Source organism: Bubalus bubalis, chromosome 20, assembly GCF_019923935.1.
Source record: "Bubalus bubalis isolate 160015118507 breed Murrah chromosome 20, NDDB_SH_1, whole genome shotgun sequence".
Classification (NCBI taxonomy): Eukaryota; Metazoa; Chordata; class Mammalia; order Artiodactyla; family Bovidae; genus Bubalus; species Bubalus bubalis.
Window position 1 is genome coordinate 50,491,547 of NC_059176.1, and position 56,221 is coordinate 50,547,767.

At 45.8% G+C, this 56,221-nt stretch overlaps 2 protein-coding genes, 2 non-coding genes and 1 pseudogene across 4 annotated transcripts; 2 read left to right on the forward strand and 3 right to left on the reverse strand.

Annotated features, from left to right (window-relative positions):
- Window positions 1-1,059: 1,059 nt before the first annotated feature.
- Window positions 1,060-9,683, forward strand: LOC112580785. Its single transcript, XR_006546877.2, has 2 exons — window positions 1,060-1,508; window positions 9,394-9,683. It is a non-coding gene; the product is annotated as an uncharacterized LOC112580785 (transcript).
- Window positions 9,684-14,378: 4,695 nt separating this feature from the next.
- On the reverse strand, window positions 14,379-14,451 carry TRNAC-GCA. The gene has a single exon. It is a non-coding gene; the product is annotated as a tRNA-Cys (tRNA).
- An 8,352-nt stretch (window positions 14,452-22,803) lies between these two features.
- Window positions 22,804-27,629, forward strand: LOC102403370 (myeloid-associated differentiation marker). Its single transcript, XM_025271027.3, has 2 exons — window positions 22,804-23,817; window positions 24,134-27,629. The coding sequence occupies exons 1-2, from the start codon at window positions 23,691-23,693 to the stop codon at window positions 24,655-24,657; spliced, it is 651 nt and encodes a 216-aa protein (XP_025126812.2). The 5' UTR covers window positions 22,804-23,690; the 3' UTR covers window positions 24,658-27,629.
- Window positions 27,630-46,307: 18,678 nt separating this feature from the next.
- On the reverse strand, window positions 46,308-47,218 carry LOC102404673 (annotated as a pseudogene).
- Window positions 47,219-49,194: 1,976 nt separating this feature from the next.
- Window positions 49,195-50,844, reverse strand: LOC102403696 (myeloid-associated differentiation marker-like). Its single transcript, XM_025271244.2, has one exon. It carries the CDS (start codon window positions 50,710-50,712, stop codon window positions 49,834-49,836), a length of 879 nt encoding a protein of 292 aa, XP_025127029.2. The 5' UTR covers window positions 50,713-50,844; the 3' UTR covers window positions 49,195-49,833.
- Window positions 50,845-56,221: the final 5,377 nt, after the last annotated feature.

Genomic DNA, 56,221 nt, shown 5'->3' on the forward strand with positions numbered 1-56,221 from the left:
CACTGCCGACGGGTGTCTTCAAGACCTTGGGGTTCTCTACTGGCTCCTTTTTTTGATTCCCCTGAGAGTATTGGGATGGAAGGCATTCATCTCCAGCTTCCTCTAAGATGCCCTCTAGGCAGCCAGTGTTTAATGAGCCTGCCAAAATCCTGGAGCCAATCTCAGGTGGGGCTGAGCACCAGGTGGGGCCCAGGGACCCAGGGTCTCTGCTTCAAGACTCTCGCCCACTGGGAATTATTGACCTCCAGAGATTTGAAATGGCAACCCACTCCAGTTTTCTTGCCTGGAGAATCCCAGGGACAGCAGAGCCTGGTGGGCTGCCATCTCTGGGGTCGCACAGAGTCGGACACGACTGAAGCGACTTCGCAGCAGCAGCAGCAGCAGAGATTTTGTTTTAACTTAAAGGGGAGACACACAGTACATCCCTCTCCTCTGAGACAGGCTCCAATCCCTCCACCCCCAAAGCCAGACACAGACACCAACTAAGGCACCCCCAAGGGGACAGACACACTTTGGCAATGAGGCCCCTCTGGAGGCCCAGGGTGTGAACAGCTGCACAGAGGGCTGTGTGCTGTGGAGTCAGCACCTTAGGAGGTGGGAGGGGCGGTGGGCAGAGAAGGAAGGAGTCTCAGGTCCTGATGGATCAGAAGAAGGAAAATGGGGAGAGGTGGTCAGGACACGGGAGACGAGAAAACCAAGGATGACCCGATAAAGGACAAAAAACAGAAAATGCAGAAAAGATGGGAGCACCAAGAGAAAAAGGCAAAACAGGGTGTGGGGAAACACAAAACCCAGAAGGAGACAGAGCAGAAGGAGGGAAGGGAACAGAAAGGAGAGTGAGGAAGGGTGAAAGGAGGGCGAGAGGGAGCTGTACTGGGACTTCCTAATGATGTACTTACCCAGCCTTGAGAAATTCCACAGAAATAGAAGCTGGAAAAACAGCATATGTTAAGAAACTATGTTAATGATTATCTTTCATGTTTTTCTTGGAATAATAGCCTTGTTACAAGCCCCAAGGCCAGACGCAGAAGGGAGTATGACTGGGATCATGAAAGCCCGGACCTTGGAACACCGGGTCAGCGCCAGGCATGAACACTGCCTACGCACTTGCTCATTGTTCCCGAGACTGGCCTGGAAGGGAAAGGCCTGGGGTGAAAACAAGGAGATCTGGACTATGTCAGTGTAGTCCATGACATTTAGGAGTATGTGCTTAAAACAGCATGTGTCTTGAGAAAGATAAGATCAAAGAAAGTCTTGTAGTCTGCAATTAGGAATAAAAGCTGGACTCAGAGTGGACTCTGCACCTCAGTCCAGTAGAGGCTGCAGGTCCCCTGACCCACTGCATCAGGTTTTGTGTTCTGTCTTCATTCTCGTGGCTTGCTCCTGGACGGTTGAGGCAACAATTGGCACCCAACGTGGGGCCAGAGCAAAAGACCTCTACGAGTGCAAGTGAATCTACAGGGACGCAGAACCTGGGACGATTGAGCGGCCTCTGAAAATCTCCACTGGTAAGTCTTTCAGGCGTTTAATTGGGGTTAAAATGGGAAATGTTGAGAGTGCAGAACACTATTGCCCGTATATTTGTTTATTAAGACAGCTCTTGAAAGCGGGAGGAGTTTCTATTAGTGAAGGGCAATTATTAGAATTGTTACAAGCAGTGGATAAATACTGCTGCTGGTTCCCATCAATAGGGACCTTAGTTTTAAAAGCCTGGGAAAAGGTTGGAGCTGAGTTAAAGAAAGAATATGCGAAAGGAACTCCACTCCCTGTTTCTATTTGGAGTACGTGGGCATTAATTAAGTCAGTACTGGAACTTTTACAGACTTCTGATTCTTCTGATGAAAGTGATGATGACTCTTTTGAAAAGCCTCAAAGTCCAGAGTATGTGAAGCCAGAGGGAAAGGGCAAGCCATCTGCAAAACCCGCTCCCTCGGCTCCCAAGGAGGGTGATGAGGGATTTTTTTCTCCACCTCCTTCCCACTGTTCTCCATCCCTACCACCTGCTTTTGCAGGAAACATTTTCAGTGGAGAGCCTATGCCCACTCCTCACCTTTCATCCATACAGAAAGGAATTTTACAAGCACAACGGGAAGGAGATTTAGAGGCTTTTTGTACTACCTTTCCTATGACTATTCATGAGAGGGTAGCTCTTGGTGTCGATCCTAACAACCCTAATGGAGTCTATGAGGCTGTTCGTGAGCCTTTTCCTTTTAAAATCCTAAAGGAATTAAAACAAGCAATACAAAATTATGGTGTAAATTCCCCGTTCACAGTAGAAATAGTTCAGAGTGTGGCAGAGAGCAATCGCCTCATTCCAGCAGATTGGTTGGCATTAGCAAAAACAGTCTTGACCCCAGGGGAGTTTCGTCAGTTCAGAACTTGGTGGCAGGATCATGCTGAGACTCTGGCTGCACACAATCAAACTCATAATATCTCTATTTCCTTGGAACAACTTATGGGGATAGGTCCATGGGGGAGAGTGCAAGATCAAATACGTATGAATGATCAAGCCATAAAACAATTGCGAAGGTGTTGCTTGAGGGCCTGGGAGAAAATAGAGTCAAAAAGCCAGACTTCTGTTTCCTTTCAAAAAGTTGTCCAGGGGCCTAAGGAGCCCTATACTGAATTTATTGCCCGATTACAAGAGGCAATCTCCCAGCAAGTCACAGATGCCAAGGCAGCAGACGTCTTATTACGATTGTTGGCTTACGATAATGCTAACATTGATTGCAAAAAAGTAATGAACCCTTTCAAAGGAAAAGCTAGTTTAAATGATTATGTTAAGCTATGCCAGGGAGTGGGAACTGAATCCTTTAAAGCGGATTTATTAGCTCAAGCTATGGCTAGATTACAACTTCCTAAATTCCCCAGCACTTGTTTTAATTGTGGGAAACCTGGACATACTAGGGTTGAATGTAAGTTCAAAAAAGGGAACTTTCAAAAAGGTAATTCACAAAAGGGGAATGTCCCCAGCCTCTGCCCAAAATGTAAAAAAGGAAATCATTGGGCAAATCAGTGTCGTTCTAAATTTCATAAGGATGGCACCCCCCTTTTGGGAAACGGCTCCCAGGGCAAACTCCCAGCCCCATCAAACAAGGGAGCCTGTCCTGTTCAGACTCCACAGATGTCTTCCCCAACTACTCCTGCCAGCAACAATAACAGTCAGAATTGTGGTGACCCAAAGATGAAAGAGCAGATGAAACCAAGGAGGGTCTTGCAATGCAGGAATGGAAAAACCAGACCCTTGTCGTCCTTCCCTCCCCCATCCTGTAACTATTAATGGATTTCAAGTCCTCCTGAGCAGCATAACCTGTCTCCTCTCCTACCCCATAGGAGGAAGGTATTTGCCTTACTCTTCCCTCCACCCAATATACATGCCTCATCCAATCAGCAAATGACCCACAAGACCCCTATCCCACTCCTGTACCCTGGTTAAAAAGTGGACTAAAGAGCCCTGTCCAATGTTGGTTTTCCCTTGAGCTGGCCCACTGTTCTAACAGTGTCTCCCATTCTAATAAACTTTATTTCCCTCTCATTCTGTCTTATGTCTGGAAATTCTTTTCCCACAAGCACCTAGACCACGACATTTTTGGTGGTCTATATGGGGACTTGGGGTCTCTTCCTCACCTCCTCACTTCTCCTTTTTCATAGGGACCCTCTGCAAACAGGCAAGTGCTGTGGAAGCAACTGAGGAACTCTGGCCAGGGTTACCCTCTGGTGTGTTCCAAGGGCCCCACAGCTCACTGAGCCCCAGTAGCTGCCACCCGAGTGGGTGAGGGTCTCTTCTTTGTCTTCTTTCCAACTGAGGACTAGGCCAACCAATGTTGTGTGGGCACGGCTCAGGCTCTTAAAAGCCATTAGGGTGCCTGCCACATGCAGACTCCTGTGAGCCGGTCCACTAAGAGGGTCGCGGAGCGGATCAGGCCACAAGGGCATCCGCCCCCAGCAAGACAACTTCCGTACACCGTGTCAGGCACGTAGTGGTCGAAGCAAAGCAGGGACAGACCATTGTCCCCTGGCCACCGCCTCCCCCATAGCATTGTAAAGCGGATTCCTCAGCCTTCTCCCCTGTCACTTTCACTTCTTCCCCTTTCGGTCCGGATTGATTTACAGGAGCCTCGGTGTTGCCTCTGAGCCATCCCAAGAGTGCCTTCCATGTTTCAGGGAATCGCCCAATGGTGAGTCACCCAGCTGCTCCCAGGGATCTCTGTCTTTCTCTGCCCAGGTCACGTGGTGCCTTAGCTGCACAGTTCTCAGAGGTCACCTCTCACTGTTGTACGCGACTGTTGGGACGGTCGGCTATTTTTGTGCCAATAATCGCATGGGGACGTCACTGAGACAAAAAGTGACGGCTTTTTGCCGTCGGTGACTCTCAGAACCCCCTTTCTATGGCGAATAGGCCAAGGATGGGTTCTGGTATGTCTCGGGAGCCTCTCTCAGACTCACCCCTTGGCTACATTCTCAGAAACTGGAAAATTTTGACCCTGCAAAAGGCCTGCCTCAATACAAACTGGGGGACCCCCCCCCAAAGATGGCCTCTGAATGGCACACTAGCTTTTGCCAAAAGCAGAGAAAGGACTCAGAATTTCCTTACGTTCAGTCCTTCATGGCCCTCAGTTAGAATATGGATTTGAGGGACTCATGCTGCATGTGTCTTTCTGTTGCCTCCCTATCTCCTGTCCCCTGCTGTGTCTCTCTCCATTAGATTTCCTAGGCAACCCCTACTCGACCTTTCATATCCACATGATCTCTAGGAAAGAATTCTGAGGTTCCCTTTGGTCCAGGTCTTTCTCCTATATTCAAAAGCCTGAAGGATCAAAACTGTCCTCTATGCTTATCTCTCAGGTGGGGAGAGAACCAAGTTTCCCCCACTCCTAAACATCCTAAAGAGTTCCCTGCTAACTACTGTTTCTCAGGGTGGGGAAGGATCAAGCTCCCCCCACTCCTGCAAATTTCCTTAACCCTTCAGATTCTTCTGATGGGACAAAGACCTCACTTCCCACCAGAGGGACAATCCAAGAATTTTATCAACTGATCTGTCCCTGATATCAGAGTCAATTTGAGCATATTTGGTCTATAATTTAGGTGTAAAACTATGACTACAGAAAGGAAAGATGACTTTTTGACACAGGATGGCCATGATATTCTTTAGACTCCAGAGAAAACTGGTTAAAACAAAAATTTTTTTTCTTGGAAACTGCAAAACCGGTTCTTTTTGCATGTGCAATTAGAAACAACTAGCTTGTTAGGGAATCCTCTTACACTGTTGGTGGAAATGCAAACTAGTACAACCACTATGGAGAACAGTGTGGAGATTCCTTAAAAAGCTGGAAATAGAACTGCCATACGACCCAGCAATCCCACTGCTGGGTATACACACCGAGGAAACCAGAATTGAAAGAGACACGTGTACCCCAATGTTCATTGCAGCACTGTTTATAATAGCCAGGACATGGAAGCAACCTAGATGTCCATCAGCAGATGAATGGATAAGAAGGCTGTGGTACATATACACAATGAAGTATTACTCAGCCATTAAAAAGAATACATTTGAATCAGTTCTAATGAGGTGGATGAAACTGGAGCCTATTATAGGGAGTGAAGTAAGCCAGAAAGAAAAACACCAATACAGTATACTAACGCATATATATAGACTTTAGAAAGATGGTGACAATGACCCTGTATGCAAGACAGCAAAAGAGACACAGATGTATAGAACAGTCTTTTGGACTCTGTGGGAGAGGGCAAGGGTGGGATGATTTGGGAGAACGGCATTGAAACATGTATAATGTCATATGTGAAATGAATCGCCAGTCCAGGTTTGATGCACGATACAGGATGCTCGGGGCTGGTGCACTGGGATGACCCAGAGGGATGGTACGGGGAGGGAGGAGGGAGGGGGGTCCAGGATGGGGAACACGTGTACACCCATAGCGGATTCATGTTGATGTATGGCAAAACCAATACAATACTGTAAAGTAATTAGCCTCCAATTAAAATAAATTTATATTAAAAAAATAAATAAAAAATAAAAAGTTATTCATCCCTAAAAAAAATAAATAAATAAAAGCCCTGCCTAGGGAAAAGCTTGAAGTTAACTCTTTCTATGTCCCTGAAATACACAGCCCACTTTGCCTAAGACCTCAGCCTTGGGCAAATTAGAACTTCAGCAAAAAAAGCGGTGGCAGGGGGAAGGTGGTTCAAAGAGACATTTTAAATCTCAGGCAGAAAACTATGAGATCTCTGTCTGTCTATCTGGATTTATGTGTGTCTCAGTGTGTGTCTTTTTTTTTTTTTATAATATTGCTGAAGTTGTTAGTTCTAATTTAATTGGCCTAAAGAAAAGTAAGCGCTTACAAATTAGACAATTCTAAATGCAAGAGAAATTAACCTAACTGAATTTCAGATTCACGTGAACTGGGAAATATTCAATATTAAATATCTAGTATTAACATTTGTTTGCTAATCTAATATAGATATGTCTAAGAGTCATTAAGATTAAGCATATTTTCATTGTACCTAGGTTTATTATAAGTTAAATATTGTTATATTGTTATATCTGTCACAGGTTTGTCGGCAAGGAAGGTACCTCAAGTGAAAAAACTTCAAAAAAAAATGTAAACGAGATATGAGCTTTTAGATAAACTCTATTAAGATTAAAAATGTCTGTCTAAAACAGTTTCTCTAGATTTTGGTAACCTGGATTTCTAGGGTTGTGCTAAACTAAGTAACAGAAGTTTATTGAATAGCTAGGTCATTTCCAAATAAAATAAGATTCTGAAACATTCATTACTGAATACTAACTTACAGAGAAACTAAAGATTTTGGACTATTAATAAATAATGTTTGATGCCATCCTGAGATGTTCGCTAGAATTTTTTTGAGAAATTATCACTGGTATTTATGTTCACCAATCTATAGAATGCTAATATAAAGGTCAATTCTTGCTTGCTTAAACAAAGTAGGATGTGTGTGTTCAGTAGAGAAGGTATGAGGAATGAAGTTACACTTTATGAAGGGGAAGGAAGTAGGTCTGACTTACCGTTGGCTGTTCCAGGATGGGAGAACAAATGGGTACAGAGAGTGATAAGAAGGCTTTATGGAAAGTGGACCCCAAGGGAAGAGTTTTGTGTATAAATAAAAGTTTTCTTGAGATGTTGAACTGCCTTTGATAATGGATTTTAAGTTTCTTTGCCTCTAAAGTGATCTGTTCTATGTTTACCTTTGAAATCTTCTTTGTTACTTTGGCTAAGTGAATATATTATTTCACAGTGATCTATATGATTCTATCTGACTGAGTGTTATAAACCCTACTGATATTTATTGACAAAACTGCCTAAATAGCTTGACTTCTAGCTGACTTTGGGATGCTTCAGAGGGCCCCTGAGACATCCCAAAGAGCTATTAAACTACCTGAGTTCATTTGACATGTTAAATTGCCTGGGAAATTTTGTTGGAGGAGTGATGAATCTTCTCAGGTTAAATTGTATGGTTGATGTTACTTATATAGATATCCTAGAAATTATGTGAAATTCATGAAAATCTGATATGTCCTGGTAAAATGTTGTCAGTTATAATTCTAGTTTTCATGTTAAAGTGTTACAAGTCACAGCAATGACCAGGCTACTTTGTCAATTACAATTTAATTAGATTTTAAACATGCCTTGTATGGGTTCACTCTCATGCCTTTAGAAAAACACTGCTAGTTCTTCAAGATGTATGGAAAAGACTTTTCTAAGATTAACTGATAAATTTTGTTTGTTTGCTATCTGATAAATTGATAACAGACTGGAATTTAGTCTACTCTGTATGTTAAGAGAACAAAGTTTTCTTCGAATGAATCTTTCAATAACAGATTATGAATTTCTTTGCCTTTAAGTGATTTATATTTGTTTTAAAAATCTTTTGTTACTTTAGTAAAGTAAATAAGTGTTATTTAAGATTATGGTACATGTAAAAGCTCATTCTGCTTCTACAAAAAATAACGCCTCGCGGTTAGACTTGTGCTATCCTAATGTCCTTAAAAAATGGCAACAGTCTACTCCTAAATTGGGGAATTAAAAATGGGTGAACAATAGTTGAAAATCAAAGAGTCAGGGCTATGGGAAATCCAAGACGGCCGCTTGGCTTTTCCCAGCTCCCTGACAAACCTCATTTTTATTTGGGGTTAAAGCCTTCCCTGGCTACAGGGTTAATGCCTCCATAATGAAAAAATCACTGAATATTGAGTTTTGTACATTGTTAAACTAAGTTTCTAGTTTTGTTAATTAAGGTCTAGTGTTTACTAAGACTCACTTCTGAGATAGTTCCTTGTTATGTTATATTGCTAAAAGATTTAATTAAGTTATTAAAAAGGACACTCTAAGTTTGTTTCTAAGGCTTATCTCAGTAACCAATCTTCAGATAAAGGTCAGATGTTCCATAATGTACAACCAGGAGATTAACACCAGCCTATAGTCATTTAACAAATGAAGTCAGATGACCTGGGGTATACCAGGTTCTACCTAATGAAAGTTTTTGACTTATAATTCTTGCTTGCTGCTGCTGCTGCTAAGTCGCTTCAGTCATGTCCGACTCTGTGCGACCCCATAGACGGCAGCCCACCAGGCTCCCCCGTCCCTGGGATTCTCCAGGCAAGAACACTGGAGTGGGCTGCCATTTCCTTCTGCTTATGATTTTACTAATAACCGCTAGCTATAGCTATATTATTTTCTATGTCACTTGTTTCGGAAGATTATTTCTTACGTTAACAAATGTGTGACTGAGCCTGTGATACAATGCTGATATGCAGTTCCATATGAGATCAATGATTGTAATATTGTAACTCTAGATATGGGAAGAAGCAACAAGAGGGAATATTTTCCTGGACCAAGAGGCTAGTAAGACAGTGGTCCAGAGACTTTTGCTACTTGCAAGGCCTGGTCCAATAACAGCACACTGAGTGGCCTATCAATGGAATCTTCCCTAGACCTGGGAATGAGCCTTCCCAGCACCGTGGGACACATGGCCATGAAATGGCCCCCAAACATGGTCAAATATGTGGCTGTGAAGGGGCCCTGCTGACCGGAAGTTGGTACTTGCCAGCTGCGTCTACAGAGATTACATCATGACCACTGCAAGCTGCTGACCTTCGACACCGCCTGAAAGGAGGTCAGGGTGGAGATCAGAAATAAGGCACTCTGTGCTCTGGGAAAAACCCAGAAGAACCGGCCTTCAGATAGTCAGATGTTTTCAGGTAAAGATTTTATGAGCCCAAATTCTTGCATCTTCTCGTACCTAGAGAAACACTAACGTCACAAATCAATGTCTGGTCCTGGTTTCCCTGGTAGCCCCTGAGCAGCTTTTCTACTTCTATTAACCTTTGGGCCATATACCTTTAACTTTCTTGTCAAGTTTGTTTCTTCCAGAATACAACAAATCTCCAAGTGGTAGGATGACAAGAATATTCCCTGACCAACACCCAGACAATGCTGAAACAAGCCACCTTATCATTCCATGGACTCTCATCTCCCTCCGTAAATGCACCTGACAGAGAGCAGACAAAGGGAACCCAGAGCCCCACGACGCCCCTGTACAGCCTGAAGAAGCCAGAGTGGTCATCGCCCCTTTTCCCCTGAGACTGGGTTCCCAAATGCCCGAGAAGGGAAATAGGTAGACAGACACGAGCAGGGTATCAAAAGAGGCCAAAGAATTAGCCCTAGAAATAAAGAGAGGGAGAAATATGGTGACCCAAGGACAAAAGAGCAGATGAAACCAAGGAGGGTCTTGCAATGCAGGAATGGAAAAACCAGACCCTTGTCGTCTTTCCCTCCCTCTTCTTGTAACTATTAATGGATTTCAAGTCCTCCTGAGCAGCATAACCTGTCTCCCCTCTTACCCTATAGGGAGAAGATATTTGCCTTACTCTTCCCTCCACCCAGTATATGTGCCTCATCCAATCAGCAAATGACCCACAAGACCCCTATCCCACTCCTTGTACCCTGGGTATAAAAGTGGACTAAAGACCCCTGTTCAATGTTGGTTCTCCCTTGAGCTGGCCCGCTGTTCTAACAGTGTCTCCCATTCTAATAAACTTTATTTCCCTCTCATTCTGTCTTATGTCTGGAAATTCTTTTCCCACCCACACCTAGACCATGACAAGAATTACCATGCTGTGTCATGGAATTATCCCCAGCAACCCAATGAAACACAGCCCTTGATATAAGTAGTAGTCAGGATACTATTGTTACTCCTGGAGAAACACCAATTGTTATTTCAACAGGAATATTGGGGCCACTTCCACAGGGGACAGTTGAATTATTGTCAGGAAGATCAGGGCTGACTTCCCGGGGAGTTCAAATTCATACCGGAGTTATAGCCAGTGATTATGAAGGAGAACTGGAGGTTATGGCCTCCACTGCTCTTCCCTGGAAGGTTTCTAAAGGGGATAGAATTGCTCAGCTTTTAATTCTACCTTATATGGGTATAGGACATTCAGACAAAAAGCAGAGCTCTGGGGGATTTGGAAGCACAGGAAAGGCTGGTATTTTTCTCACTGAAAAAATTTTAGAATCCAGACGCACCTGACAAGTCAATATAAGTGGAAAAAACTTTCAAGGTTTAATAGATACCGGAGCTGATATTTCTATCATCAGCTCTCAACATTGGCCTAAAGTGTGGCTGACTAGGCCTGCTCCAATATCTATTGTAGGTCTGGGACAGGCACAAGGGCTAAAGCAGAGTGCTATGGTATTGTCTTGTTCAGGGCCTGATAAACAACCAGACACTATCTAACTTTATATTGCTGATATACCTTTCAATCTATGGGGTCATGATCTCTTGGAACAATGACATGCTGAGATACACATTCCTTCAAATCAATATAGCGAGGCCAGTCACTGAATTATGTTCAGTCAAGGTTATATACCAGGATTGGGACTGGGCACAAATCAACAAGGAAGATTTATCCTTTGACTACTCAAGATTTCAAACCGCCCCCTTTTCATTAGTGGCCACTGATCATATAAATCTTCCTTTACCCACACGCATACCTCTTAACTGGAAAACTGATCAACCTGTGTGGATAGAGCAGTGGCCTCCAAAATAAGAAAAACTGGAGGCTTTACATGAATTAGTTAATGAACAACTTAACAAGGGACATATTATTGAGTCCTTTAGCCCTTGGAATTCTCTGGTGTTTGTTATACAAAAGAAATCTGGTGAATGGAGAATGCTTACTGATCTGAGAGCTGTTAAGGCTATTATTGTTCCGATGGGTGCTTTGCAGCCTCGCCTACCTAATCCTAGTATGATTCCAAGAAATTGGCATTTGTTTGTTATTGACCTCAAAGATTGTTTTTTCACTAGTCCTTGACACCCTGATGATCACCGTAAATCTGCCTTTTCAGTTCCTTCCATTAATTTAAAGGAGCCACATAAAAGATTTTAATAGACTGTATCATCTCAGGGCATGCTTAACAGCTCCCTATTTGTCAACATTTTGTAACGAAGGCTTTACACCCAGTATGACAACAGTTCCCTCATGCATATATCAGGATATATTATGTGCCTTACCTGAAGTTGATAGCCTAAAGGAATTGTTTTTAAAGCTAAAGGAATGCTTGGGGTGTGCTGGCTTGTATATAGCTTCTGATAAATTACAATACACTGAACCCTTTCAGTACTTAGGAAATATAGTCACGCATACTACAATCAAACCACAAAAGGTACAAATACACAGAGACTCAATTAAAACTCTAAATGACTTACAAAAATTGCAAGAAGATATTAACTAGATTCGACCTAAGTTAGGGATTCCAACTTATTCTTTATCCCATTTATTCTATTAAGAGGGAATCCAGAGCTTAATAGCTCCCGAGAGCTAACTCCTGAGGCTGAGAAAGAACTATCAATTATAGAACAAGCTGTACAAAAATCCCAAATAGACAGAACAGACCCTTTGGTGCCTCTCCAGTTGTTTGTCTTCCCTACCCCTCATTCCCCTACTAGGTTGATTGTGTTAACTCCTTTAATAGTTGAATGGATATTCTTAGCTAATTCACAAACAAAATCTATTACCCCTATTTAGATATGATAGCCACTATAATTCTCAAAGGAAGAGGGCATGTTCAATAGCTTACTGGACATGATTCCTGCGTTATTTGCACTGCACTAACTTCCGAAGAATTAAAATATTCTCTTCACAACTCATTATCTTGGCAACTTGCTTTAGCTAACTATGTTGGGCAAATCGACAGACACTGTCCTGATTTACCTATCTTATAGTTTTTAAAATAAACAAGATGGATTTTGTCTAGAATTACTAGGGTCAACCCCATTCCCTCAGCTCCTCCTATTTTTACAGATGGCACTAGCTGAGGTAAAACAGGATATACAGGCACGTTTATGCTAGTTATTTAAACACCTGGATATTCTACACAGCAAGCAGAAATTCTGGCTATTAAACACACATAACAAAATATTCCCCAAACAAGTAACATCTTATCTGATTCTCAATATTCTGTACATGTTACTAAACATATAGAAATAGCAACTATTAAGGATACTAATCCATCCACATTGTATACACTTTTTACAAATTTACAAAAGGTGATTAGATACCAACAGTTTCCACTCTACATTACTCATACTCCAGCTCATACTGATTTACCAGGGCCTTTAACAGAGTTCAGTTCAGTCGCTCAGTTGTCTGTGACTCTTTGCAACCCCATGGACTCCAGTATGCCAGGCCTCCCTATCCAAGGCCTCCCTATCCATCACCAACTTCCGGAGTTTACTCAAACTCATGTCCATTGAGTCTGAGATGCCATCCAACCACCTCAGAAATGATCGAGCCAATTCCCTTTTATTCCCAGCATTTACAGAGGCATCAGCCCTTCATGATCTGACACATTGTAACTCAAATATTTAAAAACCAAGTTTCATATCCCTTGGGCTCAAGCTAAACAGATTGTATGGACTTATCCTACATGCCAGATGGTTGTGATAACCACATCTCCAACAGAAGCCTTGGGAGCTAATCCCCGTGGCCTGAAGCCAAATCAGATCTGGCAGATGGACGTAACTCACATTCCACCCTTTGGAAAGCTTGCTTATGTACACGTCATGGTTGATACTAACTCTAAGTTTATCTGGGCAACTGCTTGCTCTGGGGAATCTACAAAACATGTTATTTCACATTTGCGTAGTTGCTTTACTACTATGGGCCTCCCACAAAATATAAAAACAGACAATGGTCCGGCTTACACTAGTTCTACTTTTAGGGATTTTTAAAAAGGCTTGGTCTATAAAACATCATACATGAACTCTCTATAATTCCCAAGGATAAGATATTGTAAAATGAGCTAACAGATCTCTTAAAGAAATGCTACAAAAACAAAAAGGTGGGAAATGGAATGTCACTTCCTCCACAGCAAAAATTATATAAAGAATTATTTATTTAAAATTTTTGCATCAAGATAATGATTTCACTGCAGTAGAATGACATTTTAAAAAGGAACAAAAAGAAATTCACCCCAAACCACCTGTTTGGTGGTGTGATCCAGTAACACGTTCATAGCATAGGGGGACTCTGATAACCTGGGGAAGGGGTTTTGCTTGTGTTTCACCAGGTGATTCAGAAACACCCCTTCTCATCATCTGAAAGCGTCTTTTCTGTGGAACGTTGCGCCCCAAGAAATAAGTTTCAAAGGCCTGAGTCTGAAACAGACAAAGATAACGATTCCCCTCCCATTGACTTATCGCAACAAGATCCCCACTTAGGGATAAAAAATTAAAAGATTAACACAGAAATCAGAAGAGATCTTAGAAAATAAAGGGAATGCTGTCACTCCTAACAGTCTGCCTGTTGCCATGTTGGCTCTTATCACCACCACAGTGAGTATACCCTTAGCAACAGCTGAATCTAAAAATTAAACTTATTGGGCATATATACCTAGCCTCCCATTACTAAAACCCATTACTAAAACTAAAACTGGGGGGATTCTATGATCCCCGTTTATGTTTATTATTCTTCCTGGATACCAGGACCTAAAGATACATGCCTTCCTCTTTTTAAACAAGAGGAAGGGACTCCCTTCAATGTTACTTATAGGTATGAATCCTGGCCAACTTATATAAGACCAACTACAAGATGTCTTAAATTGTCTGTGCAAGCCTGGCTGTCCACTAATTCTTTAAATAGTAACTATGTTAAGGTTCAGCTACATCTTCTCTGTGGTCTGAGTTTTGCTTATAACAACTCAGAACCCGATGTGAAATCGCTCAGTCGTGTCCGACTTTTTGTGACCCCTGTGGACTGTAGCCTACCAGGCTCCTCGTCCACAGGATTCTCAAGGCAAGGATACTGGACTGGGTTGCCATTTCCTTCTCCAAGGATCTTCCCTGACCCAGGGATTGAACCTGGGTCTCCTGCATTGCAGGCAGACGCTTTACCATCTGAGCCACCAGGGAACCCCATAATGACACCAAATTGGACAGACCTTTATGCAAGCATCACAAGCTGTGAACTGAAAAGCAAGATCGTATTCAGTGGGATAATTGCAGCGGGACTGAGGGAATAATTTTGATTAATGGTTCCTATGGAATTGTATGGGACTGGTCCCCTAAGGGGTATGCAATCTCTAATTGCTCTCATCAAAAGCAGTTCTGCTATCCTCACAAAAGGCTGCGTTGGCAGGGGCATAAAGTCTTTAACCATACTAATTCACCACTCTTCAGATCATCCAATTATATGGCATGGTAGTGGCATGTCACCCCCTTCCCACAATTAGATCAAGGAAGAGGGCAAGAAGGGATTTGGAAATTAGCTTTAAGTCTTAAAAGATTCCAAATTTGGGATGGATATTATTCTGATAAGACAAATTATTCACTGACATTTAATACCAGTACAAATTGGACATTTTATATTCAGGCTTGCATGAGAGATCCTTATGTGCTCTTGAAAGGAACAATTTCTATCAGTGAAAGTGTACAGGAACTTTCTTGCCAGGATTGAAAATTATGTACCTGCTTAAATTCTTCACTTTATAATTCTAATCACTCATTTGTTATATTAAGAAGATTAGGGATATGGCTTCCAGTAAATCAAACCAGACCTTGGGAAGGCTCCCTTGAAACACATGCTGTTTTAAAGGTTATAAAGAAAGTACTGCAACATTCCAAAAGGTTTATTGGACTCCTTATAGTAGCTCTTATGAGAATTATTGCTATAGCCACAACCATGGCAGTAGCCGGGGTGCCACTGCATCAAACTGTACAAACGACTGCATTTGTACAGCACTGGCACCGAGATGCAGGTTCTGCCTGGGGAAGTCAAACTCACACAGGCCCAGAAGCTAATGAACAATTGGTTGATTCGGAAAATGCGGTTCTCCTACTAGGGGACAGAGCACAAAATTTAAAATTACAAATTCATCTGAAGTGTGACTGGAATATCTCTTCATTTCGTGTCACACTTGATAAGTGTAATCAAAGTGCATATACTTGGGATCAATTATCTAAACATTTGAGAGGACACGTTTGTAATAATCTATCCTTAGATATTTCCCAATTACAGGCTACTATTTCTAATATGCAGAATGCTCACTTACAGCTACTCCCAGAAACTTATTTGAAGAAATTGAGGAAGGTTTATATAAACTAAACCCCTGTAGGAGGAGGATTGCTTAGTACTATAATATCGGGATGTATATTTTTGACTGTTTTGTGTCTAATCCTCAGATGATAAGAGAAACCGAAAGAAATCATCCAAGAACTGCTGAAGAAAGAAGTTGCTCGATTGGTGTATCTACGCCTGCAAAAATAAAAAGGGGGAGATTTACTGGGAATTCCTAATAATGTACTTACCCAGCCTTGAGAGATTCCACAGAAGTAGAATCTGGAAAAACAACCTATCTTAAGAAACTATGTTAATGATTATCTTTCATGTTTTTCTTAGAATAATACCCTTGCTACAAACCCCAAGGCCAGACCCAGAAGGGAGTATGACCGGGATCATAAAAACATGGACTTTGGAACACCGGGTAGGCGCCAGGCATGAAGACTGCCTACGTACTTGCTGATTGTTCCCGAGACTAGCCTGGAAGGGAATGGCCTGGAGTAAAAACAAGGAGATCTGGACTATGTCAGTGTAGTCCATGACATTTAGGAGTACATGCTTAAAACAGCACGTGTCTTGAGAAAGATAAGATCAAAGAAAGTCTTGTAGTCTGCAATTAGGAATAAAAACTGGACTCAGAGTGGACTCTGCACCTCAGTCCAGTAGAGGCTGCAGGTCCCCTGACCCACTGCACCAGACTTCGTGTTCTGTCTTCATTCTCGTCACTCGCTCCTGGACCATTAAGGCAACAGGGAGCCAGGAAGAGACTATCAGACAACGTTGTTGCTGTTCAGTCACCAAGTCATGTCCGACTCTTTGTGACCCTGTGGACTGCAGCATGCCAGGCCTCTATGTCCCTCACTGTCTCCAGAGTTTGTCCACGTTCACATCCACTGAGGATGTCAGAGGATGTCAGAGCTTGGTGAGGATACCTCCTATGAACAGAGGGAATCAGGAGTTCTGGGCAGAGCCTTAGTTCCTACAGAGAGCTGGCGGGCCCAGTACACCAGGCTGGCCACATAAACCAGCAGGTTGCTGGCTGCTGTCAGGACGGCCACAGCCAGATGCTGGTCCCAGGTGCACATGTAGGCGGTGAGCCCATCAGTGCAGTCCTCCTCATCACTGGACCGCTGAGGCTTCCCACCCAACTTCTCATAGAACTGGTAGAGTGGCCAGAGGACCAGAGCGCTGATGTAGAGGAGCACGATGAACAGGGTGTGCACAACCTTGACGGGCTGCTTGTATTCCATGTTGCACAGCTGGACGTGAACTTGGGCAAACTCCGGAAACAGTGAGGGACATAGAGGCCTGGCATGCTGCAGTCCACAGGGTCACAAAGAGTCGGACACGACTTGGTGACCGAACAGCAACTGGACAAAGGTGATGGAGTAGATGATGGAGGCCAAGAGGTAGAAGAGGGTGGCATAGCAAGTGTAGGTGTCGAGGAGGTGGTACCAGAAGAAATGAAGGGGGACCGGAGCTTACGTAACTCAGCAATGAAGATGATGAGGGTCACAGTGAAACAGAAGCACCAGATGGCCATGGACCAGTTGCCTACATCTCCTCTCCCAGTGCCCATGCTGGCCACCAGCGAGAAGGCCACACAAGTGGAGAACAGCTGCAGCAGGCGGAGGTAGAACCATATGGTGTCCAAAGAGATGGACAAAGTGAATGTCCTATTGGTGGACATGGTGCTGTGATGGTCAGGCATATCACTGACACCAGTACGGCAGTGGTCTTTGCTGAGGACCCATCAGAGAAAGACCTAGCTCTGGAGGTGGATTAAGTCAGACGTCTGGAAATGACACAGGGCCCTGTGATGGCTGAGGCTCAGAATCTGTGGAGTTAGAACCAGACACTTGGTAACAGCACAGCTGCTCTACAGTTATTCTCCCCACCCGTCACCCTTGGCTTTGTCAAGAGACTTGTCTTATCTCAAAGGTGGGTTGAGTCTCGCCACAAAGCTAAGCACATTTTTTAACTCTTTGCACTGCATGCCATTATCTACAGCCATACAGGGTACAAGAATGTGCGCAGTCGTGTCTGATTCTTTGTGACTCCATAGGCTGTAGCCCACCAGGTTTCTCTGTCCTTGGGATTTCTCAGGCAAGAATACTGGAGTGGGTAGCTGCTTCCTATTCCAGGATATCTTCTCCAAAACAGGTATCGAACCCCTGTCTCTCGCATCTCCGACACTGGCAGGTGGATTCTTTACCACTATTGCTATCTGGGAAGCTCTGGTTACAGTGATGGTTTTCTACAATCCCCAGTTTCAACTCTCCCCAAATTGAAAAAAAAAGTTTTTAATTGTTTAGTAACAAACTTTGACTTGAACAAAGTTGAGACAATTTATGTTGCCAAAATACTAACATGTTTGATTATAATTCAGTTGCCAAAACACTAACGTGTTTATTTCAAGGTGCTTTGAGACACAAGGCCGAGTGTTATGGCATATAGAGTAGATTCACCATGTACCTGTCTGACTTAAAAGTTCTGAATAACGAGCACATCTGAGCCCATGAGTTCAGAAAAGAAGTAGTGGATTGCATTGTTAATGCAATTATTTTTAGCTGCGCTGCATGGTATGTGGAAATTGCCCAACCTGTGTTTGAGCCTGTGCCCCCTTCAGTGAAACAACTACTGGACCACTAGGAAAATCTGATAATCCATTCATGGATGAGAAAACTAAGGTGAAAAGGCTATAAAAGTGTAAACCCCAGATAAAAATAGCAAAGCTGTGGGTTTGAGCACTTTGCTCTACAGCCCACATGTCAGCAGGTCTCTTGTGGGTGGGAGTTCTGGGACCCAGGACCCACCTTCAGGCCCACGGCCTCCTTCCACAGTAACCTGGAGACATGTGTCCCGGCCCGTCCTCCCCGTAGCATCACTAGAAGGAGCTGCCATCTGAGGAGACACAGCCCCACCCGGAGGAGGGCAGGATCAGGTCTGAACAGGGAGGAGCCCATGGGGTGAGAACAAGGCCCTGGGGACAAGATGACGTGGGAAGTAGGGACTGTTGTGAATCCCCTCCCCCAATTTTGCCTTCATATGTGACTCTTCTGCATTGGGGAAGGGAGACCACCAGCTCAGCATGATTCCAAGCATCATGAAGCATCATGGAAGAAACACAGAATAAATTAGCATAGCATAGCATAGCATAGCAGTTGAGCTCTTAAGTTCCAAAACTGCCATCCAGGCGGGAGTCTGGAAAGATCTGGGAGTAGTCCTACCTGTGAGGATTTTCCTGGCCTGGGAGACTGGTTAGCAGCTTCCAAGCTGGGAAGAAGGGATTGGAAATGAACAAGGACACTGTGTCTGAGGCTGACGTGGAGCCTTTCAGGGCATCCCAGGGAGGGGGTGGGGATGGATGGATGACCGACCCCCTTTTAAGGGCAGGAGCTGAAAGAGGAGGCCCATGCTGGACCCCTGGGAGAGGACAACCCTGAGGATGTTCCCAGGACTGGGGTTGGGGGTGCAGAGTGGAGATGACTGGGGGGATCCCAGGGCCCCAGTGGCTCTGAGGCAGCCCAGTAGGTGTCTTCTGATCCAGAAGGGATGCAGGCATGGAGCCAACCTTCCACATGGAGGAGGGGCCTGGACTGGAACTGAGATAGGAGAACAGGGGCCTGAAGGGGTTTCAGGGCTATGACAAGGACACGTGGCCAGAGTGGCAGGGACCCTGGAGACCATGGAATTGCCCAGGTCACCTGCCCAAGACAGTCCCGCCAGCCAGGGCTGCAGTCCTGCTCACACAGGGGCTCCTCCAGGGTCCAGTGCTGGGGGAGTGAGGCCCCTCCCAGCCCGCCCCCTCCTCAGGGACCGCTGCCCTGTTTCCAAAGGACTATTTGCTGAGAGGCCCCCAGGGCCGAAGGGCCAGCACCTTGAGCCACAGGCAGCTTCCTGCCATCAGAGGCCTTGTTGCTTTTGCTGATAATAAACCCTGGGACAAGCTGAGGCTGGAAAGAGAAACACAGAGCAAACCTGAGGACCTCCCTGGACTCACAAAGCTCCTTGAGCCCCAGTTGCCAGTTGAGCCCTGGAGCCTGCGGGCCTCCCAGTGGGCACTGCTGGGGTGGGGAGGGGTCCTGGGTTGAGGGAGGCTGGGGTGTCCTGCTCGCTGTTTGCCAGTCTATTCCCACCAACCTCCCAGAACTCATCTGGAATTTCCTTTCCGGGAGAAATGACAGCTTTGGATCCAGGGACAGAGGGGGTTCCCTGGTAGCTCACCTGGTAAAGAATCTACCTGGAATGCAGAAGACCCTGGTTCGATCCCTGGGTCAGAAAGATCCCCCAGAGAAGGTATAGGCTACCCACTCCAGTATTCTTGGGCTTCCCTGGTGGCTCTGACGTTTTAAGAATCCACCTGCAATGTGGGAGACCTGGGTTCGATCCCTGGGTTGGGAAGATCTCTTGGAGGAGGGCATGGCAACCCACTCCAGTGTTTTTGCCTGGAGAATCCCCATGGACAGAGGAGTCTGGTGGACTATAGTCCATGGGGTTGCAAAGTGTTGGGCATGACTGAGCAGCTGTGCACAGTGGGACAGAGGGAGGGCTTGGGGAAGGAGAGGCATCGGTGTTCCTGCTGTGTGACCCTGGGTAAGGCATGTGCCCACTCTGGGCCTCAGTTGCCCAACTGGAAAGAAGCAGGTTTGCCTGAGTTTCCCAGCAACCCTTCCTCCACTCTAATCTGTGAGCCTGGACACAGTGCCCCTGTCAGAGCACAGCCTGGATGTGGCTGAGCCCTGCCTGCCCAGCAGCCAGGCACGTGGACTGGAAGACAGGGAGCCAGGAAGGTCATGGCCAAGATAAAGGAAGGAAGGAGGAGGTGCCAGAAGGGCAGAGAAGGAGGAGGTGAGATGGTCACCAGAGTTACAAGGAGGCTCTGGACCTTTGGCAGACATTTCATAGCTGGATGATCCTGGGAAAGTGACTCCCCAGAGCCTCAGTTTTCCCATCTGTGCAATGGGTTCAATACCTACTTTAATTAACGAAATCATGTGAACAGCTTATCAGAAGGCCTGTCACATGGCACACTCAATCCATGCCAGCTGTCTGTTCTCTTTCTCCCCTCCCTCACAGAGGACCCAGAAGGCCCTGGCCCCATTCTGGACATAGCACATACAAGCTTGACTTGCTCCAGATGAGAGGTTGCAAACCAGTTTGTATTGGAGGTGATCCAAGGATGTGTTTGTTGTCCCTTCAGTGTTTTCAGAAAGAGATGGTATAGAATTGGTGTTATTTATTTCTATTGTGTTTGGTAGCTGCAAAGTGTTTTAATTTCACGTGAAAATCCACATTTCCAGCTCCTTTTCAAGCTGCAGGAGATTTGGTGTCACTGGGCTATGTTCCCTTGGGGTGGGGTGAAGCTGAGCAAATGCTCTGCCGTTTATATTATTTTTCATTTTCATCTCTGTTTAGTATTTTCTACATTTTCTTCTACTCAAGTTTAATTGACATAAAGCAGGACTGTGATCATCTCAAAAGTGCCCCATTCCCTCTCTTGGGTGTGGCCAGGCTTCCTGCCTGCTCACAGGCACGTCCACCCCCCCATCCAGGAGCATCCAGGTCCTCAACTTCATGTACAGCCTTCAACACATTTCACAGGTTCTGATCATATGTAGACATGTGTGTACATACATTCACACATGTTTGTAAGGAGTATCTGTATCTTTTTTCCCTGTTTTATAAATATGAGACCATATCATCACACACCACATCTTGCTTTTCCACCACCCCTGACAGGTGCAGCTCGTCTTCTCCTGGGGCCCTAGTCCTCTCCATCCCCTTTACTTATTTCCTTCCCTCATGGCTCCTGTGGGTATTTGGACTGACCCCCCTTCTCTAGATCAGTGGACCCTTCCCAGTGAGTCTCAGACACTGGGGACACAGGATATGACAAGGGATCCTGGGATCCATGTGACCACCATACTCTAGAGCAAGTTTTTCCAAAAACTATAAAAAATATATGACAAATAATATATTTTTCATTTCTGGAAGTTCATCTTGGTTTCCTAGGGCTATTATCACAAGCCTGGTGGCTTAAAACAACAGAAATGTATTCTCTCACAGTTCTGGAGGTCAGTGTTTTGAAACAACGTGTCAACAGGGCTGTGCTGTCTCTGATGCCCCAGGAAAGGGTCCCTCTTTGCCTCTTTTAGCTTCTGGAGGCCCCTTACCTTGTGGCTGTGTTACTGAACTCAGGCTTGTCTCTTCAGTCCTCAAGAAGCCAAATACCGAGAGACAATTGTTAGGATTTGTCTGGGTCAAGGTACCTCTCCTCCGCTGTGAATACAATCACCACCCATGTCTGCATCAGCCCATGTTGGGCGGTGGGTTAAAAAAAGTACTAATGAACATTTTCACCATTTTTTGTGAATCATCTTGGTATGGAGGATTTTCTTTTTTCCAGTTTAGTAGGTCTGAGGTGAAAAAAAGACTGTATGTCCAACAACAGCCAACTGGCTGTCCTTGTGGATTCAAACCTCCTGTAGGGAATTGTCTTAGGGAAAATCCACTTTCCCTCCCTCTGCCCTTGTAAGGGACACACTCCAGGCAAATTGAGTGTCCTGTGGGATCTTAAAGGGAGAAACTACTTCATACCACCTTTTTTCCTCATGCTGTGGGGGCGCTGAGGCTCTTCCTCCCACCCCTGCCACTGCACTAGAACCCCTCTCCCTCCAGAGACTGGGGGGAGGGGGCACAGACCCAGGCATTCCCTGCCTGGGGCACCAGGACAGAAACCATAGAGGTCAGTGTGGATTCAGTTCCCTAAAAAGCTGACCCCCTCTTCTTCCTCCCTTGCCTGCAAAGTCACCCCTGGAAAGGAGGCAGGCTTTTCACAGTTTCATTTTCTTTTTGCTTTTAATTTGGTGCCCTTGTTGGAAGAATCTTTATCATGAGTAACAGGAAAGCCTCCCACTTATCCGATCATTGACAAAAGAATTCTAACTGGAAAATCGTAATTTAGAGACTCATTCCAGGGCCACTGTTCTTCAGAATCGAAAACATACATGACTTGGGCTATATTAAAATTAAAAAAGCATTTTATTCATGGTTACCTACCAGGTAATAGCTCTAGTGTTGCCAATCTGCCAAGATGAGTACCAGTGGACTTCTAGAAGGGACGGATATAGACCCCTCCCCCCACTTCACCGGCTCCCCCAGAACAGATTTAAAGCAACCAAACCAATTCTTCCTTGGGAAGAGAGTGGTACAGAGTCACAAATAAGCCATTCCCCACTCCTGCAGCATCCTACTGACCGCATAGTCCCAAAGAGCAAAGAATATGCCCAAAGAGCGGGGAAGGTGGGCTCGCAGGATGCATGCTCTTTTACTCACTCGGTCAAGAGGTTGGCTGCTGCGTCAGAGGCCAGTTTCCTGCTCTCAACAGAAAGTGAAAGCAAGCTGTGAGTAAGGAGTGGGGAGGGGTAGGGAAGTTTTACAGCTGCTGGAAAAATACCTACAGATCTTCACTGGGAGCAGCGGGCAGCCCGACTTTCCTAGCCGCACTGTCCCTTTCGCCCCAGGAAGACAGGGAGGGCAGGAACCCCGGGGACCTGGCTGCTGCCTGGATGTATAACATTGTCACCCAGCTCAGGCTCAACTGCTCATCCCTGAAGAAGCCAGTACTGAGAGATAAGTCTTGGGCAGAAGAAAAGTAGCTTTATGTTAAGCAAGCCGGCGGGCAGGGGAGAAGGTGGATCACTGTGCAAAAGAACCAACTTCCAACACCGCAAGGCTCAGCTGGAATTTATACAAGGAAGAAAACTGAAACGGCCGCAGACTGTGTGCCAGGGGTGCACTGTGCTTCTATTTTGGGAGACTTTACATTAACCCCAGGGCCGCCTTGCTGGATGAGAAGGTGAGTGTGGTCCTTACTTTGTTCAGATCAGCACATCAGTTCTAGGGGTCAGTGGTCGTATATTTTCTTGAGAAAAAAAACGGAGACACAAACAGAGCTTAACCGGCAAACCAAATCTGAACTCAGAACGTCAAATCCGGAGCTGTGTTTAAACTGTTTACAAGCCTTTGGTTGAAGAACAAGCAAGGTTACAACAGCGGCGACGTTGACCACCGGACCGTCACCATCACCATGAGCTGGTCCTCAGGCCTGGCCTCCAAGCCCATCATGGGTTTTTTCCTCCGCGTGGGGCAGCTGCTCTCCACCTGCGTGTCCTTCTCGCTGGGGGCCAGCCTGGGCATTTGGAAGGAGGGCATGGGTAACTGGTGCATGTTCGTCTGGTGTCTCTGCTTTGCCATGAGCCTCATCATCTCCATAGTGGAGTTATGTGGGCTGCTGTCCCGCCTCCCTTGCTCCTGGGATGGTTTTCTTCATGCTTATTCCTCCTACTTCGTCATCATCTGTATCGTGACTTCCTTCATCTTCGGCACCTCCTACATCCAGGTCTTTTCTCCAGGCCCCGCCCATCATCGCCACCGCCTTCTCCTGCGTGGCTGCTCTGCTTTATGCCATCAAAGTGGCCTGGGTCTGTGTCCGACCCGGCGACATGGTCTGCTTTGTGCCCACCTTCCCAGGTGTGCTCAGGAGGCTGGAGAACCATCTGGCCTGGGTCATCTTCGCCTTCATCAGCAACACTGACCTGTACCAGCACCAGCCGGCCCTGGTGTGGTGTGTGGCCGTGTACGCCATCTGCTTCGTCCTGGGGGCCGTGAACTTCCTCGTGAATGGGTGTGACTGTGACAACGACAAAACGCTGCTCCTCCCCGCCCCCCGTTTGCTGTGGGTGCAGACTGTGCTCTCCGTCCTCCTCTACGCGACCGCAGTGATCCTCTGGCCCCTCTACCAGTTCCATGAGAAGCTGGGGGGGCAGCCCCAGCGGTCCAGCGATATGAGCTGCAGTGATCAACTCACTACCTTTTTCTGCATCTGGGACGAGCGACTGGTTGTGGCCATCCTGACAGCCATCAACCTGCTGGTTTATGTGGCTGACATGATGTACTTGATCCTAGAGGCTTTTGTATGGACTGAGGCTCAGCGCAGGGACTCTGGATTTTTTTTTTCACCTGCAGTTTCTTCATCAACTTCTGATGTCCCTTGATGCCCTCTTTTAGACTCAGATACCTGGTGTTGGTGGGGGAGGGGAGTTGAGGGGAAAGTGGATGGAGCCACAGGTAGAAGGGAGATTTTTCGGAATATGGCCTTTTTGAGCATTTTGATTTTGAAACATGTAAGCAAATTGCTTTTTTAAGAAAACAAAATTAATGTTTGAAAAATATACCAAGTGGAAAGGAAGGATCAGGGGCGGGATCATTGGCCAGATGGTCTCCATATTCCCTGCAGCCTTGATGGACAAGCTGGGGAAGAGCTGAGAGATGCCCCGACAGGCTGTCTCCAAAAGCAGAGGGAAGGGAGGCGCCTTGGGTCCAGGGATCTGGATACAAGACAGGCTGCGATCTTGGACCCTTTGCTGCAACCCTTGCTTGCACCTGGACAGCACCAAATCAATTTCTATTGATTAAGGAGGCCAAGAACCCTGGTCTATAACATGGGGAGAAGGAGCTGTGGCCCCCAAGCCCACTTGTTGAGTGGCCAGGGCCAACTCCAGCCCTTTAGTACACACAATTGATGGAGAAGACCCCGGGTGCCCAGGCATCAGGCCCTTCTCTTGCTCCCTGCCTGGCCTGGCCTCCCTGCCTCCCAGAGCAGCAGCCAAAGACTGCTTCCTCAGCCAGCCAGCCAGAGCCTCCTGGCTGACACCAGGCTCAGACTGTGGCCGGAGCCTGGTGTAGAACAGAGCCCGGGTCCATTCTCTGACCCTGGAGCAGCTTCTTGGAAGGATCACAGAGTCAGCCTTCCTCTATCCACCTTTGAGTGGAGAAAAGAGGGTCTCTTCTCTCCTGCAGCCTCAGGCACCTGACTATCTGTCTTGGGGGCCAGTGTAGGTGGTCCATCCATGTGGCCCTTGTCTGTATGGCTGACTCCTATCCCAGGGTCCCTGCAGGGAGGCTGGTGGGCTGGGGGAAGGGCAAGGAGGCACCAATCAGACCCTGCCTAGCATCTTGACCCTCTCAGGATATTTCTGGCAAGCTTGCCAACAGCAGAAGGGGGTGCTCTTGTAGGACCTCTGGGTGGGGCTTCCTCCACTGAGAGCTGGCTGTGCAGCAGGCAGGGAGCCCACGCTTTGAGAAGCTCAGCCCGAGGGCCAGACGACTGTGCTGTGTAGCCACGGATGAGCCACTGGCCTAAGGGCTGAGCACCTCCAGGGGACTCCGGTCACTGGTCCAGCCTCACCCCTGCCATCTCCCTTGGCTACCTGTTCATGCAGAGAGAGGGCACAGCCCTGAAGGATATGTCCTAACAGCCCACCTCATGCATGAGGGGCTCCAGGTGAGGTTAAGAACTCAGGGAATTCAAATCCAAGTTCATATGACATCAAACTACTGTGCTTTTCACTCAACTTTACAGTGGCCATACCTGCCATTTGTACCACTGACCTTTGGGAACCTGGTCTGGGAGAGCAGGGAGCTGTAGCCTGACCTCTCAGGATTCTCTCCTGTCCAGGCTCTAGGGTTTAGGGTCATGGCTTCTACTGTTAACTATTTTCATGAACCTCGGAAGCTGCTGGGTGTGGCTGCCTGTCTGATTATGACTGGCCACCAGGGAGAGTGCTTGGACTATCTCTCCTCCAGGCTGACTTCCAGGCAGAACCAGCCTGATGGATACTCTGGCAGGAAATGTGAGGGGCTAGGTCTTTGACATGGTTAGGGGGCGGCTCCAGAGACCTCTCCAGTATTCTTGGGCTTCCCTAGTGGCTCAGATGATAAAGAATCTGCCTGCAATGCAGGAGAACTGGATTTGATCCCTGGGTTGGGAAGATCCCTTGGAGGAGGGCATGGCAACCCTCTCCACTATTCTGGCCTGGAGAATCCCATGGACAGAGGAGCCTGGTGGGCTGCAGTCCATGGGATCGCAAAGAGCTGAACATGACTGAAGCAACTTGACTCACTTTCCAGGGACCCTCTAGATGCCCTCACTCAGCCACTGAGCTGAGACTGGGAGGGGGCTGAGGCAGCGGTGCAGCCTGGCCTGGAAGGTGACCCCCAGGCTCCTTGACTCCCGGCCCAAGTTCCTTCCAGAGGGTCAGGCTTCCTAGAAAGAAGAGGAGCCAGGATTCCCAGAGGAAAAGCTTTCCTAAAGGAAATCTCTGACCTGACGTTCTGCTCCTGGCTCTGGGGTTTGCATGCCCCAGGGCAGGGAAAACCTGAGGAGGCCGCCCCCACTTCCTAGGTGGCCCCAAGGTGAGGGTCAAGACCCCAGAGGACAGTGTGTGCTGTGGCCCCACCCCTACCCTAGGCCCCTGCTTCCTGCACAGTCAGCTCTCAGTGGAGTCACGGGGAAGGAGAGGCTGATGCTCTAGAGAGACCCCAGCTTCAGTCAGCCCTCCTGACTCTGTGTCTCCCTCTGTGAGATGAGGCTCTCCTCCATCAAAGTGCTGAGAAGGGGACTGAGATCCCATAGACAGCGTGCCCAGCCCTGGGCTAGGGTAGGTGGGGACCCACAAATAGCACCGTCACCACGATCTTAATAAAGGAAGAGCTGCCTCTTCGGCTCAGCATCTCCTCTCCCTTTCCCTCCCTCCTCCTGCTCCTCCTCATCATCTGAGGGTCTCAGGTCCTCAGGACTTGGAGCCAAATCACATCTTCTCTGTGTGCCATGATCTGTGTGTGTTCTCATCTAGTCTGGTGGCTTTAAGACTCCACTCAATAGACAAATATCCTTGTGCACTGAGTGTGTGCCAGGCACTGTTCTAGGTCTGGACAGAGAGCAGAGAACCAAGAACTCTGTCCTCATAGAGCTGACACTCTAGTACAGAAGATGGACCATGTGCAACCAGTATACAGTATCAGGTCAGTGGATGATAAATGCCATGATGAAGGAAAAACTGGTGAGAAGAGTTATTGGAGTGTGTGGGTATGAGTGGCCAGGCTGCTCTTTTAGGTGAGTGGGCATGGTAGGCATTTATGAAGATATTGAATAAAGTGAATAGGCTGTATGATGAAAACTCTGGAATTCCTGCCTCTGAAGTTGATCTGTTGGGGTCCAGAGTCAAATCCAACTGCTTCCTGATCTCTCCCTCTGGATGTCTCAGGACTCCTCACACTCACCATGTCCAATCACTTCTCCTGAACCTCCGGACCACCCCCGCACACACACGCTGATCCTTCCTCATCTTTCCTGTCTCAATGGCACCACCTTCACAGACACTTTTCACAAAACACTCATGAATCCACCCACTCTTCCTCTTCTGTAGGGCTACCTGGTCCAGATCCATCCATCTGTCTCAGCTAGACACCTGCCATAAGCTTCTAACTGATTCCTGTTTCCATTCTTTCCCTCAAAGCCTGTTTTGGACTAAACTCAAACTAAGATACCTTTGGAAGCTTCTCTTCGGATGAAACAGAGACTCCAAAACATCACCTCCAAAGCCCTGCGAGCTCAGACCCCTTTCTACCTCTCCAGCCTCATCGTCTCTCTCTCCAGCCACTGAGAGCTTCTCCCAGTCCCTCTTTGTCATCTCAGGGACTTTCCCCTTACACGTCTCAAGTCCCCCAACCCTGATCTGAGACCAGAGCACAGCCTGGCACACAGTAGTCCTGTGCTCAGTCTATGCCACTCTAAGCCTCAGTTTCCTCAACCAGAAAATGGAGATAATAGCACCTGCTTTTAGACATGATTGCACCCTGTGGAGAATCTCCCTGGCAACTTTAGCAGAGAACAACTGTGCTAGAAGGATGCTGGGTAGCTTGGAGAATTATTATGGAGGGACCAGGCTCAGAACAGGAAGGAAGTGAGCTGGGCAGCCAGGGCACAGTCAAGGTCAGCTGGTCCAGGCACCACGGCCTTTGGAAGCACACACTAGATGCTGCTTCAGGCCCCGCAGAAGGAATTCTAATCTGACCTGTGTCTGCTTGTTACCTGCTCCCTACGTGTGTGTCCAGGCCCCACTTGTGGGGCAGGTCCAATATTTATCTGACCTTTTAAGTTTCTTATTAGGGTGAAGCCCAGTCTGTCACAAATACACAATGGGGACATCCTCAAATATAGTGGGGAGTTTAGGTTCTCAGTGGCTCCCCTCCCTGGAGATGTCCATCACACGAGGCCGTGGTGCTGTTAGGAGGATTAAATGAGATAGCACCAAATCCAGGAATTCTCAAACATTTCCACTAAAGGCTGAAGAAATGGAATATATCCTGGCCAGGAGATCCAGCCTGGAGCCTGAGGCGGTAAGCTCATGTTGTTGTTGTTGTTGTTCAATCGCTCAGTTGTGTCCAGTTCTTTGCTACTCCATGGACTGCAGCATGCCAGGCTTCCCTGTCCTCATGTTATATTAAAAAAAAAAAAAAAAGAACTGGCATTTTCGAGATGGCTCAGTGGTAAAGAATCTGCCTGCCAATGCAGAAGATGCAGGAGATACAGGTTTTATCCCTGGGTTGGAAGATCCCCTGGAGAAGGAAATGGCCACCCACTCGAGCGTTCTTGCCTGGAAAATCCCTTGGACAGAGGAGCCTGGCGGGCTACACTCCATGGGGTCACAAAGAGTTGGACATGACTGAACATGCACGTGCACATTTTTAATAATATACCCGTAACATATCATGCTTATTTCAAGACAAAATAAGGGCTTCCTACTAATGGACTGTGGGCTTCCCTGCCTTATTTGCTTAATGACTCAGAGCAGTGTCCTTTTGTGCATTATTTGAGCAACTTCTGGTTGACACCAAGAACAAAGCTTAAATTAAGTTTGTGGAGGAGAGGGAGGAGAAAGATGGGGTGCCAGATTCCCGTGGAAGTGAGAAGAGCAATGGAGGGATTTGGGACCCCTGCTAGAGTCTGCCAGGATCCAGAAACAGAATATTCTGGAAGTCTTCCTTCTCCCCACACCACCAGAAATAATCTCAAGCTCTTTTTTTTTTTTTTTAAAAAGGGATTTGCCTAAGGAGTGATCCCAGACTAGTAACAAGAGTGTAACCAGGGGCAGTCATCTGGGCTGATGGGCAGCTGGCCCCGGCTCAGCATGGACATGGATCACTGCGGTCACTGGGTGCCCTGAGGGATGGCGTGCTGCAGACAGCAGTGGACACCTGGGAGCACGAGGGGCAGGGGCTGCAAACGGAGCCAGGGGAGTGACTTCCCTTGGCAGTAGTGCTGAGAGGGTGTCATTGGCTTTAAGGCTGGTCAGGGCCAATGTAGGGAGGGGAAGAGATCTGAGGGACCCCCTCACCCTATGAGCAGCTTGGTGGCCCAGATGGGTGGTTTGGGGGAACTTTGTTCCCTGAGGAAGCTCACCCTCCTTCCAGGCAAAGCACTGGAGGGATTTATGGAAACAGATACTGGTTGGAGTGGGGGGTGAGGGGATGGGCTTGAACTAAGCTCCCCCACCCCCACCACTTCTGCATCCCTGGTCAGAAGCAGACCCAGAAAAGACCAACTGGGCAAACCGCACCAGCCCAGCCTGGCTCCAGAAGAGACCTCAGGTGACAGCTCACAGGTTCTGTCGGCTGAGAAAGGGGCCCTGAGGACTTGGGCTGCAGCGGGGCTGCTGTGGACACAACAGTTACAAGAGGTCGTATGTGTTGTGCTCACTGCAGGCCGAGCTCTGCTGTGGATTCTTGTGTTCCTCCCAGAGGCCCTGCACTGTGCACTCAGTGTCCCCATTTTCACAGGCACAGAGATGTTAGCTGGTCAAGATCGTACAGGTTTAGGTGGCAGAGCTGGATTTGAACCCAGTCATGTGGGTTCAGGACCTTAAAATCTGCTTGGATTTGCTTTGTACCTTAGACCCAAAGGGACAGAGTGGCCAATATTTTTTTCAGCACCAACAGACTCACTAGGTGACATTACCTCCATTTCATTCATCTTCAGGGCTATTATTATTATTATCCTCCTGTTATAGATGATGAGACTGAGGCTCAGAGTGAACATTATGTCATTTGCTCAAGGTCACACAGTTACTCTCTGTCAGAGCCCAGATTTGAATACAGGTCTGTCTCCCTGTGAAGCTCAGCAGGTAATAGAATATCAGTAAACACTGAGCCCCTTCCCTCTTCTCGTGAGTCCAGGAATCATCTCCTGGCTCCTGTCTGTCCTGCTCTGGCTGCAGTGCCCCCTTCTCAACCAGACCTCTTCCTGTTGACAAGCCAGCAGAACATGACAGAGAGGGTGCAGATACTAGGGAGGGACTGATTCGAGCTTTGCCTTAATCTCCTGGGCCCATCAGCCATCCTACAGAGATTTTTCCACAGGAGACAGCCACTCAGACAAGGATCACATGGACTGGCAGTCGATGCCTGGCCCCCAGGATGGGTACCTGTGGCCACTCTAGAGCAGAGTCCATTCTCTCTCCACTTAGAGGAGGACTGAGGAAGGCTGGGTCTGTAATTTTTCTAAGCTGGTCTAGAGCCAAAGAATGGGAACATCTGGGCTCCCAGTGCTGTTCTGGATGTGGCTCAGGACACAGTCTTGTGGGTAGGGGAATGCGTCAGCTAGAGTCATGCTGCATGGAGGAGGCTCTGGCTGACCAGCTCAGGATGGAGCCTCTGACCACAAGCCCCCAGGAGAGGGAGCCCAGGCCAGGCTGAGAGCAAGGAAAGGGCCTGAGGCTTGGGCACCGGGGATCTTCTCTATCAACTTTGTGTGCTAAAGGGCTGGGGGAGGCCCTGACCACACAGCTGTGGGCTTGGGGGCCACAGATCCCTCTCCCCAGACCCCAGAACCCAAGCCACCTCCATTCCCTCTGCCTTTGGAGACAGGCCTGTGGGGGCATCTCTCAGCTCCTCCCCCAGCCTGTCCATCAGGGCTGCAGGGAGCATGGAGACCATCTGGTCACCTATCCCTCCCCTGACCCCTTCTTCTTTACTTTGTATGTTTTTGAAAATTAAAATTTATTTTCTTAAAAAAGTAATATATTTTCAAAGTTTGAAACCAAAATGCTCTAAAAAGCCACACCCTGAGAGACGTCACTTCTACCTGAGTCTCCATCCACTCTGCCCTCAGCTCCTCGCCCCTCCAGGACCAGGTGACTGCTCCACTGGATTCACAGGAGCCCTTCCCTTGTTTCTTCTTTTTCACTCTGTTTAAGTATTTATTTATTTATTTTTGGCTGGACTGCGTCTTTTTTTTGCTGTGCTCCAGCTTTCTCTAGTCGCGGAGAACGGGCCGCTCTTCGTCGCAGGGCACTGGCTTCTCATTGCGGTGGCTCTTCCTGTTGCCGAGCATGGGCTCTAGGGGCACAGGTTTCAATGGTGGCAGCACAGGGGCTCATTCACTGGGGCTCACGGACCCTAGAGCTTGGGCTCAGGAGTTGTGGCGCACCAGGCGTAGTTTCTCCGAGGCATGTGGAATCTTCCCAGACCAGAATTTGAACCCATGTCCCCTGCAATGACAGGCGGATCCTTATCCACTGCATCAGCAGCGTAGCCTTGTCCTTCCCTTGCTTCTTGACGCAAATCAAGCATAAACAGATGTATTCAATTTTAGTTCTCTTTTTTATTACATAAAAAATAGCATGCTACATGTCAATCTGTATCTTACTATCTTTTTATTTTACTTAGAAATTTAACAACAGCTGTCAGTGATATGGAAGTAGAAGATGAGCTTTTAAAGGTAAACATTGAAATACGGAAAGCTATTATACCATGGGCATCACATTCTGTGACAAGCTGAAAATCTGTATGTTCCCTCATTAGACGTGTATGACAGGGTTTGGAACTGTTAAACCATTGAAGTTTCCATCAGACACAGTCCATCAGACACTCACTTGGCTGTTCTTAATGGGAAATATTGATGGAAAGCCACAAAGGTGGCTTTGTGTCACTGGAATGACATTCCATTTAATGCCATACCCAAACAGACGGAAGTGTGAGCTTTCCAAGGGGAGGCATACCCATTGGGCCGGAAGCAGGCAGGATTATAGTGTAGAACCTAACAACTCAGGAGAGAGTTCTACAGCCCAGTGACCCTAGGGAGGGGCTCAGTGGGTAAGTAATGTCATTGCTGCTTGTCGATGGATTCTGTGTTCCTCTTTTAACATCCTTCTAACCCTACCTACTCCCTGGAGAAAGAATACAAATTATGAAAGCAATGATGGAAGGAACGTATATCTCTGTTTGAGAATTTATGTAAGTAAAAATAAGGAGTGGAAAACAAAAGTCCTTGTGCAATGGCATGAAAAGTGGATTAGAGATCAGGGGAACAACTCTTTGGGTTTGGATAATGTGACCTCTATTTTGTCTTTAATGAGAGAATTGCCTTAAATGATGTCAAAGTCAGTCCTAAGTGTTTATTTCTGTGGATTAGTAATTGATTGTTAATTTTAAATGGGGAGAGGAATATAAGGGATAAAACAAAAGTAACTATGTAGGAATTGGGAGGTCCTTTTAAGAGATAAAAAATTGACCTAAAGTGATTGTGGTGACTGGTGATAACTTGACATCGCACCTACTGACTGACTCTTGAATCTGCCTCACCATGTCCTTTGACCAGCTAGTCATCACTATTCATTGTCTTGACCATCACAGACTTCCCATGGATCTTCCTTCCTATATTCTTACCATTCAGTTTTTTTCTACACCACCACTCCTACCGAATCCAGGCTCTTACTGCTCCCTGCATGAGAGGCCAATAAACTGAGATGAGGTTTTGGGGCAAAGAATAATGACTTTATTGGGAAAGTCAGAAGACCAAGAAGATAGTGGTAGTGTTCCAAAGAACCATCTTACCTGAGTTAGAACTCAGGCTTCTTTTATCAATACTAAAAGAAGAGGAGAAGGTGGCTGGTTTTTGTAAACTTTTTGGTACAGTAATCCTTTGTTTTTGTTTTTCCTTTTCTTATTTTTTAAATTATGAAAGTATGAGAATACATTTGTATGACACTAGGAAAATACAGAACAAAATTTATGTAGTTCCACTATATATTACTGGAGAAGGGGGCTGCCATCTATGGGATCACACAAAGTTGGACACGACTGAAGCTACTTAGCAGCAGCAGCAACTATATATTACACTTATTTCTTTAAGTAGATAAATTAAGATTTTTAGTTGGAGTTTCAATATCAAACTTTCAAAAATTAATAGAATGACTATCCAGAAAAGTAGAAGGGTATGCATGTGTGCAGGCTAAGTCGCTTTAGTCGTATCTTACTGTTTGCGACCCCATGGACTGTAGCCCACCAGGCTCCTCTGTCCATGGGATTCTCCAGGCAAGAATACCAGAGTGGATTGCCATGCCCTCCTTCAGGGGATCACCCCAACTCAGGGATCAAACCAGCATCTCCTGTGTCTCCTGCACTGGCAGGAGGATTCTTAGTAGACCTGAAAGCACCATGAATCAATTCAACATAATTAAGATTTATACAATTTTCACATAAAAGTAGGATACAAATTCTATTTGGGTTCTCATAGACTATAAACTAGGAGACACCAGAACATATCCAGGGACATAAAACAAGGTGCAAAAATTCCGTGGTCTAAAGATATTGAAATCATATGGAGCCTGTTCTCTTATTACTGTCGAATTACGTTAGAAATCAATATCAAAAGATTTTAATATACCCCCACATATTTTCAAGTGCAATGTGACATTTACCAAGAGAGATATTTGACTTAGCCATTGAAGACCTCAGTAAAGTGAGAAAACTGAAAAAAACGCAGAGGGTGATTGCAGAGAAGAAAGCATTTAATGAGAAATTATTCTCAAAATGAGAAATTAATATCAAAGGTATTTTTTAAAACCCAGGTATTTGGAAATTAAATGTCTACTTTTAAATGATGGGTGTAACTTGTTATTGCCTTGCTAATAGCAAGGCAAATTAGCAAATATTTGTAACAGAATAAAAATGAAAAAAGAATTTACCAGAATCTGTTGCATTCACCTGAAGCTGTTCAATGCAACTAAATACAATGTGTAATCTTGAATAAGGTATGAAAACAAATAATGGACACTAACATAAAATTTTGTGAAATTTGAATAAAATTTGTCCTTTAGTTAATAATACTATATCATTTGTTTATTTCCTGTTTTGTTTTTTATTTTTTTACAGCATAGTATTTCTCCATATTCTCAGAGTTGGATTAGAAGTTTCAAGCCTCGTTCAATTTTTAGAAAAACCACTAAGATAATAAACTTTTAGACTTTTAGCAGTAATACTAGATGCCAAAATACATGGAATTTTGTTGAAGTTTTGAGTGAATATAAGTTACAAATCTAGCATTCTATTCATATGAAGTAAAACAAGTGGAATCAAAATAATTTTTTAGCTAGGAAAAAGTTCATACATTTAAAAAAATAGTTATCACATTATACATACTATATATATATATATATATACACACACACACACACACACACACAGATATATATCTGTATACAAAAGCTTTTCCACTACTCTCAATAAAGGTTTGAGAAAGAACAACAACAACAAAGTGTTGGAGAAATTGGAAAACATAAACTAATTGAAATGAGAGTACCGCACAGGAAATAGAAAAAGTGAAACACACTAGATAAAAGTACAAGGTCATCATATAGTCCGATTGTTTTTAAACATGGCTGGTCATTAGAAACACATTTAGAGCTTTGGAGAAAAAAGCAATATGTCGGCATTTGTAGTTTTCAAAAAATTCCCAGATAATTTTGACATGCATCTGGATTTTTAAAAGTGATACAGATTTTTCTACTAAGTGGTGCTTTTAGTGACATAGAATTCTACTATTTTCTGTTGACCAATTATGATACAACGGTATTAAGTGAATAATAGTTACATAATGATAATAGTAAAAGAAGTTTATCAGTTTTCACAATCAATAGCCAAGCAAAAAACAAAGAAGATTACAATTGCCAGCCATAATGGAAATGTGATTAACCTAACAATATAAAAATAATTACATATAATTTTGGGGATAAGTAGTGTGATGTGGTAAGTAGAAGTGCATACATGCACAAGTTTTCATCTGCCCAGCCAGTCTATGTCTTTTGATTTGGTACATTTAATTCATTTAGATTTAAAGTAATTGTCATGGCTCCATGTGCAGATTGGAAAAGATTTTTCAGACATGAGGCAGAATGAAAGAAGAACAAAGTTTATTAGAGTGAGAAACTCTGTTAGAACAGTGGGCCAATACAAGGGAGAGCTAAACCCTTTCAAACAGGCTAGTAGCCAATTTTTATAGCATCAAAACAGAGAAAATTTCTACTGAAATGGTGGCATTAGGTGGTTGGTTAGGTTGCTATGGGGTAGGTAATACTCTGGGTATTTTTCTTAGTATGGGGTCAGAGAACTAGCCAGTTTAGATACAGAAGCTCATGGCAACAGTTGCTATGGGGCTTGGTCAGTTCCAGAGATTTTTATCCTGTGACCTTGGTACAGGGCTCCACACCTGTGGCCTTGGTATACAGCCCCACATCCCCCCTCTTTTTATTTATGGACCAAATCTTTAGCCCCTTAACACCCTGCTCATGAATAACTGTCTACCTATCCCTGTCTTGAGCCATGGGGACCCAGGTCATCGGGGAAAGGGCCGATGACTGCTCTGGCTTCTTCAAGCTGGACAGGGGTGTTGTGGGTTTCTGGGTCCCAGTGGCTGATCTCAGTTAGGGTACATTTACAGAGGAGATGAGAGTCCATGGAGTGATAAGACTTCTTGTTCCACTACTGTCTGGGTGTTGGCTTGGTGATATTCTTGTTGTACTACCAGTGGGAGACTTAGTTGTATTCTAGAAGAAAGAAACTTAACAAGAAGGTTAAGGATTTATGGCCCAAAGATTAATAGAAGTAGAAAAGCTGCCAAGAGGCTAGCCAGGAGAACCAGGACCAGATGTTGATCTGTGATGGTAGTGTTTCTCTAGGTACGAGAAGATGCAAGAATTTGAGCTCATGAAATTCTTTACCTGAAAATGCCTGACTATCTGAAGGCCTATTCTTCCAGTTTTTCCCAGAGCACAGAGTGCCTTATTTCTGATCTCCACCCTGAACTCCTTTCAGCGGGTGTCGAAGGTCAGCAGCTTGCAGTGGTCATGATTTAATTCTTTGTAGAGGCAAACGGCAAGTGCCAACTTCCAGTTGACAGAGCCCCTTCGGTGTCATAAATTTGACTTTTGTTTGGGGGCATTTCATGGCCATTGTGTCCCACGGTGCTAGGAATGCTCATTCCCAGTTCTGTCAAAGATTGCCGAGACAGGCCACTCACTGTGCTGTTACTGGACCAGGCCTCATAAGTAGCAAAAGTCTCTGGACCATACCTGTATTTCTAGCCTCTTGGTCCAGGAAAATATTCCCCCTTGTTGCTTCTTCCCATATCTAGAGTTACATTTTTACAATTCCTGATCACATATGGAACTACAAATCATCATTTTATCAGAGGCTCAGTCACATATTTGATAATGTAAGAAGCAATTTTCTGAAACAGGCAACATGGAAAATATAGCTAGCAATTATTAGTAAGATCATAAGCAAGAATTTAAGGCAAGAATTTCCTTTAGGTATAGCCCAGTATATCCCCAGGTCATCTGACCTAGTTTGGTAAATGATTATGTATACTAAGCCACTTCAGTTGTGTCCAACTTTTTTTGCGACCCTATGGACTATAGCCCACCAGGCTTCTCTGTCCATGGGATTCTCCAGGCAAGAATACTGGAGTGGGTTGCCAGGCCCTCCTCCAGTGGGTCTTCCTGACCCAGGGATTGAGCCCTCATTTCTTATGTCTCCTGCCTTGGCAGGTGGGTTCTTTACCAATAGTGCCACCTGGAAAGCCCCAAAGACTAAAGACTGGTGTTAATTTCCTTTTGTAGATCTTGGAGCATCTGATCTTTATTCAAAGACTGATTACTGAGATAAGCTTTAGAAACAAACTTAGAGTGTCCTCTTTAATAACTTAAACATTTTAGCAGTATAACATAAACAAGGAACTATCTCAGAAGTGAGTCAAAGTAAACACAGACTTTAATTAACAAAACTAAAACTTAATATTTAGTTAGACATAATGTGTGTGTGTGTGTGTGTGTGTGTGTGTGTGTGTGTGTGTGTGTTTGAGGGTATTAACCCTGCAGTCTGGGAAGGCTTTAACCCATCACATAAAAATGAGGTTTGTCAGGGAGCTGGGGAAAGCCAGGCGGCTGTCTTGGATTTCCCACAGCCCTGACTAACTTACAGCTATTGTTCACCCATTTTTAATTCCCCGATTTAGGAATAGACTATTGCCATGTTTAAAAACATCAGGATAGCAAAAGTCTGACAGTGAGGGGTTAATATTTTGAAGAAGCAGAATGAGCTTTATCTATATGCACCATAATCTTTGTAGATCATTGTGAAATAATGCTTTTTTACTTTACCAGAGTAAGAAAAGCTTTTAAAAACAAATATAAATCACATAAAGGTAAATAAATTCACGTAGTCTATTATCAAAAGCCACATTTCAAGAAAACTTTGTTTTATGAACAGAAAAAGAAAAAACAAAACTAAATTTCACTCTGGCACCAGTTTACTGTTAATCACAAAATTTGTTTATCTGGTTAAAACCTTGAAGAAGTAGCAGTATTCTTGCAAAGGCATCAGAGTGAAACCATAGAAGGCACATTTAGAATCAAATTGCAATTGACAAAGCAACTTGGTCATTGCTGTGACATGTAACACTTTAACATGACAACTAGAATTATAACTGACATTTTATCAGAGCATATTAGATTTTCATGAATTCTATGTAATTTCTAGGATACCTATATTAGTAACATCAAGCGGACAATATAACCTGAGAAGATTCATCACTCCTCTAATAATACTTCCCAAGTAATTTAACATGTCAAATGAACCCAAATACTTTAATGTCTCTTTGGGATGTCTCAGGGGCCCTCTGAAGCACTCCAAAATTAACTAGAGGTCCAAAGAACTTCATTAGAATTTAATTTTAGGAAGTTTTCCCAAAAATATCTAAAGAGTTTATAACAGTCAGATTGGATCATATAGGTCACTGAAACAATAATTATTTGCTTACCCAAAGTAACACAAGATTTCAAAGGTAAACACGGAACAGATCACTTTAGCGGTAAAGAAACTTAAAATCCATTATCAAAGGCAGTTCAACATATTAAGAAAACTTGTATTACACATAAAACTCTTTTCTTGGGGTCCACTTTTCATAAACCTTTTTTTAAACCTATCACTTTGTTCATTTAGAAACAGCTACCTGTAAGTCAGACCTACTTTCTTTTCCCTTAATAAAATGAAATTTCATTCTTTATACCTTCTTTATTAAAAACATACATCCTACTTTCCTTAAACAACCATCAGCTGTCCTTTAGATTAGCATTCTGTAGATTTGTGAACATAAATACCTGTGATGATTTCTAAAAACATTTGTTTTCTTATAGAGAACATCTCAGGATGGCACCACACATATTCATTAATAGTTCAGAATCTCTAGTTTCTCTGTAAGAGGAAGTTAGTGCTCAGTAATTAATGTTTCAGAAACTTATTTTATTTGGAAATGACCTAGCTATTTAGTAAACTTCCATCACTTAGTTTAACAAACCCCTAGAAATTCAAGTTGCCTCAATCTGGAGAGACTATTTCAAACAACATTCCTAAAGCATAATTATTCTTAATAGAGTTTATTTAAAAGCTCATATCTTTTTCACATTTTCTTTCTTGAAGAGCTTTTTTGGACTCCAGTCACTTTCCTTGGTGACAAAAACTTATATCAAACCTGCTAAGTCACTTCAGTCATGTCCGACTCTGTGCGACCCCATAGACGGCAGTCCACCAGGCTCCCCCGTCCCTGGGATTCTCCAGGCAAGAGTACTGGAGTGGGGTGCCATCGCCTTCTCCAATGCATGAAAGTGAAAAGTGAAAGTGAAGTCGCTCAGTCGTGTCCGACTCTTAGCGACCCCATGGACTGCAGCCTACCAGGCTCCTCCATCCATGGGATTTTCCTGGCAAGAGTACTGGAGTGGGGTGCCATCGCCTTCTCCGATATCAAACCTAGGTATAATGAAAATGTTATGTTTAATATAAGTGACTCTTAGACATGTCTACATTAATTAGATCACCAAAACAAATATTAATACCAGATATTTAATACTGAATATTTCCTAGTTTATGTAAACCTGAAATTAATTTAGCTTAATTTCTCTTGTATTTAGAATTGTTTGATTTGTAAGTGCTTACTTTTCTTTAGGTCACTTAAACTAGAGCTCATTTACAACCTAACCTCAGCAATATTATCCAAAGACAAAGACATACACTGAGACATGCATAAATCCAGACAGACAGACATAGATCTCACAGTTATCTGCTTGAGATTTAAAATGTCTCTTTGCCTTCCGCCCCCAACCTTTTTTTCTTGGCTTGAAGTTTTAATTTGCTCAAAGTTGAAGCCTCAGGCAAAGTGGTCTATATATTTCACCCATATGATAAGAGTTAACTTCAAACTTTCTCCTAGGCATAATTTTGTTTAACAAGCTAGCTTTTTCATGCAAGAACCAGTTTTGTAATTTCAAAAGATTTCATTTTAACCAGTTTCCTCCAGAGTCTACTATCATGGCCATACTGTCTTTTTCCTTCTGTGGTCATAATCTCACAGCTAAATTTTAGAGAGTGCTCAAATTGACTCTGGTAACAGGGGCTGATTGACTGATAAAAGTTGTCCCAGCAGGAATTGCCCCTCTGGGGAAATGTGGTGTGGTCCTAGTTTGATCAGAAGAATTTGGAAGGGAAAAGGAACTTACAGGAGTGGGAGAAGCTTGGTCCCTCCCCACCCTGAGAGATAGAAGTTGGAAGGGGATTTTTTAGAATGTTGCTGCTGCTACTGCTATGTCACTTCAGTCGTGTCCGACTCTGTGCGACCCCATAGATGGCAGCCCACCAGGCTCCCCTGTCCCTGGGATTCTCCAGGCAAGAACACTGGAGTGGGTTGCCATTTCCTTCTCCAATGCATGAAAGTGAAAACTGAAAGTGAAGTCGCTCAGTCGTGTCTGACTCTTAGTGACCTCATGGACTGCAGCCTACCAGGCTCCTCTGTCCATGGGATTTTCCAGGCAAGAGTACTGGATTGGGGTGAGATGTTTTTGATCCTTCAGGATTTTGATTATGGGAGAAAGTCCTAGATCAAAGGGAACCTCAGAATCCTTTCTTTGTGTCCAACAATAGTGATCAAATGTGGATAGGAAAGGTCAAGTAAGGGTCATCTAGGAAATCTGATGGAGGGGTAGACAGTGGGGGGTGAGGGGATAGGATGGTCACAAAAGGACAGTGGCTTGAGTCCCTCAGATCTGGATTCTGATTAAGGGCCATGAAGGACTGAACAAAAGGGACCTCTGAAAACTTTCCCTGCTTTGGCTACAACCTAGTGTGCAATTCAGAGGCCATTTTTCATCCCCTAATTTGTACTAGGGCTAGGTCTTTTTGAGATTTTCAGGGTCAAATTTTTCCAGTTCCTGATAGTATAGTCAAGGGGTGAGTCTGAGAGAGGCTCTTGGGACCTACTAGAATCAGCTCTTAGCCTGCATGCCATAGAATGGGAGTTCTGAGAGTCACTGGCTGACAGAAAGGCATCCCTTTTGTCCCAGTGATCTCTCCATGTGGGTAACGGCACAAAATGGCCGACTGTCCCAACAGTCAGGTCTGATGGTGAGAGGTGACACCTGGGAATTGTGCAGCTAAGGCACCATGTGTTAGCTCTAAGAAACCTAGAAGACCTCTTAGAACTAAGACCAAAAGAGATGTTCTATTCATCATTTGGGATTGGAATGCAGAAGTAGGAAGCCAATAGATACCTGGAGTAACAGGCAAGTTTGGCCTTGGAGAACAAAATGAAGCGGGGCAGAGGCTAACTGAATTCGGCCAAGACAATGCACTGGTTATAACAAATATCCTTTGTCAACAATCCAAGAGATGACTTTACACATGGACATCACCAAATGGTCAATACTGAAATCAAATGGATTATATTCTTTGTAGCTGAAGATGAAGAGGCTGTATACAATCAGCAAAAACAAGACCTGGAGCTGACTGTGGCTCAGATCATCAACTTCTCATAGCAAAATTCAGGCTTAAACTAAAGAAAACAGGGAAACCACTAGGCCAGCCAGGTATGACTTAAATCAAATCCCCTATGAATATGCAGTGGAGATAATGAACAGATTCAAGGGATTAGACCTACTCAACAGTGTGCCTGAAGAACCATGGATGGAAGTTCATCATATTGTATAGGAAGCAGCAAACAAAACCATCCCAAAGAAAAGAAAAGCAAGAAGGCAAAGTGGTTATCTGAGAAGGCTTTACAAATAGCTGAAGAAAGAAGAGAAGTAAAAAGCAAGGGAGAAAGGGAAAGGTATATCCAACTAAATGCAGAGTCCCAAAGAACAGCTAGGAGAGACAAGAAGGGCTTCTTCAATGAACAATGAATAAAACTAGAAGAAAACAACAGCAAGGGGAAGATTAGAGATCTCTTCAGGAAAATTGGAAATATCAAGAGAATATTCTGCCCAAGTTCAGTCATTCAGTCATGTCCGACTCTCTGTGACCCTATGGACTGCAGCATGCCAGGCTTCCCCATCTATCACCATCTGCCAGAGCTTTCTCAAACTCATGTCCATCATGTCAGTGATGCCATCCAACCATTGCATCCTCTGTTGTCCCCTTTTCCTCCCACTTTCAGTCTTGCCCAGCATCAGGTTCTTTTCCAATGAGTCAGTTTTTCACATCAGGTGGCCAAAGTATTAAAATTTCAGCTTCAGCATCAGTCCCTCCAATGAAAATTCAGAACTGACTTCCTTTAGGATGGGCTTGTTAGACCTCCTTGCAGTCCAAGGGACTCTCAAGAGTCGTCTTCAACACCACAATTCAAAAGCATCACTTCTTTGGTGCTCAGCTTTCTTTATAGATCAACTCTCACATCCATACATGACTACTGGAAAAACCATAGCTTTGACTAGATGGACATTTGTTGGCAAAGTAATGTCTCTGCTTTTTAATATGCTGTCTAAGTTTGTCATAGCTTTTCTTCCAAGGCTTTTCTTTCTTCACCCAAAGATGAGCACAATAATGGATAGAAATGCTACAGAGCCTAGTAGACACTGAAGAGATCAAGAAGAGATGGAAAGAATATATGGAAGAACTGTACAAAAAGGATCGTAAGGAACTGGATTACTATGACGATGTGGTCAGTCACCCAGAGCCAGACATTCTGGAGAGTGAAGTCAAGTAGGCCTTCGGAAGCACTGCTGTTAATACAGCTAGTGGATGTGGTGGAATTCCAATAGAGCTATTCAAAACCCTGAAGGATGATGTCATCAAGGTGTTGCATTCAATATGTCAGCAAGTCTGGAAGACCCAGCAGTGGCCACAGGACTGGAAAAGGTCAATCCTCCTCTCAATTTCCAAGAAGAGTAGTACAAAAGAATGTGCTAACCATTGGACAGTTGCACTCATCTCCCATGCTAGTAAGGTCATGCTTAAAATCTTGCATGCTAGGCTTCAACACTATGCAAACCAAGAACTTCCAGATGTCCAAGCTGGGTTTAGAAAAGGAAGAGGAACCAGAGATCAAATTGCTAACATTCACTGGATCATAGAGAAAGCAAGGGAATTTCAGAAAAACATCTACTTCTGTTTCATTAACCATGCTAAAGCCTTTGACTGCATGAATCATAACAAACTGTGGAAAGCTCTTAAAGAGGTGAGACTAGCAGACCATCTTACCTGTCTTCTGGGAAACCTGTATGCAGGTCAAGAAGCAACAGTTAGAACCCTGTGTGGAACAATGATTGGTTTAAGATTGAGAAAGGAGTATGACAGGACTGTCTGCTGCCACCCTGTTTGTTTAGCCTATATGCTGAGTGCATCATGAGAAATGCTGGGCTGCATGAGTTACAAACTGGAATCAAGATAGGCAGGAGAAACATCAACAACCTCAGATATGAGGATGATATCATTCTCATGGCAGAAAGCGAAAAAGAACTAAAGAGCCTCTTGATGAGGGTGAAGGAGGAGAGTGCAAGAGACGACTTAATACTAAATATCAAAAAAACTAAGATCATGGCATTTGGCCTCACTACTTCATGGCAAATAGAAGGGGAAAATGTGGAAGTAGTAACAGATTTCCTCTTCTTGCGCTCTAAAATCACTGCGGATGATGACTGCAGCCATGAAATCAGAAGACAGCTGCTTTTTGGCAGGAAAGTGAAAGTGAAAATGAAGTCGCTCAGTCGTGTCCGACTCTTTTCGACCCCATGGACTGTAGCCTATCAGGCTCCTCTGTCCATGGGATTTTCCAGGCAAGAGTGCTGGAGTGGATTGCCATTTCCTTCTCCAGGGGATCTTCCTGACCCAGGAATTGAACCCAGGTCTCCATCATTGCAGGCAGACGCTTTATCGTCTGAGCCAGATTCAGAGATATGGCAGGAAAGCTATGACAAACTTAGACAGTGTGTGGAAAAGAAGAGACATTACTCTCCCAACAAAGGTCTGTATAGTCAAGGCTATGGTCTTCCCAGTGGTCATGTATGGTGGTGATATCTGGGCTATAAAGAAATCAGAATGCAAAAAAAAAAAAGAAATCAGAATGCCAAAGAATTGATGCCTTCAAACCATGGTGCTAGAGAAGACTCCTGAAAGCTCCATGGACAGCAAGGAGATCAAACCAGTCAATGTTAAGGGAGATCAACCCTAAATACTTATTGCAAGGACTGATGCTGAAGCTGAAGCTCCAGTATTTTGATCATCTGATGCTAACAGCTGACTCATTGGAAAAGTCCCTGAGGCAGGGAAAGATTGAGGGTAGAAGGAGAAGAGAGCATCAGAGGATGAGATGGCTGGATGGCATCACCGATGCAATGGACATGAACTGGGGCAAACTTCAGGAGATGGTGAGGGACAGGAGGCCTGACATGCTGCAGTCCATGGAGTTGCAAAGAGTCAGATATGACTGGGTGACTGAACAACAACAAGGAACCATGTGACATGGACAGGGAAAGACAGAGATCCCTGGGAGCAACTGGGTGACTCACCATTTGGTGAATCCCTGAAACATGGAAGGCACTCTTAGGTTGGCTCAGAGGCAACACTTAGGTACTTGTAAATCAATCCAGACTGAAAGGGAAAGAAGTGAAAGAGACAGGGAAGATAGGTGGAGGAATCTGCCTCACAATCCTATAGGGGAGGCAGTGGCCAGGGGTAGTGGACTGTGATTTGTTTGAACCAATATGTGCCTGATATGGTACACCGAAGTTGTCTTGCTCGGGGTGGATGCCCTTGTGGCCTTATCCATTCCATGACCCACCCACCCCCCACCCCCACCGCAACCCATTATCCTTTCACAGAAGCCTTCCAGTGACAAGTGCCCTAGTGGCTTTTAAGTGCCTGACCTGTGCCCGCACAATATTGATTGGCCTAGTCCTCAGTTGGAAAGTAGTAAATAAGAGAGACCCTCACTCCTTTGGATGGCAGCTACTGGGACAGATTGAGCAGTGGGGCCTTTGGAACACATCAGAGGGTAACCCTGGCCAGAGTTCCTCAGCTGCTTCCACAGTCACTTGCCTGTTCATAGAGGGTCCCTACGAGAAAGGAGAGGCAAGGAGGTGGGGAAGAGACTCCAAGTCCTTGTACAGGCCACCAAAATGTTGTGGTCCATGCATGGGTTGGAAAAGAATTTCCAGACATGAGGCAGATTGAACAGAGAATAAAGTTGATTAGAGTGGGAGACACTGTTAGAACAGTGGACTGGTTCAAGGGAGAGCTAAACTTTTTCACAGGCTAGCTGCCAATTTTTATAGCCTCAAGACGCAGAAAATTCCTACTGGAATAGTGATATTAGGTGATTGGTTAAGAAGCTATAGGGTCAGTATTTTACCTAATGTGGGATCAGGCAACTGGCTGGTTTGGATCCAGAGGCATGGCTTGGACCAAGCACATAGTGCTTGGTCAGTTCCAGAGATTTTTATCCTGTGACTTTGGTACAGAGCTCCACACCTGTGACCTTGGTATAGGGCTCCACAGTAATTATCAATACGTATGGTCCTATTACCATTTTTCTTAATTGTTTTGGATTTATTTTTTGTAGATCTTTCCCTTCTCTTGTGTTTCCTGCTTAGAGATGTTCCTTTAGCATTTATTGTAAAGCTAGTTTGGTGGTGCTGAATTCGCTGAACTTTTGCCTCTAAAGCTTTTGATTTCTCTGTAAAATCTGAATGAGAGTCTTTCTGCATAGAGTATTCTTGGTTGTAGTTTCTTCCCTTTCATCATTTTGAATATATCATGCCATACCTTTCTCTCTCTCTCTTTTTTGCCTTTCATATTTTCTTTGTACTTCTCTTCAATAGTGGCTTGACCCAACATCTTTCTGTCTGCTCTATACAATGAAAATACAAACTAAATGAGAATAGAAAAAATAAATAAAGCACTAACTTGTACGAATTACAAGTCTGTTCCAAAATATATTTACATTAAATAAAATACGCATTTCAGTAAGAGATCTACAGTGAATGACTCTGCATCCTGGGAAGCTTCATAACACCTAGGCAGGGCTGGCATTCGTGGGAGAAGCTAAGAGACTTCACACCAATCACAGTTTGTAGGAGGTTTCTGATGGCCAATCTGCGAGCTACACTGAGCACATCATGAGCATCACCTGTGCAGGGACTGACTGCGGGGGAGGAGAAGCAACTCTTACCTCGATGCTGAGTTCATTCTCATCAATAGCCTATTCAGTAAAGTTTCAAAAAAGTAAACATGTTAAGGTAAGCAGACAACTGTTAGAATCCCAGACACATTTTCTGGCTGTATTTATGCAGAACTCTCCAGCTACAATGGGTGGTCGTGAAGAGGTTCTTCTTCACGACAACATGGTCACAGGACTCAGATGACCCAACGGGACTGAGGGGAGCTGAGGACTGGGATACAAGTCCATTTTTGCTTTGAGACACTCTTCTCATGCACAGTCCATGGCCCTGCAGTCCTCTCCTCCTACCATCTGGCATGGCACTTAATGTAGTCTTCAGCTTTATTCTGGAAGTCCTCCTTGTCCCACAAATGATGTTCTACAGCTTCGATATTCAGTGGATCATCAAAATTCAACAGATCAATGAACAGTTTAATCCCCAAACAACATCCTTCAGTGTCCTCGTAGGGGCCCGGCCGGTGCCGTCAACTGGATGTTCTCTCAGTAAACTGAGACATATCTCTCCTGTCTCTGTATGTTGGGGTGCCAGATCCAGGTCATCCATTTCACTTTGGGAGGCACCATGTTGTATGCATTGGGGACTTCAGTTTCAAACTGAAATTTTCCACCCTGGTTGTAACCCTTCTCTGGGGTGACAGTTAGCTGAAAGCAATGAAGCTTGTTTGGATCAGGAAAATGCACTTTATACGTACAACGTAAATTAACTTCAAGTTCTGCAACCTCTTTAACAAGCAGCCTGTCTCTCACAGACACTAGCCGAGTGGAGTCAGTGGCTGTGGCTGACTCTTCAGCTTGCTTGCCAGCATCAACATCACTACTACCTTTATCCTGGGCACCCCGAGACAGGCAAGGCAAGCCCGGTGCCCAACACCAGCTGGCCAGCTGGCCATAGGCAGCAAGCCATGGCCCCTCACAGCCACATCAGCTCTGGCCATGTCATTCCCTTCTTGCTTGTAGAGTTTCTGTTGAGGAATCAGCTGATAACCTTATGGCAGTTCCCTTGTATTTTATTTGTCATTTTCCCCTTGTTGCTTTTAATATTTTATCTTTGTCTTTAATTTTCATGTTTGATTACTATGTGTCTTGATGTGTTCTCCTTGGGTTTATCCTGCCTAGAACACTCTGTGCTTCCTGGACTTGGCTGACTATTTCCTTTCCCATGTTAGGAAAGTTTCCAGCTATTATCTCTTCAAATATTTTCTCAAGTCCTTTCTCTCTTTCCTCTCCTCTGGGACCCCAAAATGTGAATGTTGGTGCATTTAATGTTATGCCAGAGGCCTGGAAAATCCCATGGATGGAGGAGCCTGATGGGCTGCAGTCCATGGGGTCACTAAGGGTCAGACACAACTGAGCGACTTCACTTTCAGTTTTCACTTTTATGCATTGGAGAAGGAAACGACAACCCACTCCAGTGTTCTTGCCTGGAGAATCCCAGGGACGGGGGAGCCTGGTGGGCTGCCGTCTATGGGGTCACACAGAGTCAGACACGACTGAAGCCACTTAGCAGCAGCAGCAGCAGAGGTCTCTTAGGCTGGCTTTATTTTTTTCATTCTTTTTTCTATATTCTGTTTTGTAGCAGTAATTTCCACCATTCTGTCTTCCAGGTCTCTTAACTGTTCCTCTGCTTCACTTATTCTGCTATTGATACCTTCTAGTGTAATGTTCGGAGAAGGCGATGGCACCCCACTCCAGTACTCTTGCCTGGAAAATCCCATGGATGGAGGAGCCTGGTGGGCTGCAGTCCATGGGGTCGCTAAGAGTCGGACATGACTGAGCGACTTCACTTTCACTTTTCAGTTTCATGCATTGGAGAAGGAAATGGCAACCCACTCCAGTGTTCTTGCCTGGAGAATCCCAGGGACGGGGGAGCTGGTGGGCTGCCGTCTATGGGGTCGCACAGAGTCGGACACGACTGAGTGACTTAGCAGCAGCAGCAGTGTAATGTTCATCTCTGTTTGTTCTTTAGTTCTTCTAGGTCTTTGGCAAACATTTCTTGCATCTTCTCCATTGGTTTTCTGAGATCCTGGATCCTCTTCACTATCATTATTCTGAATTCTTTTTCTGGAAGGTTGCGTATCTCTACTTCATTTAGTTGTTTTTCTGGGGTTTTATCTTGTCCTTTCTTATAGGACATAACCCTCTGCTTTTTCATTCTGATTAACTTTCTGTGATGTGGTTTTCATCCTAGCTGCTGTGGAATTGGTGTTCTTCTTGCTTCCTCTGTCTGCCCTCTGGTGGATGAGGCTAAGAGGATTGAGGAAGCTTCCTGATGGGAGGGACTGGTAGAGGGAAAAGCTGGGTCTTCTTCTGGTGGGCAGGGCCATGCTTAGCAAAACTTTGATCCACATATTTGTTGATGGGTGGGGTAGTGCTCTCCCTGTTAGTTGTTTGGTCTGAGGCAATCCAGCCCTTGGGTCTGTCAGCTCTATGGTAGGGCTAATGGTGACCTCCAAGAGGGTTTATGCCAAGGGGCACCTTCAAGGATTCCTGCTCCCATGCCCCTGTCCCCATGGCAAGCCACTGCCAAACCACCCTCCACGGAAGACCCTCCAACACTAAGAGGAGGTCTGGTTCAGTCTCTTGTGGTGTCACTGCTCCTTTCGCCTGGGTCATGGTGCATGCAAGATTTTGTTTGTGATCTCCAAAACCTCCTTTGTTTCCTCTAGTCCTTGGAAGTCCTATAATCAAATCCTGCTGGCCTTCAAAGTCAAATTCCTTGGGGATTCATAGTCCCTTTTTCAGATCCCCGGGCTGGGAACCCTGACATGGGACTCAGAACCTTCATAACAGTGGGAGAACTTCTTTAGTATTATTGTTCTCCAGTTTGTGGGTCACCCACCCAGCAGGTATGGGGTGTGATTTTATCACGATTGTGCCCCTTCTACCATGTCACTGCAGGTTCTTCCTTGTCTTTGGATTTGGGATATCCTTTTTTGGTGGGTTCTAACATCCTCCTGTTGATGGTTGTTCAACAGTTAGTTGCAATTTTCATGCTGTCAGAGGAGGAGATGAGCACACATCCTTCTACTCCGTCATCTTGAATCACCCAGCCTGTATCTTACTACTTTTTATGTCACATATCCTAGAGATATTTACTTATCATCGTTGGAAAAGATTCCCTCTTGCACTATGCCATGGTTTATTAACTTGCATCCTAAAGATGAACACCTGGGTTATTTCCAATATTTCCTGTCTTATTTTCAAGTGAGATCTACAGTGGGAGTTTCATTCATGCCAGGCTGCTCTAATCAGGACAAGGAAAATGGGAAGAGGTGGTCAGTACACAAGAGATAAGAAAACCAAGGATAACCAGAAAAGAGCAAAAAAACAGAAAATTTAGAGAAGATGAGAGAAGCAAAAAAAAAGAGGCAAAACAGGATGAGGGCAACCACACAAAACAGGAAGGAGACAGAACAGAAGGAGAAAAGGAAACAAAAAAGAGAGTGAGATGAATGGGGAAGGATGTGAGTAGGGAGAGAGAAGAGACAAGAAGACATCAGAGCTTGGTAAATCTGCATCCAGTAATCAGAGAGGCTCAGGAGTCCCCAGGCTAATCCTCAGTCCCTACAGAAAACTGGCGGGCCCAGTACACCAGGTCAGCCACGTATATCAGCAGGTTGAGGGCTGTCAGGACAGCCACAGCCAGTTCCTCATTCCAGGTGCAAATGTAATAGGTGAGCCCATTGATACAGTCCATATAATTGGATTGCTGAGGCTGCCCGCCAAACTTCTCATTGAACTGGTAGAGCAGCCAGAGGACCAGAGTGCTGACATAGAGGAGGACAGAGAGCAGGGTCAGCAAAAACTGGAAAATGGGGACAGTCACAGGCGGCCTGTATTTCCATTCAGCCAGCTTCCCCAGGATGGTCAGGGCTGCTGGGAAGAAGCAGATGGAGTACATGGCCACGCACCACTCCAGGGCTGGCTGGTGCAGGTACAGGGAGGTGTGGCTAAGGAATTCGAAGATGAGATAGGCCACAAAGGTCTCCAGCACTTTTAGTAGGCCTGGCATGGTGTGCACATAGCAGGGGATCTCACTGAGCTCATAGTACTGCCATGAGCAGGCCACTTCCATGGCATAAAATATAGAAGCAACACAGGAGAATGCAGTGGCCACGATGGCTCGGTCCCGGTAAGGGCCATAAGGCAGGAAATGGACATGAGTGGTGGCATAGATGATGAAGGCCGAGAGGCAGAGGAGGGCAGCGTAGCAGGTGTAGATGATGGGTAAGTTGTACCAGAAGAAAGGAAAGTGGGACTGGAGCTTACACAGCTCTACAATGGAGATGATGAGAGTCATGGCAAAACATAAGCACCACATGGACATGGACCAGTTACCTACGGCCCCCCTCAGGATGCCCATGTCGACCACGAGGGAGAAGGCCATGCAGGTACAGAAGAGCTGCGGCAGGCGGAGGAGGCAACACATAACGTCCAAGGCACCTTGTCTCGAGATGTCACCCTGAAGAACATGGTGTGATGGTCAAGCAGGTCATAGTCACCAACACGGCGGTGGTCTTCCCTGAGGACCCATCAGAGAAAGATCCGGCTCTGGAGGTGAATTAAATCAGATTCCTGGAAAAGGCTCAGAGTCCTGTGATGGCTGAGGCCCAGGATCTGTGGAGTTAGAACCAGTGGCTCAGACGCCTGGGATACCAGAACAACCGCTCCAGAATTACATTCCCCACCCATCACCCTTGACATTGTCAGGAGACCTGTGTTATCCCAAACCTTCTACTGGGTTAGGTCTGACCACAAACCATTAACGTTTTGGACCTCTTGTGCTGCATGCCATTATCTATGGGGGCCCAAGGTAAAATGGTCCTTATATACAATCTGAAAATTTCAAGTCTCTCCAAATTGAAAAAGATTAAAAAAAAAATTATTTGGTAAGCAAATTTGATCAAAATGAACATGGGACAATTTATGGTCATTATTTACATCATTTACTGTTAATGTTCCAAACTGCAGTGCTGAAACACTAATGTGTTTCATTAGAAGGTGCTTTCAGACTCTGGGGTGATGCTATGTTCTATAGAGAACTATCTGGTCATCTGTCTGAAGCTGAAAAATTATGAGCTCTAGAGAATATCTGAGCCCATAGATAAAGATAAAGGACTGTGGATTCTACTGCTACTCCCATGTATCGATGAGAGTTAGCTGAGACACTCAGGTACCTTCCCCAAGGTCAAAGGTTAGGCGTGAGAACCCAGATAAAAACACCAAAGCCATGGTTTGAGCACTTTGCTCTACAACCCACATGTCATCAGGACCGTGGGCGGGAGCCCAGGACCAAAGCTCGGGGCTTTGAGACCTGACACACCTTTGGAGCCATGGCCTCCTTCCACAGCAACTTGGAGACACACGTGCCCTGGACCTATCCTCCCTACAGCCATCACTTGAAGGAGCTGCCATCTGAGGGGACACAGCCTCACCTGGAGGAGGGCAGCTTCAGAAGTGAACAGGGAGGAGCCATGGGGTGAGAGCAAGACCATGGGGACAAGATGATGTGGGAAGTAAGGACTGTTCTGAATCCCCTCTCCCAATTTTGCCATCACATGTGACCCTTGCCTACTGGGGAGGGGAGACTTCAACCCAGCATGACTCCAAGGTGGGGCATCATGGAGGAAACACAGAATAAATTAACATAATGTTTGGCTCTGAAGCTCCAAAGCTGCCATCCAGATGGGAGTCTGGAAAGATTTAGGAGTAGTCCTACCTGTGAGGATTCTCCTGGCCTGGGAGACTGATTAGCAGCTTCCAAGCTGAGAAGAAGGGATTAGAAATGAACAAGCATGCTGTGTTTGATGCTGATGGGGGCCTTTCAGGGTATCCAGGGAGGGGATGGGAATGGATGGATGATCACCTTCTTTAAAGGGCAGGAGCTGAAAGAGGAGGCCCCTGCTGGACCCCTGGGAGGAGACAACCCTGAGGATGCTCCCGGGTCTAGGGTGGAGGCGGGGTGGGGGGAGGGGCGCAGAGTGGAGGTGACTGGGGGGAGCCCAGGGCCCCAGTGGCCCTGAGGCAGCCCAGTAGGGGTCCTCTGACCCAGAAGGGATGCAGGCATGGAGCCAACCTTCCCATGGAGGAGGGGCCTTGACTGGAACTGAGACAGGAGAACAGGGGCCTGAAGGGGTTTCAGGGCTGTGACAGGGACACGTGGCCAGAGTCGCAGGGCCCCTGGAGACCATGGAATTGCCCGGGTCACCTGTCCAAGGCAGTCCCGCCAGCCAGGGCTGCAGTCCTGCTCACACAGGGCCTCCTCCAGGGTCCAGTGTTGGGGGAGTGAGGCCCCTCCCAGCCCGCCCCCTCCTCAGGGACAGCTACCCTGTTTCCAAGGGACTTTTTGCTGAGAGGCCCCCAGGGCGGAAGGCAAGCACCCTGAGCCCCAGCCAGCTTCTTGCCATCAGGAGATTATTATATCACCTTTGCTGATAATAAACTCTGGGACAAGCTAAGGCTGGAAAGAGAAACACAGAGCAAACGTGAGAACCTCCCTGGACTCACAAAGCTCCTTGAGACCCAATTGCCAGTGGAGCCCTGGAGCCTGCTGGCCTCCCAGTGGGCACTGCCGGGGTGGGGAGGGGCACTGGGGTGAGGAAGGCAGGGGGTGTCATGCTGCCTACCCCCAATTTGGTCCCCACCTAATTCCGAGAACTCATCTACAATTCCACCTAGGACTACAAGAGATCTTTGGATCCTTTTAATGCTACAAAGGGAGGGTTGGAGAAGCAGAGGTGTGGGGATTCCAGCTGGGTGACCCTGGGTAAGGCCTGTGACCTCTCCAAGCCTTGGTTTCCCCCACTTGAAAAGTAGGAAGTTTGTTTGAGTCTCCCCAGCAACCCCTCCTCCAGTAAAGCATCTGCCTACAATGTGGGAGACCTGGGTTCAATCCCTGGGTTGGGAATATCTCCTGGAGAAGGAACTGGCAACCCACTCCAGTATTCTTGCCTGGAAAATCCCATGGACGGAGGAACCTGGTGGGCTACAGTCCATGGGGTGGCAGAGTCGGACACAACTGAGTGACTTCACTTTCACTTTCCCCAGCAACCCGTGCTCCACTGTAATCTGTGAGTGTGGACATGGTGCCCCCATCAGAACACAGCCTAGATATGGCTGAGTCCTGCCTGCCCAGCAGCCAGGTGTGTGGACTGGAAGACAGTGAGCCAGAAAGGTCATGGCCTGGACAAAGGAAGAAGAAGGAGGTGAGATGGATACTTGGTTACAGGGAGAGGTGGGGCCTGGAGGAGATACTTTAGAGGTGGAAAATACTAGGGAAGTTACTCATCAGAGCCTCAGTCTCCCCATCTTTGCAATATAATTAATCCCAGCTTTGTGTCAATTAATGAATAAAAGCATGTGAAGGACCCATCAGAGGGCCTGGAACATGGCACACTCAATCCATGCCCGCTACCTGTCCCCCTCCCCCTCACAGAGGACCAGAAGGCCCTGGCCCCACTCTGGACATCAACACATGCAAGCTTGATTTGTTGCAGATCAGGGGCTGCAAACCTGTTTGTACTACAGGTGGTCCAGGGATGTGTTTGGTGTTTCGTCACAGTGTTTTCAGGAAGAGATGGTGTAGAATCAGTATCATTTCTTTCCTAAGTGTTGGTGGCTGCAGTGTTTTAATTTCACATGAAAATCCAGATTCCCAGCTCCTTTTGAAGCCTCAGGAGATCTGGTGTCACTGGGCTATGTGTCCTCAGGATGGGGGGCCAGTGAATGGAGCTGAGCAGCTGCTATGTGCTTTATGTTATTTTCCATTTTCATCTTTGTGTAATTTTCTATATTTTCTTATTCTCAAGTATAATTGACATAAAGCAAGACTATGAGTGTCTCACATGTGCCCAGTTTCTCCTTCTTGGTATGGCCAGGCTTCCTGCTTCCTCACAGGAGTGTCCACCCCTCTATCCAGGGAGCATCCGTGTCCTCAACTGCATGTACAACCTTCAACAAATTTCACATGCTCTGATGTCATATGTAGACAGGGAGCCCAGGCCAAGCAGGGAGCAAGGGAAGGGCCTGAGGCTTGGGCACCAGGGGTCTTCTCCATCAACTGTGTAGTAAGGGGCTGGGGGAGTCCTGGTCACAGCAGGTGGACTTGGGGACCACAGCTCCCCTTCCCCAGATCCCTGGATCCAAGATGCCTCCCTTCCCTCTGCCTTTGGAGACAGGCCTGTGAGGGCATCTCTCAGCTCCTCCCCCAGGCTTTCTCCTTGGGAATCAGACCCACATGAGACTGTGGAACCATGGTGTACTCTGGGTCTGCCTTTCTCTTCACTCTGGGCTTCTGTTTCATCTTCCCCTGCTTATGGTCAGCCCCTTTGTATACCCTTCAGAAAGGACTTTGCATTTCCTAAAGGAACAAAGCTCCCCAAACAGGGCAAGACCACTTGGGCTGCTGATTTGGACCCTGAAGAAGTGAATAGTCAAGAATGTGCAGGAACAAGGGAGTTTGGGAGACCTCAAAATGTGGGGCCACCTGGAAGTAGTTTGTGTTTTTGACAAGAATCACTGGAGAGTTGGACCCCTGGGAAGTGACTGAGGAAACTCATGTTATGAGAAACATGGTCCCCACCAAACAGAGGTCACTGGGAAGGAGGGTCTGTGTAATCAGGAGGGATGTGACCAATAAACAGGACACAGCAGCCAAGAAGAAACAAGCAGAGAGGGTGGACAGAGGAGAGGGAGCCGGCTGCCATCTCCATGTCTGAGTCTCCAGGACTGGCAAGTCCAGAGGCCCCGGGAAGAGGAGGGGAAGGACCCCCTCTGCTGCCGCTCAGTCCTGTGCTGGGATGAAGCCTGTGATCTTCATCCAGTGGCCCCGGGAAGAGGAGGGCTGGGAGGGACCAGGGGTCCTGGCACCCTTCCCCTCTATAGCAGATGAGGAAACTGACTCAGCAGCAGTGAGTGCCCTCCTCGGGGGGACGGGGCAGGTTTGTGCAGAACGAGGGTGGAGGGGGCAGAATCCCAGCCTGGAGGATGCTTCCGCCACACTTGTCACAAGCAGCATGCAGCCGTGGACAGACAGCCGGCCTGGGGACAGAACACCTGGGTCCTGACTCTGACTCTGCCACATGCAGGGTGACTCCGGACAAGTGCTGCCCCTCCCTGGGGTCCAGCTGCTCCTCCCCTATGACGAGAGGATTGAACTAAGCAGAGGACCTTTACACTCTCTTTTGAGATCCATAGTGAGGGGACTGGACCTTGTCTTGGATTTGTGAGAAATGACCCTTCACCTCCCAACAGGAGGGATGGGGTAGCCGCCCTCATGAACCAGGAGGTTTGGACAGTGGGCCCCTCCGGTGAGCCAACCCTGGGCAATTTCTGTACTAAAGCACAGAAGCATCGCCATCTTCTGGGACGCGAGCTCCCAGGGTTGTGTTCTGTGTTATTGAGGAAAATAGTAGAATATGAGATTCTTCCACCCAGACTTGTGGAGGTCAATGCATATTTGCTTTTGTCAGTGAAAAAATTAATCAATAGTCAAGTTAGAAAGAAAAGGAAAATTTTATTTAAAGTAGCCTGAGGAGTAAAGCTGCTGAAACAGTCTCTCAGGAAGCTCTGAGAACTGTTGAGAAGAGTACGGCGGGAGCAGTAGGGATGTGGCTTAGAGGAAGGGAGACACACGACCAAGCACACACCTTGTTACAGGTTACTGCTCTTCCAGGACAACAGCCATCTTGCTTAATGGTTTTAGTGCTTTTCTAAATATGGGATGAGATGGCTGGATGGCATCACCGACTCAATGGACATGAGTTTGAGTAAACTCTGGGAGTTAGTGATGGACAGGGAGGCCTGGCATGCTGCAGTCCATGGGGTCGCAAAGAGTTGGACACGACTGAGCGACTGAACTGAACTGAACTGAATACGGGGAGATGCAAAAATGTGTTACTGAAAATTCCTCTTGACATATCTATCTGAGGGCTGGTTCT

Coding starts and splice junctions, on each gene's coding strand:
- LOC102403370 (XM_025271027.3), top strand. CDS start 23,691: ATGAGCTGGTCCTCAGGCCTGGCCTCCAAGCCCATCATGGGTTTTTTC. Junction 23,818..24,133: donor CATTTGGAAGGAGGGCATGG/GTAACTGGTGCA, acceptor CCACCTTCCCAG/GTGTGCTCAGGAGGCTGGAG.
- LOC102403696 (XM_025271244.2), bottom strand. CDS start 50,712: ATGTGTTGCCTCCTCCGCCTGCCGCAGCTCTTCTGTACCTGCATGGCC.